This window comes from Cupressus sempervirens, chromosome 7, assembly GCF_028749045.1.
Source record: "Cupressus sempervirens isolate cs-2001-9-10 chromosome 7, ASM2874904v1, whole genome shotgun sequence".
NCBI lineage: Eukaryota > Viridiplantae > Streptophyta > Pinopsida > Cupressales > Cupressaceae > Cupressus > Cupressus sempervirens.
In genome coordinates this window covers 767,301,659-767,373,747 of record NC_143124.1, presented here as the reverse complement: position 1 = coordinate 767,373,747, position 72,089 = coordinate 767,301,659, and the positions used below count along the sequence as shown (strand labels likewise).

Genomic DNA, 72,089 nt, shown 5'->3' with positions numbered 1-72,089 from the left:
CTAAGAGGGAGATGTAGAAGCAAAAGAAATTAGGATGATTGATCTAAGAGGGAGCATATCAGAGGAATCAAAATGCACCAACAAAGAGGGAGATATGAAAGTCAACAAATTTCTTTTTAGCATTTGAACTAGTTAGCATTTTGATAGCTTGGATGATCAGCTTGGTTAGTTGATCAGTTTGGTTTGCCATCAATACCAAAGAGAGAGATTGTTGGAATATGATTGAAAAGAACATTTGTTGAGAAGGCGAATGTTGATAAAGCATGTTTTTAATTATTGTTTTGTCACTGATGTCAAACTTGCTATTTTCTTAAATAAAAATTGCTTATATGATCCAAGTATTATCACTTAGTTGATTAATGAGGAGGAGTTGATTAGTAAGATGTAACAAAAGCACCTAAGGGAAAGGTTGACTTATGATGTTTTAATGAAGTATAAGCATCAATTAAGACATTGATAAAATGATGTATTGATAATATACTCTAAGATATAGAGGTTGTTCACACTTAGAAATATTAGAAGAATAAGTTGTAACAAGGTTGTTGGCAAAGCTTGACTAAATTCATTAGTGGGCGCCGAGCAAGTTAGTTCATGCCGGCAGATTTTTTAGTTAGTGTTGAGCAAATGTAAAATATAGTGTGTACCGAGTAAAAGTGTTTAGGTGTTGATCAAACAATAGGTTCTGAGAAAAGTTTAGGTGCCGAGTAAAGAAAAATGTAATAGGTGTCAAGCACTAGTAAAATCTAGTTGATGCCGAGTGAATCCATAGAAGGTGTCAAGTAACACAGTATATGTCGAGCACCAGTATTCCAATAATGTCAAGTTGCGACATTATTTGAAACATTAAAGATTCACTAGACCTAACCATAAGGTTGTTACCTTGAATTTTGTGAACCAGGTGAAAGATAAGAAGGTTGAGTTGATGGCACAAAATTTGATGATAACTATTTTTAGGCTAAGACAGGTGGATTCCACATGTTTCTAAAAGAAACAAATTGGAGGAAATTTACTTCATATCTTTTCTAATCAATTCAAATCCAAATTATGAGCAAGAAGAATAGAGAAGGAAATGCATTCTAAACTTCTACATAAGGAGTTGTAGGTCAAGAATTGAAAGAGTGTGGTTAGAGAGTGTTTTGCTAAAGTGTGAAGTGTCAAGAAGAAGGCACAGAGAAGGAAGAATAGAGCACAAAGATTCTACTTCAATAAGTAACTATAGAGAAGAGATTGCATTGGCACAACAAGAAAGAAGACTCAAGGAGACAAAGCTTGAAAGGAATTCAAGCTATCAGAGCTGCAGAGATTGAAGGTCACACAAATGTATGAGCAGAATTGTAATCTAAAATCTGCAAGTTAAGTTGTAAGTTGTATCAAGTCAACATACCTTAATTGTTACTCTCTTGTAATTATATCAGTTGAGAAAAATCCTATGGACTTAGGTTGGCCTAATAGCCATTGAGAAATCCTTTAATAGGGTGACATTCGAAGTTGAATGTTCTAAAGTCCTTTAACCAAGCACACTCCTAACAAGGTGTTTGAAATTCTTTGATAGGGTCACATCTAACAATGTGTTGTAGCCTTTAACAGGGTAGGCCTTTAATATGGCATTACTTTAGAAAGGTAAGAAACAAGGTAGCATGTTACAGGTGGTTTTTCCTAAATTGGGTTTCCACGTAAATCACTGTGTTATGTGTTGATCTTTCATGTTTGATTTCTATTAATTTATCAATAGCTTTGCTAGGAAGAATGTTTTTCTTGGATGCATGGTTAGTTTGAATGGGCTCAATATACTTAGTGAAAAAGTTTGATTAGGCAATTTTTTGGACCTTGAATAACTGATTCACCCCCCTCCCCCTTCTCAATTATTCTAAAGCATTTCTAACAGTGATTTAGTCATTGAAAAGATTCCAGTGTATGAGTTCATGAAGATTTTTTGTAAAAAGATTAATTATGAGTATGCAAGGCATACACATAGATCTCGATGGCTAGATTTGCAATTCAAGTTGTGCAAGGATACATTTTCACTGGATACTATTTTTTTGGTTGTAGACTTTGCAGAGAACTACACACTACAACCACAAAATGAGGTGCAAGAAAAGTATTATACTTCTTAATAGGTTTCCATATCTGTTCACATAGCATTCATGTATTCACTTACAAGTATAGAGGATGATAGGAAGATTATGAGGGAGTACCATTTTTACATCAGTGATGATCGATCACATTCTACAGAGTTTGTACATGGTTGTTTTCAACTATTTTATGGACATTTGGCTAACAAGGGCATAACATATTGTCATCACATTATTTGGTTAGAAAATTGGGCATTTCAATTCAAGAATTCACAGATGTTCTATTGGTTGAACAGGATGCACAATTTGTGTAGAATTCAATAAATGTAGAATTTCACAGAGGCTGGTCATGAAAAGGAAGAGCACGATGGTGTAGGTGCATGCATCAAAAGAGCCTTAGGTCATAAAGAACTAAAGTAATAAGATGGAGCAATATTGATAGATGCAAAATCCATTGTCCAGTGGCATAATGCTACAATGGGTCCAGTTAAGGAAGGTGAGTCTATGGTTCATAGATTTTTTTGGTTGATGGATAATACTAACATTGCACCATATGAGGATTATTGCACACTAATAGGATTCAGTGAGTTGCACTCTTTTAGAAGCTCTAATACACATTCATGGAGTATCCACACACAAAAAAGGCATACTATTGTCCATCATGTGTAGAGAAAAATTGAGATGATTGTGAGTCAACTGAATGGGTAGACAAATGGGATATATAGGTTTTGGACCCAATTAACACCTATTGTCCCCCACAAGCACTGGAAATGGTAGAGATGGATTTGTCTATTAACTTTGACTGCTTGTTTGATCTAGTGTAACTGGGTAATATATATATTTATATATCTTCGTTATTTCAATATGTAATTTTATAACTTCTACCTAAGTATTTTCAGAATTAATGACTGCATTTTGTACATTTGTCACTACAAGCCATGTTTTTGTTGTTATTGCACCTTAAGACAATAAAGAAGGGGTGGATTATTATTTGCATCATTGTGTCCAAGCCAAAAAAAAATTGGATCACTTGGTTATAGATGGTGAATTTTTATAGTACCATACCGATGCAGTGGTTCTAACTAGCACATGGCTTAGATTACATTCTATGAAGAACCCTAACTTGTGGTTATTCAAGGATTGGCAAACAGAGAGAAAGATTCTTCATTATTCAAACCATGTTGTCACATCAAATGTCAACTTGATAAAATATGGTGGAAAACCACATAATAAGATTCTTTGGAAAGTTCATGAGTCGAAACACGAGGCAATACTTGAGACATTAAAATGTAGAGCAGATCCAGTTGGTTCATTGGATTGAATAGGGAGAGAGGGAGAGAGGTAAAGAGTGGTCAATTGGATCCAAATACAATTTTGCAACCTCTCCCCCAAGACTTTCCACATGCCAAGGTGGGTATTGTTATTATGTGTAAGTAATGAGATAAGTTTAAATCAAAAAAATTATGTTTTGATTTGTTTAGAATAGATAGATACATTATTTGAACTTATATTAGATTCTTTAATAGGACCCATTTTTAGATTAGTCGTTTGAATAAGTGAAAGTTTAAAATTTTTTGTTTAGATCAAAATGTAATGAAATAACATGAAAATTGTTAAAATGTGAATGCTTTGTGATGTAAATTCATGATTGTGTGCACGTAACTAGAAACTTGAAACTAGTGAAAGCAGGGATATAATGGGAGAAGTTTCCAAGACTCATCAAGCCATTTAGTAAGCTGCTTGATCATTGCTAGAAGCTCAAACAAATAATTCTTTTCATTTGGAACATTGTCACCAATAATGATATTATGACTAACATGCTTTTATTCTTTTAACAAATTTATTTTCGAATCATACACTTATAAAACCCATCTTATAATGCTAGATTGAATTTTGATGTGTATCATCTAAGATGTATATAAATCTATGAGAATTTTAAATTAGTTGAATCTATTGGGATAAGTGGTATTGTAATGGATAGTTTTAAGATTCATTTGAAGAATATAAAGGGGCATGAGTGATGCAGGTCATTAGACAAAAAAATATCTTCATTGGAAATGGAATTAGGAGCATCAAGAGTTGTGAGTAGAATGAAGATGAATGGAGTGGAGAAAACAAATAAATATTCTGCCAAAAAAGCATTTGTTGTGGTGGGAATCAACATTGCTTTTAGCAGTAGAAAACAATATGATTCAATCCAACACACTTGGATGCCACAAGGTCAACAACTATACTCAATTAAAATACTTGTAACAATTGTAAGTTTTTAAATTTAAATATTAATATGTCTTTTTTGAAGCCCACGAATAAACTGGGAAATGGGAAATGAGAATGGCAGGGGAAAAGTTGAAGAAGTTGGAGGAGGAGAAGGGGATAGTGATAAGGTTTATGATTGGGCACAGTGCTACACCAGGTGGCATTTTGGATCGTGCAATTGAAGAAGAAGATGCAGAGCATAATGACTTCCTTAGACTCGAACATGTTGAAGGCTTCCATTAGCTCTCAACAAAGACCAAGATCTACTTCTCTACAGCACTTGCTAAATGGGATGTTGATTTCTATGTTAAAGTTGATGATGATGTGCATGTCAATATAGATACATTATCATCATTCATGGTTTCATCTAAATAGTATATTTTATGTTATAATTTGTTTAGATAGTTCACGTATTTGTTTTTTGGGTAGAACTTATTTTTTGTTTTCATTTGAGATGGGTAATTCTACATAAAAAGCTAGTGACATTTTATATGTTGTTTCAAGTTGATATCTATCTTAAAAATCTAAAAAAATTACATTTGTGTAATATTTTAATCTGGAGATAATTGAGAATTCATTGAGTCTTCAAGAACTAGGTAAAAGGTATTTTAAGCCATTATAAGCCAGAGTGCCAAATTTTACCAATGGGTCAAAAATAAGCAATTTTGGTGGTTTTTCAATGCAAATAGGATTTTTGTGATCCTTAGAAGGTTTTAATAGTCGTTAGGGTCATTTGGTCAAGTCCTAGCCTTTCCAAATTTGTTTGTGTTCTTGTATATCAAATAGACCTAACAAAGGAGACATAAACATTGTTTTGTTCACACCTCTTACTGAACTTGGTTCCCACCTATCTTTAGAGTATAGAGTGGAACTTTTTACAAGGCCAAATCCAAAAAAGTTCTAAGAAAAAATGAAATTTTTTTAATAGAGAAAGTTGAGATAGGTCTTCTAGTCATTTGAGGTATATTTATATACTTTGTGAGATCTTTATCCATATGAGCAAGAATTTCACAAATGTAGAAGTCTCTAATTAGAGTTTTGAGACTAGTTGGTAGGAAAAATGGTGTGGATTATTCATATGACGCAATTGATACAACCAAGGAGATCATCAAGTCTAAAATACATAATAGTCTAAAGATATACATGCTAATATACACCATCATAATGATAAATAGGATTAGTAGATGCAATGTTCTCTCCATGATCTTAGATACTATCCCAATCTAATGGTTTTTACAAAGTTCATAGAGACATACAAAGGTATCAAAGGGCCTCTTCAAATACATCACAAGATTTCCTATAATATAATGGAATGATAGACAACCATGGTAGAGTTTTCATCATACTAGTAGGAAAAAGCATCAACCTCCAATTTAGGTGTTATACCAAATTTGAAACTGATAAGCCAATAGGTGCTTGCAACTTGACTTATATTTTGGTTTTCATGTTTTTTTACCTACTTAGGCTATAATAAAAAACCCTTGGATGAGAAGTCCATGGTTGTCAAAGAAAGACACCATTTTGTATGCTTAAGGCTCTTTATGCAATTTATAAGAAAAAGTTGCTCATTAGGTAAATTCAAGATTTTTAATGTTCTTGGTCAAGAAATTGTAGGACTGAATTTATTTTAATTGGTTTTAGGTATTTTGGAACCTTTTCCAAGTTGTAGAAGTGGAATCAAGTGAAAAATGTAAAAATTGCACTTTTTGTGCAAAGTTGCATTGTTGAAAGTTGTAAAAGTTGTTCAAATTTGCAACTTAGTGAGAAAAGGGTTATAACTATTAAAATATTGGTTCTAATATTAAAATATACATAGAAGATATGTATACCTCATTTGTGAGGTATGGAGGGCATTAATATATGGATTGGAAGAAGTTGCAAAGAAAGAAATATAGTTTTTGAGTCATTTTTACTGTTGTTTGCATGTTGCACAAAATGTATGAACTTTTAGACAAGATGTGATAGATTTTTGAAATAGATCTTTGAATCAGTGTTCTTTTTCTCCTGGTCTCATCATTCTATGTGTTTTCTAACTCAAGTTATTGCATTTTTAGTGAAACTAGGTTTTTAGGACAACATTTTGGTGCACACAAAAAAAATGGGCCTCTAACTACAATTTCCTTGGTTGAAATTTCATGCCCACTTGGTAATGGTAGTTAGTAGGGTCCTTTTTAAGATTCTAGGGTTTCAAGACTGGAGGACCAATCCAATTTAACTTTTCCTCCTAGGTCCCTACAAAAACTCTTTCTCAATATGTCATTACTAACTAGGATATTAGGAACCAAAATAGTTATCTTTAGTGTCTTGCCTAGATGAGTGGCTAATGCAAATTGAGAATTTTTTATTTGTTGTACTAGGGGGGCCTTCTTATAATCCATAAAAGACCATTTACCAAAGATTTTAGTCAGGGGGGAGGGGGTGGATCTAAGGATTTTAGAACATACAAGGCATTGTGTTATTAGAGGCCCTAGAGTCAATTATATAGTTATTGATCTTATGGTTGTTTATGAACATAGAAACATAGAATGGTTTGAGCTTCATATTTAATGAGACATATTTTTCATATGAACCAACTTTAGCCTCAAATTTAACAATGGAGGAAGGAACCACATAATATTGACCAATTTCTAGAGATAAAACATTAGTTAATTATTTATCAACAACTTTAGCCACAAATTGATGACCTATGACAGATTCAATCAACTAATCCAACTTATTAGGGTTCAATCTAAGGTACTCATAGGGGGGATTTTTTAACTTTTGTATGACTTTAAAAAGTATGGATTTTTTTAGCAAATTAGATTTTGGAGACATTGAACTTTGAAATTTTGAACCAAAGGTTTGATGAAAATGATGTTTACCTTTGTTTAGCTACTTTAGGCACAATGTATTTCCCTGAGTCTTAAGGATCTGTTGGCTTCTTATTAGAATAGTGAATTAAGGATATTTAGACATTACTAGGATATTGCCCTATTTTTTTACATCAAATTATATTCAAGATGAAAATTTATAGAGTCGACAGACATTTAAGGATTTCCTACATTTCCAACCATCTCTCAATAGGAATTACCATTGAACTTGGGCAAGATTTCCTTAGCTCCCTTGGGTAGGTTGTTTAGATTAGCACTTAAGAGGTGGAAGCTCCCCATGGTTGAGCCATTGTAGCAATTAGAGTTGAAATACTGACTTTAGGGGGAAGATTTGTCCCATGTAGAGTTCAAATTTTCCAAATAGTAGGGTGGGATTTGACTGGGTTTCCTTCAAAGGAGATGAAGGTTTACTTTTTTCTTTTCTCCTAGACCCTATAAGGTTTGGTGAGAAGTTAAGGTCTTGCAATTATTGAAATATAGAATCAGGGATACCTTCCCTTTTTTGAGATCTACTATATTGTCTAGAGAATACAAACTCCAATTTTCCCAACAACAGTTCACAGACTAATATATTTGGGATTCTTGGTTTCTAGAGGTTATTTGGTTTTGTATTTGTTGTTTTAGTTGTCTAAGAACATCATCTATATCTTATTCCTCCTTGATAACTTGACTAGCTCTATGCTAATCTTCTCGAGTTCTCCTAGACTGCCAAGAAAGAGTATTTAACTGACTAAGAATATCTTATTTCTTGTTGTGAAAAGCAATATTGGGTTCCAACATAGGTATAATATTTTCATGTACTTTATAAAGAAGCTTTGAAAAATCCCTAAAACCTATCTCTAACCTAATTTATTTATGCTTGGAGGAACCCTAATCAAGGATTTGCAACTCATTTCTTGTATGAATCTGTACTGTTGGAATGTATGCAGCAGACTGTGACTATTTTAGCACAGATTTTAATAGTTTTTAATCTTGTTTGGAGGCAAATCAAGTGGATATTTTCATTTTGTTTCATGTTTTAGTCATCTTATTATTTATTTTCCATTTTCCATGCATTAGTTATAGTTTGTGACCAAGTTTTGAAGGTTTTGTAAATTTCTTCAAAGATACCTGTTTGCTGCTAGTTTTGGGGTTGCATATCATGAAAGGGCTGTAAGTCTTGTCTGCACTGTGGAAATTCTATGATCTTCTAGATTTCAAGGCTATATACCCTAATTTATTATATTATGCAAGAAAGGACCTTGAAAGTGAGTGCAAAGAATTCTTTGACCAAGCCCTAGGAGAGCTAGGCAATGCCTGGCTAGGGACTATTAGCAAAGAAAGAGCTCTCGAGAGCGAATCTTGAAGAATGAAGATTTATTATTCTGAGGGATTAAAGAGGGTATGAGGAGATTCTAACTTTTGGAAGAGGAGTCTTGATGAAGTGTGGAAGGTGTCTTAAAAGTGGGGATAGTAGGTAGCCAAGAAAACCCTACCAATCCTTCAATTTTGCTATTTTTGTTGTACGGCTTGTATGCACCCTGAGACCTAAAAATCCTTGAGCATGGGTCCTATGTATAAATTTTTCTTAAGGCCAAATTTGTTGAAACTCTAAGATAAAGGAGCTATTCACCCTATAGATCTAGGTGGAGGACTAATTAGAGGCTCTCCTTGTAGCCCTTTTGTGAATAAATCTTGAAATCATTTACAAAACCATTGTTGTTATCCATTCAAGCATAGTAAAAGTATTAAAATAACACCTTAGGACATCATGGAAACCTTGGTTGGACTGGAGAGTGCTATGGTACCCTAGTAGACTTATAAAACCTTTGGAGGGATATTGTTCCTAGAAGAGTAAGGGAGTGATGTTGCAAGTTTGGATCAGTTAACCTGGTGAGGAGGTTGGGCAAGGTTAGGGGATGTTCTAAGTAGGAAGAGATCCTATAGACCACATAGGTGTAGAGAGAACACCAAGATCCACATATAATATACAAGATTGCAAGGGGACAAGGTTACTTGGGGTAGTACGAGTATGGGTATGGGTATAGCTATTTTTTATAATAGGGGATGGGGGTACTTGTGTATTTCAAACTTTATTTTTAATTATACTTTTATATTTATAGAAAACTTGAACTTATGAGTCATGATAATAATTTCTCAAATCAAGAATAGTGATAAAGTTTGCAAATGTAATGTATTGTTTTCAGTTTCATATTTGTTATATGTTTGTAATAATAATTTATGATAAATGTTTAGATGCATAACATAGAAGGCAGGATTTAAACATGAACAAGAAGATCATAAATCATATGACAATGACATATTTCAAATGAGAAATTTATGGCTTTAACACTGATAAAGTTTATTGTTGATCAATATTGTATTAAAGTTTCAAACTGATTAGGTATTGAATTAAGCTTGATAAACAAATAATAGAGAAGGAAAACTTTAAACATGAATAAGATCATAAATCATATAATGATGAGATATTAGAAATGATAAACTTATGCTTGAACAGTGATAAAGTTTATTGTTAATCAATATTCTATCAAAGTTTTGAGCTGATTAGGTATTGAATTAAGCTTGATAAACAACAAGTTGTTACACAAACAAAAAATTGAAATCTCAATCAAGGTCCTTATCTATGATGCTCTCCACCGAGTACCTAGTAGTTGGGATACATGTACCCAATACTTGGGTATGTGGGTACGAGTACTAGGGTTGTGGGTACAAGTACCCATGCAACCTCATAATATATTATGATAACCAATAATGTCATAAATGAATGAACATATAATATATTATGATAACCAATAATGTCATACATGAATGAACATATAATATATTATGTTAACCAATAATGTCATATATGAAGAAACATATAATATATTATGATAACCAATAATTTCGTACATGAACAAACATATAATATAAAATGATAACCAATAATGTCATGCATTAACAAACGCATAATATATTATGATAACCACTAATGTCATACATGAACAAACATATCATATATCAACCAATAATATCATAAGTCTAATAATGTCATGTATCAAATAAATGTCATACATCAAATATAAAATGTCATATATACATCAAATGCATATCGAATATGTCCACTAACATAAAATCCAACATATATGTCGGTCGATGCCTATACATGTGTGTCTATCAACTATATCTTCTCCTTCCCATGAGTGGAAGGAAATAAATCTCTAGAGGTCTTCAGTCGTCGTGTGGAGGGAGATGATGGGGATGATGGGGTCTTCCTCACATGCTCACTCGTCCTCTTGTTGAGGCTCTTCTCTAACTTGAGCTGATACAAACAAAGTAGATATGAATCAATAATTATTATACATTGAAATAAAATATATGTACACACAAAATTAATTATTTTTTTACAGCCATCGAATAGTCGCTCTGCAATTCCACCTCAAAGGCTCCTGGACGATCGAGTGTAACAAGACCCTACAACAATTCAATCAATATAATCACTTATAAATGATATTACAAATTTTGATACTAAATATTATAAACAATAACTAAAACCAAGAAAATTCTTTCATACCTCAGTCAATGGTTGTGAACTAGCCATAGTTGTAGCCACTCCACTATCGATGGACTACTGAAGATGAGGAGGAGTCTTAGATGTCAAGAGTTGCATGTCATACAATACACGTTACATGTAACATGAAACATGAAACAAATATAATCAAATGAATTAAATTAACGTGAAATAATTGTACATCTACGAAGCTCGTATCACATCTAGGCTCAGAGTCCCTAGTGAATGTTGATGGTCCTGTAGAGAACCAATGCACATGCATAAAGTTTTTTGTCAATTCTTTATATGAATACTTAATAAATATATGTATTAATTTAAATGATTAAATCGATACATACCTTTGGACTCGTCGATGGGACAAAAAATGGGGTTGGGAGATTGCTACTAGGGCTGCCAACACTCTGAACCTAAATTTTGAACAATGTTAATATATGCTAATTAATTAGTCATTCACTATACATATGAAATGTGATCAAATTAGTTTATTATAATTATAATTTACCTGTGTGTCAATGTCAAATGTCTTATTTTGGAATTGATCAGTGACTAGCTCATCATCCGCACTATCTCCAGCATGACTACCAAATGTGCATAAGGATCTGCATGATGTGCACATATGACTGCGATGCACAGAAGGCTCATCCTCAACTACTGGACTTGTGCAATGAATGAGGTTTTGTGTCAAATCATTAATAGTCCCTAGAGTGTTGACCTCTACATGTTCCTTCACAAATGAAGGAATAGTCACATGTTCACCTTGTGGCTTGACTATAGGTGTCCTAACTACATTAGGTCACAACATGCCCCTAGTCTCTCAAATGATGACCCCCCACCTCTACCTTGAGATTCTAATATATCATAATAATTGAGGATCTCCCCAAGGACAACCTCACAATACAATTTCTTTAAGAAATACACTAGGACCTTGTGATTATTGCAGGGAGGGGCATCAAAAACCATCCACCATCTATCCCAAAAATTATTTCTAATACCATCGTGTATGCACCAATGGATGGGGAACCATTTAGTTGTCTCTCTAACTGTATTTTGTTCACCATGTTTTCTAAACAATGCACAAATTCTACATCTTGATATGATAATTTTTTTGCATACTATATTTTTTGTTCATCCCTGTTAACCCACCAAATATCCAACTGACCACTAACAGAAGCTACGTAGGTCATAATAGACTCGAGGGAGGATGCCAATTGAGCTCTCATTGGATTGGTTTGTCCACAAGATTTCAACCTACCAATGAGTGCTTCTAATTCATTTTTGCCTCTTTTTATTTCATTTATTATGTTGTCTTGTGTGCCAGGAGGAGGTCTTCCAATCAATGCAAGTTGTGAAATTTCTTGTTCTTGTTGTGGAGGGTTTTGATTCTCATCTTGTTGAGGGCTTTAGTTTGGATCTTGTTGAGGGTTTTGGTTTGGATCTTGTTGGGGATTTTTTGGTTCATTATTCACATTTCTTGATAAGAAACAAATTGCAATCTAAATAAATAAACAAGTTTAAAGAAAAATTGAAAAAAACCTACAAAACAATACAAAAACATATAAAACAATGTAAAAAGAAGGCTAGGCAACATACAATGTCATTGTGATCTTGAACTTTGATGACGAAGAGGCATATTGATGAGGTGGTGGCAAAAATATTCAATTTTTTGAATTTGTGTACGTGCTATGAGGAGAGGAAGTTGTAAAATGAGGAAAAAATGAATGGGTTGTGGATTTGCGGCCCATTTATAATAATTTTGGTTTTTTAAAAGCATGTATGTGCTATAGCATGTGCACGCTTTTCAAAGTTAGAAAAACAATGGGTGTCATTTTTGGCACTACAACTTGGTGAACTTACCCTTTGGTGATGCCATGTTATGTTGGTATACGTGTACATGATTTTGGATCAATCTTGTTAGGATGATTGTATTGGTGAAATCTGTGATTTTGATCAACGATATTTATGTAATTTATTCTTGCTTGTTTAGTATTTGATGTGTGGTTTATGGTCATATGAGACCTTCTACTTTTATGAGCCTAGAGTAGGTAATCTATGTGTACATTGGGAAGTGGCTTGCAATGGTCGAAGCCCTAAGTGGTTATCTGGATAACCCATTGTAGGTTATTTTAGTAAGTGATAACTTTTCATTAAATGTGTTTAAAATGAATTGATAAGATATCAATGCCACATAAAGTCACCAGGGGGCCAAAATCTTGAGAGATTGTTAGGGTAACCTTAGAGTTGACTCGTTAGTATGCCTTGTCTATATGAAAGGATATTGATGTTGCATAGAGATAATAGGGGACCGAAGTTTAGCGAGGCTACTAGGGTAACCTTAGTGTTGGCTCATGCAATGAAATTTTCCCACTTGCATAGTAGATTTCCTACGTGTTTGTATTGCCTCTAGGATTAGTTGATACTTTTGTCTTGGTACCCCTTTGAGATAGTTTGTTTTTAGGTGATTCATTGAACCTAGATGTTGGTCATGAATTGTGTTAAATGATATCCATATGGGATTTAATTTTATCTCCTTAGTTTAGTGGGAGTGGGCCATTTAGGTTCCACAAGGTTGGGTGGTAGTGCATTTTTCTTTACCATTGAGATTTGACAGTTTGATGTCATGGCTAGAGTTCCTTGTTTTGTATTTCCTTTCATTATGTTCTTGTGTACTATGATGGATGGTTATACCTATTGTATTGCATTTTATTTCATGGATCTTAAGAGATGATGTAATCTATTTTATGATGTATAATTTATTTTTTCAACCTTTCATACCCTTTGACCTTTATAGTGGATGATTGTGCATTCTGATTATTGCCAAGTGGCATTCGAGATAATTGTATATTATTTAAATGGATTCATACATGTAATTATTTTTTAATGTGGATGTGTTATATATTGGTTTTAGTATTAATTAAGCTTAAATGTGATTCAACCTCATGAGACCCTTGAGAAATTTAATTTATTTTATGGTATGTGTTTATGCGTATGTTATTGCTTCCACTATATTATGTCTATTGTTGTTATGTTATTATCTTTCAAAAAGAAATGTTTGACAAACTTAGTGAAACTTTAGGTTAATTTCTTTTTGGTTCCCTGGTGGGGCTTTACACACTCCATGCTTTACTTTATGTTTCTATATTAGTCATTTATGAGTAGATGGTATATGAGATGGTTGGTCAACATAGGCATTATGGTTTACACTCTAAAATTGCATATGCTTCAAAGCCTTAGACTGTCTTTAAATCTAGTGAATTGCCTCTTGTAATTTCATATTTTTCCAATATTTTCTCCACCCAAGGCATGAAGAGCCAACTTTTAAAATCTTGGAGGTTACACAGTGGTATACAATCAGGTCTCCACCACCATTATTGTTTCCCATAGATTTTGTATGTGCTTTTGAAGAAAACTTGAGGCTAGAAGGTAATTCCATCTGTTAACATATTTTTTTCATGCACACCTTGTAGGACCACAGATTATGCTCTATAATACACCAACTGATTCAAACATCCAAGAGCATCATCGTGAAAATATTTTCTATTTTTTAAAATCCATAGTCTTGGATTCATCGTACGGGAACTTGTCTTATGTTCCCCCTTCTCCAGGAAACCATTTTGCATAGTTCTACACTCATGCCCATTTTGGTAATAAACCATGGGCACAATATACCTCACATACCTTTGCACTCCCTTTTGCACTCTCTAATGGGATCAATGAGATCCAATCTAAAATGATGGAGTCCAAAGCTAGAGTGTAGATATTCACAAATCCTAAGTGTCATATAGACCTCTAGGGTGTGAAAAGTATTCATGGTGATAACCTATGAAAGTGAAATAGATGTCAAAAAAAGGACATACCTACACCATGCACATTTTAAAGGGAAAAGGGGTTAGAGCATACCTTTAGGATATTTACAAAGGTTACAAAATAATGTGAAATTAATGGAGATGCGGAAAATTGTGTGACAACTTGAAATGCCTAATAATTGATAGCATATGCATCTGTACATAAAATGAAATTAAATCAATCAAGGATTTATGCATTTTTTATGGATTTTTTTAATCAATTGTCAAAGTTAGGGGTTCTTTTTTGCACTTTGGGAGACATATCTTGAGCATCTAGCGATCTCTAATTTGGAAATTCTTTATATCATTAGAAAGGTCTTTTAGAGTCTTTCTATTGATGCTAGTTGTTTTGCCAAATTAATCTCTCGGCACATTCTATTCAATTTTTTGTCTTTTTGCATTCGAGTGGATATCTTGGTTGTTTCAGGTCCAGGAATCAATTTTATTGCTTTAGATGATTCATCATGAGTTGTACTATCTATTATATCAACTTTCTACCTCTTCTAATCTTGTAAATATCTATTGTATGAATTATTGCAAATGCACTGAGATAAAGTGTCATATTGCATCTATATTTTCATTTTAGTTATATTGCCTTGTTTTACCTTCCGATTTGAATAGTTTCATATGAAGACACTCATGCAGATCATTGTATTCTTAGGATTCATTATATCTTATGTCTTATTGTACATGCACTACTCTGATTAAAGTGCCATGGGGGGTTGATGTTTTGTCTTTGTTTGCCATCTTCCTTTGCCTAGTTAGTTTCCCTTCTATGACATTAGATACATGATGTGCGTGAGATTGATCACCTCAATAGACACATGTGTACTCTTTTGTGTATCTTGATCATGGTTCCTTAATATGCAGTTCATTTGGCCCACTTTTCTAGTTTCCTGTCACTTCACCCTTGTCTGGATTAGGATGTTCTTCTTTTTTTCCTCATGCTTCCTTAGTTTGATGGAGTGAACTACACATTCAGTATTTGTTCCTATGTACTAAATGGATGCAGTGGCCAAGTACCTATGCATTTTGGTGAGATGGATCATAATTCACCATATAGACACTTTTTTCTTTTCATTCCTACTTTGGTTAGACCCTTCCATGTTCGATTGATCAGCTCTTCAAACTTTGGTGTTTCATGCCATCTACATCTTTGAGTTCAATTGTTTTCCTTTATGTTCCTCCTAATTTGATGCAAATTATAGTCTTCTCTACCCAATTAGGTTCTATTCTAGTGGAGGTTTTTTAGATCAACAGTTGCTCTTGATAGAGCTTTGTAGCTCCTACATGCTTGAGTGGTTTTCTACATTATCATCTTGTGTTCCTATCTTTTGGGCTATTCCCTAGTTTGGAGGCTTCTTCACTCTTTAGTTATTGTCAACATTCTTTCCATCTCTTCTTGGGAGTAGAATTTTTCCCATGTGGTTTTCTCTATTTCTTTTTATTTCAAAGATTTGGTTGTGCTTGGGTACCTTATCAGGCTTTGTTGTTGGGACCTAATTTACTTTCATTAGTATTTTCTAGGTTTTTAGCTACTCCTTAAATTTATTTTAAGGGGGGTGTTAGAGTAATAAAAAATAAATCTTATTAATTAAATCATATTCATTTAATTATTAAGTCACCTATTATCTTTAATTACTTAAGCTAAAATCTGGGCATATAATAATTAATTCTTTTATTAATTATTATCATGCAACCAAGGTTAGTTACATATTAGGGTTTCGATCTCCTTTATAAGGACAATATCTCTTTGTAATTATAACATGCATTCACTTTTGATAATAGAAATTTCTCTTTTTGCTCATCAAGAATCTCTCATCTATGGATCTGGCAATTCCAACCTCCATAGTTTTTTGCTTCTCTTTTGTGATAGGTGTTTGCATGCAAGTGATTCTTGGAAGCTATGGGGTTAATCTTTCATCAACTTAAACAGATAAAATTTATGGCAATATTAAGGATCAATAGATAGCATGCAATCATGTAAATGTCCTAAGATGGTGCAAGATAGAATTAAACTTAGGTGTTGAATTTAAATAATCCTATCACTGCTTTTTCTTATATGGAAATGATAATTGAATAGTCCTTGTTGATAATATGTTTTTGTTATTAAATGTATATAAAAATGATAATTGAATAGTCCTTGTTGATTATATGTTTTTGTTATTAAATGTATATAAATACAAGGTCATAATAACAAATCATTCAGTTATTAATTATTTCACAAATTTATTAGCTAATGAAATTAGCAAGAGTTGGCCAAAAATTCAATTCAAAATTTAAATATTCAATGGTTAGATATCCAAGTATGGGACTCATATAATGCATTTGGGATTGTTATCATGCATGTGCATTCACTTGAGATAGAGAAATGATAAAATTGAGCTAGATAATGAATGGTTGGAGATGGACGCAATAATTGACCTAGATTTGAGAAATGAATGAAAATATGGATTGATAAGGATAAGGTGTGTGTATGAGTGTGTGTGCACAAATGAACGATGACCAAAGAGCAAAGGATGAGTCAAATTGTAACTTTATGATTATGTACAATATTATCATTAAATGAAAACTTGATTGAATGGAAATTAGTATGACTATACAAGTTTTTACTTTCACAATACTAAATTTTTGTATGTAATAAATATTATTTACATGTGCAATATAAAGTCCCCATGGTGTAGACAAATCAGTTGATAAAATTAAAGATACAAACAATCAATGAAAGTCCTAATCTTCACTATATGAGCTAAGATTCTAATCCTAACTTATGAGACGCGCGTGCACGCGCACGCACACACACACACACAATAATGGATATGGAAAGCTAAAGTGAATGCTTTTCTTTTTAAATCAATGGGCTCTTGATCTAGTGGAATTGAAAGATTCATATTGTGCCATTAAAGAAGTCTTGTTGAGTGCAAGCTGACTCCCAAGTCATAAAGTATAAGGCCACTATCATAGTTGGGGAAAATCTAACAAAATAAATACCCTTCAATCCAAGATTTTTTGACAAAAAAAATTAACCTAAAACTCGTGCTCACGCCACCTAAAGGGCAGTTTTTTTTTTTTATGAATAGTTATTTGTTTCCGGCTTAATGTTGTGTGGACTCTGGCAAGGTGATCTTGTATCCCCCAACCCTTTTTTGTGAATATGTAACTTAATATTTTATCTAATAGAGAAGGGACTAGTATTCATCAAAAAAACTCATGTTCATACTTTAGATAACTCTAAAAGACAACTTTGCAAAAGATACATACATGCATACATCCATCCGAATTAGTTTATATTATTTTATTCATTAAAAACAACCATATGTATTAGGAAGCATAAATAAATAAAAATCTTTAACGTACGAATGGAGCTAAATTTCCCTGACCTAAGAAGCATATATGATCATTGTTACACATGGAAGAAGCAACATTGAAGGAATGCTCAATTTTGCCTGACTTTCAAGCGAAGATGTCGACCACAAAACTCTAGAAAGAAACAAATCGAATAGTGTCATGGGGGTCTACAACAATAACAAATGTCACTCTAAAATTATCAAAAGACAATTCATTAAAAAAATTTCATGGATGACCCAAGAACAAGTGTCGTCAAATAATGCCTAGCAACCTCCTCGTTACTTTGTAAAACTAAGCATAGTCAGTCTATTACTAACTAGTGATTGCAGCTAAGGTTGGAATAAGGAGGCTAAAGATAAATATGTTTTTTTTAATAAGAAATAATAGTTTAAAACAAATTGATTTCATATATTTGAACAAATATAAGTAAAAAAAAAATTGTAATTTAAAACTGCATTTATGTAGGGCGGGGGCCCTAGCTCAGTTGGCTAAATCTTCCCTATTGCAGGGTTTGGTCACGAGTTCTAGTCTCCCCCGTCCCCATGGTACCGGTGGGTGTGTCGCGTCAGCGCTACTGGTCACGTTTAAAAGTTTATCGCATTTATGTCAATTGTTTAGTTTTACTTTTTTAATTAATTATATTGTGTAAAATTTTGATTGTATTAATATTTTAAATTACATTCTGCAATTAGTAATTAGAATGTGAAAGAAAAGATTAAAGAAAGAAAAGAGTCATTTCAAAATCCTCTCATTCTCATTTTCATAGTAATAGTATGTTATGCAGAATTCTTTCATTCTCATAGTAAATTACATAGAATTCTTTTGTGTAACATTTTGATTGTATCTAAAGATCTATTATTAAAATGAGAATAAAAAAGTACACTTCTGACCCATCATTAAAATGAGAATGAAAAAATCACAAAAGTAAAAAAATTATATTATAATTCTCTCATTCTCATTCTTTAACAAAGAGCTGCAGTGCAGCAACCCTAATATAACCGAAGTTTTTGTTTTGGATCAATGGATATTACAACATACAATATATAGAGAGAGAAAAATTTGACGTAATATTTTTTAATATTTAAAATATTTTTTTAAGTTTTGTTCTTCTCTTTTCATGTGGTTAATAGGAATATTATTACCTATGACTAAGTAGGCTAGCTCTTGATCAAATATAATTTCACGAAACTCAGTGAGCTCAAAAATAAAGAAGGAACTTCGAATTGAAATCTGTTTCTCAGAATTTACAAACAATAAATTGCAGCCATCATAATACACAGTGAAAGCTGTTTCAGACATTCCTATCAACTTCATCACAATATCAAATAATGCAAACAACTTTGAAGATAATCTCGATATCAATGCCAACCTCTAGTATTCCACCATTGTCATACAGAACAAGCCACCATAAGATAGTCAGAAAGATCAGTTCCATTCATTGAAAGGAATAAACCAGCTGCTAACATAAAATGCTGACTCGTTCGCCTTGCTAATAAATTTTTGCCTAACAGTACGGGAAGAAAGAGAATGTCAATAGGAGACCCTTAAATCAGTTTACAATCGTCTGAGATTGAATGATCCAATCTACCGTTGCATTGGTGCCATCTCTCGATTGTAGAACTCAATGACAAATGTACTAAAATATTCTAAATGACTAATGACTACAGTTGTCAGAAATTGCATATTTGACATGGAAATTAATTATTGAGATTACACTTGTCATGAATTGCATATATTCGACATGCCTATTTTCATGTTATGAGGAATACTTGTCATATTTTAATAACAACTAATTGTAGACTAACAAAAAAAACCATTGAACTCTCCCCTTTAAAAGTTGGTCTTGTTAATTATAAAAGCTCGTCTGCACACTCTTTCATACACCCCAATTGACTGCAAACATTCAAACTTAATTGGAGCACAAACTTATACAGTTTATCTATACATAATGTCTTCTGCAATCTTCCTTGCTACAATTTTACTGTAAGTGTTGGAATATGTATAGTTTAGTTTTAAGATTTTAGAAGTCTTTGAATGTATCTAAGGCTTCTTTCTTCATTATAAGATAACTGTAATTCATTCATCATGAGTTAATCTGATCTTTGATCATTTGATGAAGAGACATTTGTAGTTCATTCCACAATACCTGATATCCTTATTTACCATATAACAAGAGACTGTTATAATTTCTTGAATCATTAGACAATCGATATTTACATTTTGATATTATTATTTTTTTTAAAGGAACTTATTATATGAACTTCTGCAGTTCTTTTCTATAAGTTTTCATGTTTATCTATATATACTAACTATTTGATTTCAATCATAATTATATGTAGTTTTGCGGGAAGTATAATCTGTGAAGGAGGACCTAATCAGGGCTTATTAGATGCCTTACATGTGAAAGTAATGGGACAGGGGAAGAAAACTCTAGTTCTTTCTCATGGATATGCAACGGATCAATCAGTCTGGCACAAGTTATTACCTTTCTTAGTGAAAACTTACAAGGTCATATTATTTGATCTACCATTTGCAGGAGCTGTGAATCCCTCCAAGTTCAATTATAACAGATATAAGTCTTATGAAGGCTATGCTGATGATCTCTTGCTTATTCTGGATGAGCTAAATGTTGATAAATGTGTGTTCCTGGGCCATTCCATGTCTGCCATGATTGGTTCTATTGCTTCCATTAGAAAGCCAAGTTTGTTTGAAAAACTGATATACTTGGGAGGCTCTCCAAGGTAAGATTTATATCTTCTCTATTCTTAATCAAGATTATTTCGTTACCTTTGTTTATGATTTTATATCTCATAACTACAAAGAATATGCTGAACTATAAATAAGGAAATGGGAAGTTATTTTTTCTCAAAATGTTTGTATATTCCAATCATCATTTCACTTTTCACTTATTTATTGTTGATATCTCTTTATATTATAAAGAGAAGCAGTTTTTAGAAAGCTATTTTCCCATATGTTAAATGGTAGAGATATTAAATATCTACAGTCCATAACAATAGTTTCAAATTGTTTCTCAATTTATCCATGTGATGTGTTTAATAACAACATTTTCAATCATGAATGCTAATTGTTTATATTCATTTGTATTATTTGTTTGGTTTAATTTGACAGGTATTTGAATGCTCCTGGTTATCAAGGAGGTTTTGAACAAGCAGCCATTGACCAACTTCTACAATTTATGAAAGCAAATTACACTGGATTTGCTTCAACATTTCCTCCCAAGGCAGTGGGTGCTAGGTTTACTGCTTCGATTGAAGAATTGAAGAAGACCATTTTATCTATGAATCATAAGGTTGCCATTTTTGTGGCAAAACAAGTATTTGAAAGTGACGAGAGGTTACTTTTGCCTCATGTCAGAGTTCCAGTGGTTATTATTCAAAGTAAGAATGATATTATAGCTCCAGTTTTTGTTGCAAAATATTTAAAAACGCATCTTGGAGGAAAGACTTTTGTTGAGCTGCTACCGACTGAAGGCCATCTTCCACAACTTAGTGCCCCTCATCTTCTTATCAAGGCTCTCAAGCCTTTTCTGTAATTTACATGTTGTACCACATCAAAATAATAGCTTAGGATGGAATTATTGAATAAAGATGGTATGTAACTGTTTAAGTTTCAAATGTTCAACACATGTAATACAATGTAAGACAGTCATTCAAGGTATGCATTCTTTAAAACAAATATAATGAAAATCCTCTTATGATACATTTAGATAGTACTATATTATAACAAATGTTTCTATAATTTTTAAAAATATTAAAATTAATGGAAGGATGTTATAAATGTTTTGACTGCATAATATCATATCATGATTTATTTGTAATAAATTAGAGTGATAATCATTTTAATTGTGAAAAAATAGAAGAAAAATTTTGTTTTAGAATGAGTAAAAGTCATAATATATGAATTTGAAAATGTTGAAATTTGGAATGTAGAATTACAATATATAATATAAGTACTTTAAATTGTTTGATCTTGATAAGTAACTTCAATTTCACAATCTTTAATCATCTGCAATTCAATAAACAAATTTATTTTATGAAAACAAGATTTCTACAATAATATGATATCTAACAAATGTGAAACTAATCAAATTTGTAACAATAATAATATGGTAAAATAAACTTAGCAGAACCAATATGAAAGAAGTTCATAACCTACCCTTGACATATGTGAAAAGACCATACTTATTGACTTTTTATGTCCAAAATAATACAATGAGCAAATTAAATTTGACTAAATCTAAGTAAAGATGAAAAAGGGAGGAAAATAACATAACCAAATCTAAATAAAAATGAAAAGGAGAAAAATAATTGAAAGAAAAATTATACACAAGAAGCTAATAATCTCCTCAAACTAAAGGTAATTTGAGGATGATATAGTCACTCAAATCCATTGCCTGTTGTTGTGAAATAGGAACCCAATGTTTTCAGCATTAAAATGGCATCCTAAACCATTATCCATTCCATCACAACTATCAAGCATGTTGAAAAAAACAATATCTCTCATTCATACAAGAAAGTACCACCTTGCTTAGCAGCATCTAAAGCATATTGAAAAAACATTATAGCTATTATTCATTAATGAGAGGACAAACTCCCTTAGCAGCATCAAATATGAATAGTTTCCTCAACCAATAATATTACATACTAAATTGCAAACTATTTGTGAGGAGTAAGCTCCTCGCACATGATAGTTTCAAGCCACACATCCAACAATGTTGAGCACTTACATCTCTTTGTGCCATAACATATAGTCCACATATCAGCTCCTTTCCCTAAGAAAAACCAATTGAATATTATTATTATGACAATCTTCACCATCCATCACCAAATTTTCTCTATTCATTCACCATTCTCTACTACATCCACATGTTCACCCATGGTCCTTCGCATCTCCTTTAACCAATTTGAGCAACCATTGCCCAAATTTCTCCTCTCTTGAACTTTCATATTTTCTTTCCTTTATGAGACCATATACTAGGTTCATTAATTATTCACCCCTACATAGATAAAACAATGTCATTTCTCCACTCTTCATATTTATAGCACTAAATTTTTTCTTCACCTCCTATTCTATATTTGGAGCCTCCTTAACACTATTATATCTTGTCCAAACTTGTAACACTTCTCTATTATAATCATATAAATTCTTGCAACTTTAAGTATCTAATATATGTAGAGTAATACATTGTTTCCTTTGATTTTATCTAAAGGTTCTTTATTGAACTATTTATCATTACTTGTAGCATCTCTCCTACAATATCTAGTTCATTTTGTACATGTATTTGTTAGGATGTTAGCATATACATATATACATATATGTATATATACATATATACATATATGTATATATACATATATATGTATATATGTATATATACATATATATGTATATATGTATATATACATATATACATACACACACACACACATATAATCATCAACTTTATCATTTGTCTTAATACTGATTATTCCATTATATATATTGGTGGAAATCTGATTGAATTTAAATTTGTGTTACACCAAACACAATATGTACTATGCATTGTTTCATATGTTATGTCGATCCTAACAAAATGAATACCCTTCAATCCTAGATTTTTTGACAAAAAAGATCTAACCTAAATCTTGTGCTTAATTTTTTTGTTTTTTTTTTTGTTTTTTATAAATAGTTTTTTGTATCCCACTTAATGTCGTGTGGACTCAATATGTAACTTTAATATTTTATCTAATAAAGAAGAGACTATTCATCAAAAAAAAAACTTATGTTCACACTTTAAATAACTCTAAAAGACAACTTTACAAAAAGATACATAAATGCATACATCCATCCAAATTAGTTTATATTATTTTATTCATTAAAACGACCATATGTATTGGGAAGCATAAATAAATAAAAATCTTTGTCATACGAATGGAGCTAAATTTCCCTGACCTAGAAGCATATATGATTATTGTTGCACCTTGAAGAAACAACACTACGTTTGAAGGAGTACTCAATTTTGCCTGACTTTCAAGCGAAGATGTCGACCACAAAACTCTAGAAAGAAACAAATCGAATAGCACGCCATGGGGGTCTACAACAAAAACAAATGTCACTCTAAAATTATCAGAAGACAACAAATAAGATTTTGTCATGGATGACCCAAGAACAAGTGTCATCAAATAACGCCTACCAACCTCCTCGTTACTTTGTAAAACTCAGTGTAGCTAGTCTCTTACTAAATATAGACTTGACATAAGATGTGCCCTAATTATGAGGAATACTTGTCATATTTTAATAACATCTAATTGTAGACTAACTAAAACCATTGAATTCTCCCCCTTAAAAGTTGGTCTTGTTAATTTAGAGCATCGCTTTTTGTCTTAAAAAAACCTCTGTAACATCTATAAAAGCTCTTCTTCACACTCTTTGATATACCCGATTGACTGCAAACATTCAAAAAATCATTCGTTCATGTATGTTTTTTACTAGAATTGAAATACTTAATTGGGGCACAAACTTACACAGTTTATCTATACATTATGTCTTCTGCAGTCTTCCTAGCTACAACTTTACTGTAAGTGTTGGAATATGTATAGTTTAGTTTTAAGATACGATTTTAGAAGTCCTTGAATGCATATAAGGCTTCTTTCTTCAGTATGAGATAATTGCAATTCATTCATTATGAGTTAATCTGATCTTGGATCATTTGATGAAGAGACATTTGTAGTTCATTCCACAATACCTAATATCATTCTTTACCAAATAACAAGAAACTATTATAATTTCTTGAATCATTAGACAGTCTATATTTTCATTTTGATAAAAACTAGTTATATTAACTTTTGCATTTCTTTTCTATAAGTTCTCATGTTTATCCATATATGGTAACTGTTTGATTTCAATCATAAATATATTGAGTCTTGCAGAAATTATAATCTGTGAAGGAGGACCTGATCAGGGCTTATTAGATGCCTTACATGTGAAAGTAATGGGACAGGGGAGAAAAACTCTAGTTCTTTCTCATGGATATGCAACGGATCAATCAGTCTGGCACAAGTTATTACCTTTCTTAGTGAAAAATTACAAGGTCATATTATTTGATCTACCGTTTGCAGGAGTTGTGAATCCCTCCAAGTTCAATTATAACAGATATAAGTCTTATGAAGGCTATGCGGATGATCTCTTGCTTATTCTGGATGAGCTCAATGTTGATAAATGTGTGTTCCTGGGCCATTCCATGTCTGCCATGATTGGTTCTATTGCTTCCATTAGAAAGCCAAGTTTGTTTGAAATTTATATCTTCTCTATTCTTAATCAAATGATTCTCTTACCTTTCTTTATGTGTTTATATCTCATAAACAAGGAAATAGGAAGTTATTTTTTTCTCAAAATGTTTGTATATTGTAATCATCACTTCACTTATTTATTGTTTTGTAATCATCATTTCACTTATTTATTTTGATCATCATTATATTTTATTTTATTATAAATTAAAGCAGTTTTTAAAAAGATATTTTTCTATATGTTAAATGGTAGAGGTATTAAATATTTACAGAAAGTTAACTTTAACTATCTAACACTTTTAGTCTAGATATTTACAGAAAGTTAACTTTAACTATCTAACACTTTTAGTCTAGGAATGAAACTTTAGTATGTGATGTTTAAGCTGGCCGCAGTCCATAACAATAGTTTCAAATTGTTCCTCAATTTATATATATGATATGTTTAATGACAACATTTTCAATCACAGCTCATAAACCGTCATAAATGATAATTGTTTATATTCATTTGTATTATTTGTCTGGTTTGGACAGGTATTTGAATGCTCCTGGTTATCAAGGAGGTTTTGAACAAACAGCCATTGACCAACTTCTACAATTTATGAAAACAAATTACACTGGATTTGCTTCAGCATTTCCTCCCATGGCAGTGGGTGTTAATTTTCCTGCTGCAGTTGAAGAATTCAGGAAGACTATTTTATGTATGAATCATAAGGTTGCCATTTTTGTGGCAAAACAGATATTTGAATGTGACGAGAGGTTATTTTTGCCTCATGTCAGAGTTTCAGTGGTTATTATTCAAAGTATGAAAGATATTGTAGCTCCACTTTTTGTTGCACAATATTTAAAGACGCATCTTGGAGGAAAGACTTTTGTTGAGCTGCTACCAACTGAAGGCCATCTTCCACAACTTAGTGCCCCTGATCTTCTTATCAAAGCTCTCAAGTCTTTTCTGTAATTTACATGTTGTACCATATTCAAATAATAGCTTAAGATGGAATTATTGAATAAATATGGTATATAACTCTTTAAGTTTCAAATGTTCAACACATGTTATACAATGTAAGAAAGTAAGTCATTCAAGGTAGGGAGCATCCCTTTAAACAAATATAATGAAAATCCTCTTATGATACATTTAGGTTGTACTATATCATAACAAATGTTTCTATGATTTTTAAAAGATTAAAATTAATGGAGAGATGTTATAAATGTTATGCCTTCATAATATCATATCACGAGATATAATTATTTAATGAGATGTATGGCAAGTAAGTTGGTGCTATTTGAAAAAATTTAATATATTATTTCTTTGTAATAAATTAGAGTGGTAATCATTTTTATTGTGAAAATATATATAGACAAAAAAAATTTTACAATGAGTAAAAGTTATAATATATATGAATTTGACAATGTTGAAATTTGGAATGTAGGATTACAAATATATTTTAAATATTTTAAATTATTTGATCTTGATAAGTATCTTCAATTTCACAATCTTTAATCGTATACAATTCAATAAACAATTTTTTTATGAAAATGAGATTTCTAGAATAATATGATATCTAACAAACATGAAACTAAACAAATTTGTAACAATGATAATAAGGTAAAATAAACTTAGCAAAACCAATATGAAAAGAGTTCATGACCTGCCCTTGACATATGTAAAAAGACCATACTTCTTGATTTTCTATGTCCAAAATAATACATTGAGAAAATTAAATTTGACCAAATCTAAATGAAGATGAAAAGGGTGGGGGGGGGGTGCGGGGCGGGGGGGGAGAATTAACTTAACCAAATCTAAATAAAAAGGAAATGGGGAAAAATAATTGAAAGAAAAATTATACATAAGAAGCTAATAATTTCCTAAAACTAAAGGTGATTTGAGGATGATATAGTCACACAAATCCATTGCTTGTTGTTGTGAAATAGAAACCCAGTGTTTTCAGCATTAAAATGGCATCCTAAACCATTATACACTCCATCACAACTATCAAGCATGTTTAAAAAAACAATATCCCTGCTTAGCAACATCTACAGCATATTGAAAAGACATTATAGCTATTATTCATAAATGAGAAGAGAACCTCCCTTAGCAGCATCAAATATGAATAGTTTCCTCAACCAATAATATTGCATACTAAATTGCAAAATATTTGTGAGGGATAAGTGGACTTGCACATGATAGTTTCAAGTCACACATCCAACAATGTTGAGCACTTACATCTCCTTGTGCCATAACATATTGTCCACATATCATCTCCTTTCCCTAGGAAAAAACCAATTGAAAAATATTACTATGCCAATCTTCACCATCCATCACCAAATTTTCTTTGTTCATTCACCATTCTCTACTACATCCACATGTTCACCCATGGTCCTTCACATTTTCTTTAACCAATTTGAGCAACCATGCATTGCTCAAATTTCTCCTCTCTTAAACTTTCATTTTTTTTATTTTCTTTCCTTTATGAGACCATATACTACGTCCATTGCTTATTTACCCCAACATAGACAAAATTCCACTCTTCATATTTATAGCACTAAATATTTTCTTCACCTCCTATTCTATACTTGGAGCCTCCTTAAGCCTATTATATCTTGTCCAAAGTTGTAACACTTCTCTTTTATAATCATATAAAATTCTTGCAACTTTAAATCTTTAATATGCAAAGTGAAGAGATCCTGAGATCTTGGGGATGGAGTCTCTGAGAAGCGTTGGCTGCCGGCTGGGCTAGGGTTTTTCCCCTAGCCTGTTCTTGGTGTTTGATCTTTACTATTTTTCTGTTCTGTTTGGATTGTTAGCTACTGGACATAATTTGCGTCGATGTTTTTGGAGATCTTCTGCAGTCAATTTTGGATTGGGGGTTTTATTGTTTGCATGGCAGGGCCTGGGATTTCTTCTCCGTTGGTGAGAACTGATGGTTCTTCTCCAACTATGCATGCAATGCGATCTGAATCGTTTTATTCAAGGGAGAGCTCCAAGCTGAAAAAAGTTAATGGTTGTCTTCCGCGTAGCCATGATCGCCATGTTCTGGTTATTCCTCCAACGGCTATAATGGAGGACATTGATTATTGGACCAAGCATGCTTTGATATGCAAATTTCTTGGAATCCGAATTTCCCTATCCGCTCTTGAGGCATGGATCCGCCGCTCTTGGCAGGTGGAAGGCGATATGGAGATTATGTTGGCAGGGAATAGTTATTTTTTTGTTGTATTCTCTTGCATGTCTAATCGTGATCGTGTTTTTGAAGGAGGCCCTTATTTCTACAACAATGTGGGGTTATTTGTCAAACCTTGGCATTCAGTTTTTAATTCTGCTGAGGATCTCCCTTCAACAGTGCCAGTTTGGGTTCGCTTGCCTCGTCTTCCCTTGGAATTTTGGCGTGAAGACATCCTTCGACAAATTGCTGCTTTGTTGGGGAAGCCAGCTGCGATCGCACATCAAACCCTCGATAAAAAGGTTATTTCTTTTGCTAGAATTTGTGTTGAAATTAATTTGAATAACCCATTACCAGATTCTTTGGAAATTTGTCTGGGGGATTCTTCTTGGGTGTAGCAGTTAGATTATGAATCCCTCCCTTTCTGTTGCCGGATTTGTCATGAGTATGGTCATTTACTGCGGTAGTGCCCCCGTAACTCGAGTTTCAAAAGAGTGGATCGATCTACAGCTGGAAATGCTGGTGGTTTGGCAGATACTACAGGGAAAGGACAATCTCAAATGGTTAATACTACCAAGGGGATGAATCCACAAGATGCTACAGGTAAGGGTAAGGCTCCAATGCAGGATAAGGATGGATTTACCCCTGTTCATCCTCGAGCTAAGGGACGTGGTCAAAAGAGGCCTTTGAAAGAAAGATTATCTGATTCAGGTTTTAACCATTTTGAGGTGCTGGATAGTATGGTTCTAGAGGAGGGTATTCCTCCTCCTATCTCTTCTGATCCAGCTTGCCCAGATGAGAGATCTGTTCCTAATGATGCTTGTGGGGCATCTCAAGTTGTAGTATATCAGAATTGTGAGGTTCCTGTAGCTCCTGTGACAGTGGCTCTGGTGACTCCTGCAGTGTTGGAAGATGATGATGTTGTTTTGGCTGACTTGGTTAAGGATGTGCTACAATCAGTTAAGGGCAAGGGATCTCCTCTCCCCTTGGGGTTGCTACCTCGACCCTTTAAGCGGGCTTCTTCTTCTCCCCCTCTAAGGAGTGGGCACAAAACAGACCAAGAGAAGATTAAACTCACAGGAGATATATTGATTGAGTCTGGTTCAGTGAAACCTTTGGATTCTCATTTTCCCAAATCTACCCAATGATGATTATTCTCTCATGGAATGTAAGGGGGTTGAATAGCATCCCTAGACAAAAGGCTATTCATAACTTGGTGGTTGATCATAGTCCTGATGTTTTTTGTATCCAAGAGACTAAGCTCTCTGTGGAGTCTATGGTCCAACATGCCTCTAGTATTTGGTCTCGTGGCCAATGCCAATGTGTTGGGGCAACAGGCAGTGCTGGTGGTTTAGCTATATTTTGGGATCCTCAAAAAATTTCTCCTCTTGGTTGGATGTCTTCTCGCTCAGCTCTCTTTATGGCAGCTTCTGCTCTAGACTCAGGAGAGCTAATCATGGTTACTAATGTGTATGCACCTGTTGATCTTGTGGGAAAGGAGGAACTTTGGGAACATATTCAATATGTTAGAAATTGTCATCCTTATCATCCTTGGGTGTTAGCAGGGGACTTCAATTCAGTTTTAAGTCTGGAAGAGAAGCATGGTGGTTTGGCTAGATTGGGGCCTTCTTCTGCTCTTCTTCGGCAACACATATCTCTTTTGCATCTCTCTGATGTTAAGCCTTCTAATGGCCTCTATACCTGGAATAATCGCAGGACTGGTGTTGCTGCTATCTCAGAACGCCTGGATAGATTTCTTGTTTCTTGCTTCTGGCTTAGTGGCATCCTTACTATCTCTTCAGAAATCCTTGATTGGAGGGGTTCAGATCATTGGCCAATCAAATTTTCCGCTATAGGGTCTTATGTTCCGAAGCATCCTCCTTTTAAGTTCCAGTTGATGTGGCTTCGTGACTCCTCTCTTCATGATTTTGTTTTTTGTTGGTGGAAAGATGGTGCCCCTGCATATGGTACTGCAATGTTCTCATTTTCTAAAAGGCTTCAATATGTTAAAAGGCAGCTCAAGATATGGAATAGGGAATGCTTTGGGAATCTTCACTTTATGAAGAGGCTTGCTCAAGAAAATCTTGATGTCATCACAAGGGAGATTAGAGATCGAGGTTTCTCGGAGGATCTTGGCCAGGCTAGAAGAATGGGAACTTCAAGAGGAAATTTTTTGGAAGCAAAAGGCTCGAGTTGATTGGCTCCAGGAAGGTGATCGAAACACTGTCTTTTTCCATAAAACAGTGCAATCTCGCCGAAATCAGAGCACTATCTCTTCTTTGGTTAATTCTCAAGGTATCCAACCGAATTCCTTGCCAGCTTTGTTCCAGGAGGCTATTTCATACTTCTCTACCCTCTTCTCTGAGGACTCTCCTCCTGCTGATAATGAAGAAAATATTATTTTTTCCTGTATTCCTTCCCTTATCACTCAGGAAATGAATGATTATCTCATGCGTCCTATCTCTTTGGAAGAGCTGGAGGCGGTGGTCTTTGGCATGCCTAAGGGGAAGGCTCCTAGTCCTGATGGTTTTCCAGTTGAATTCTTTCAAGAATTTTGGGAGATCATTAATCATGATTTGTTGGAGGTGGTTAAAGAATCCTATGCTAGCAAGCAGATGCTTCGAGCTTTGAACTCTACATTCTTGACTCTTATTCCTAAGAGAGAGGGTGCTAATCAATTGGAGTTTTTTAGACCAATTGCCTTATGTAATGTGGTCTACAAAGTTATTACTAAGCTGATTGCTGAGAGACTGAAAAGGTGGCTTCCCATTATTATCTCAGAAGAACAAGGTGGTTTTGTTGTTGGAAGACAAATTTTGGAGGGGGTGGTTATTGCTACTGAGGCTATTCACTCTATGGCTACTTCAAGGGAGAGAGCCATGTTTGTTAAGCTAGATATGGCTAAGGCCTATGATAGAGTTAAATGGAGCTTCCTAAGGAGTATTCTTCTTTCTTTTGGATTTAGCTCTGACTGGGTGAGTTGGATTATGAGTTGCGTTACTTCTGCCTCTTTTTCTATTCTTATTAATGGTCAACCTTCACAACTATTTGGTGCTTCTAGAGGCCTCCGCCAGGGTGACCCTCTCTCCCCATATCTATTCATCATCATGGCTGAAGGCTTGGGCAGATTCATTAAGCATCAGGAGTCCCAGAATTCTATTCAAGGCTGGCGGTGGGGTAATGGCTTACCTTCTCTTTCCCATCTTCAATTTGTTGATGGTTCTGCTCTTGCCGGTCTTGTTAGGATCAAGGAAGCTGAAGCCTTTCAACATGCTTTGGACGTTTATTTGGCAGCTTCAGGCCAGAAAGTTAATGAGCACAAATCTTTCATTTACTTTCTTAACACTCCTGATTCTATTCAGCACAGGATTGTCGGTATCCTACGGTTTCAGATAGGTTCACTTCCTTTGACTTATCTTGGCATTCCTATTTTTGTTTCCAGGCAGCCACGTGTCTTCTGGCAAAATTTGATTACCAAGCTTCAGGATAAGGTAAATCATTGGACTCATAGATGGCTTTCTACTGCTGCCCGAGTTACTCTTCTTCAAGCTGTTATCCAAGCTCTTCCTACTTATAGAAGCATGGTTCATGCTGCACCTATTTACTTTCTCAAGGAGTTTGATGCTCTTTCTCGATAATTCCTTTGGAGTGGTAATTTGCGTAGTACTAAATGGAGCTTGGTTAATTGGGCAACTATTTGTAGGCCTAAAAAGGAGGGTGGTCTTGGTCTTCGTTCTGCTCTATTGAGTAGACAAGCTTTGGCTGCTAAACTTTATTGGCGATGGTGCTCTGGACAGCATCAACTTTGGGCTCGTATTATCACTCACAAATATTTTCATGGTGCTGATCCTTGCTCTGTTTCTGCACTTCCTCTTGAAGGTCGTGGCTCAATGGTTTGGCATACTTTGAAGACAGGTGTGATGTTGGTGAAGAGGGGTCTGTTCTAGATATGTAAAGGAGGTTCTCAAGATTTTTTTTGGTCTGATGCTTGGGATGGATTCCCTTCCATTTTATCCATATACCCTCATCTTCAGCCTCTTTGTGACTCTTTTTTGGCCGCTGGATGGGATAAAGTGGCTCATTACAAGACTCCTTATCAATTGGGACCTGTTGTTGGTTATAGATGGAAGCATTCCTCTAATTGGCCTCCTGGAGGTACAGACATGGATCATCAGGAGCTTTCTCAAATTCTGGCCTCTAGAGAGTGTTCCTCTTTGCTTGGTCCAGATGTATTGGCTTGGGGCGGTACCTTGTCTGGTAAATATCATGTCTCTACTGGGTATCAGGAGATAACTAGACAATTATTTGGGGATGCTGAGGTCCCTTGGTGGAAGCAAGTCTGGAATAAAGTTTCTTGGTCCAAGTGCAATTTTTTCATGTGGCTAGTGGCTCACAACCGTTGTCTTACCTGGGATAATCTTTGTAAACGTGGATTTCAGGGCCCCTCTTATTGTGTTTTGTGTGGTAATGGAGAGGAGTCTGTCTCCCATCTATTCTTCCATTTCTCCTATTCTGCTCAGATGTGGCACCTTTGGTGGAGCACTTGGGGTTGCTCTTGTTAGCATGCTTCCTCTTTGCCTGAGTTCTGGGCTCACTTGGGTAGTGCTCCCTCAAAGTCTTCTTCTCTCCATGCTGCTTGGATTGCTGGCCCATCTTTCATGCTTTGGCATATCTGGTTGGAGAGGAATCGTCACATATTCCAAGATGTTCGGCTTGGTGTTTTGCATCTTTGGTGGAAAATATCACATTCTCTCCAGGAAACTATTCTTGTGAAGTGTGAGCTTGATGGGGGTATGGATCCGGTTGATCTTGCTATCTGTAATCGCCTCAATTTTCATCTGCAGGATGGGGTTGTGGTTCATAGGTTTCCTTCTATGTCTAGGCAGCTTCACCATCAGAGGAAGGGTCGGGTTAACCGGGATGGGCACTGGACTCCTCCTCCTTGTGGAGTTCTGAAAATTAACACTGATGGTTCTTCTCGTGGGAATCCTGGTCCGGCTGGTATTGGCGGAGTGGCTCGTTGTAGTTCTGAGAATGTTAAAATTTTCTTCTCAATTCATAAGGGTGATTATACTAACAATCTCATGGAAGCTCAAGCTATTTTATATGCTGTGGAATAGTGTTGCTTGTGGGGATGGAGTAAGATTATTTGTGAGTCTGATTCCCAGGTGGTGGTGAACATGCTTTCTTCACAAGAGCTTGAGGATGTTAGTTGGCAGCTGGCCACTGTTGTTAAGCAAATTCTTTTCTTCTCTTCCTCTTTTCAGTTCATTAGGTTCAAGTATATTCTGTGAGAATGGAATAGACCTGCTGATTGTTTAGCCAAATGGGCTTCTAGTCATGATCCGGGTTGGAATATTAGGGATAGGGGGCAACTGTCCTTTGAGATGGTGCAAGAATTTGATGATCTTGTTGCTCAGGATCGAGCTCCTTGTTGAGCTCTCCTTGTTGTATTCCTTTCTGTCTTAATAAATTTTTACCCCTCTTTTTGCAAAAAAAGAAAATATGCAAAGTGATACATTCTTTTCTTTGATTTTATATAAAGGATCTTCTTTGAACTATTTATCATTACTGTAGTATCTCTCCTACAATATTTAGTTCATTTTGTACATGCATTTGTTGAGGATGTTAGCCTCATAGTAAATTGAAGCAAACTATATAAGTAAATATGGTTTATGATAACCTTCATAATAGGCTAAATTGTGATTGTGTGTGTGTGTGTGTAATATCATCAACTTTATCCTTTCCCTTAATATCGATTATTCCATTATATATATCGGTGGAAATCTAGTCAAATATTGTGTTTCAATTTTTGTTATGCCAAAAATAATATATATTATGCATTGTTTCATATGTTATGCCGATCCTTATTATCATCGAGAAGTTCAGGCATGACTACGTAGAGTCATAACTCTACGTGGCATAAGCCACATAGGGTCATGAGACTACGTAGGCATGCCTCGCCACATTCATACTCAATCAGAAGGTTGGGGAAATCATCAATCAAAATAGCAATGAATTATCCCAATCTTCAGAATCATAAAAGGAATATATTTAGAATAGTTCATAGAACATAGGCATAAGAATATTTGATACAGTTTTCTTATCATATACATATATAACTCCATACGTTATCACAGTAGTTCCTACAAGAAGAAAACTAAAATCATAGCAAACTTATAATGCATCAATAATTATTTATAAATTTAGTCTCCACCAATTTGATTTAATACACTTTACATGGTATTAGAGCCTAGTTGGTAGAGAGATTAATAATCTAAATTCTTTAAATAAAAGGTGACATCATGACAAACAATGTCAGAGTTGAGGATAGACTTGAAGGAGCAACAAAATTATTCTCATGGAAATTTTGAATTATTACAATCCTTGAGGAATTGGGATTGGAATCCTTCATTGAATCGGACATTTCAATACCTAAAGATGAGGCAGAAAAAGCCACTTGGAAAAGGTGAAATAACAAAGCTAGGAAGATCATTGTGGATTCAATAAAAGATCATATTCTTCCTCCCATTTCAAACCTCAAGAAAACATTTGAAGTATTTAAAACAATTAAGGATGTACATTTGAGATAAACAACTCAAGTAGATTGTTACATTAAAAAATCAATTCATGAATATAAAAATGAATAAAGGAGAGTCAATCGCATCCTACTTTGGAAGAATCTCTAAAATAAAAAATCAACTATCCTCTATTGTAAAAAAAGTAGAAGATCAATCAGAATGGAAGATTAGATACCACAACAATGTCTCTATCTGCAACTTCAACCGCTTTGTCCACCTAGGTGACTAGTTCTGCTATTGCACCGGCCTCAATATGGTTCTCTTCCTTGGGCTTGGATGGAGCTAGGTTTGGCTCAGTGTCTCTTGTTTCTGCTTCTGCTACTCCTAACTCCATCCTCCATAGTGTTTCCCTAGATGGGATTCAAACTTAGTCCTCTCTCACCCTTTCCTTTAGGGCTTGTTTGGGTGGCTCCTCTGCGGCTACTCTAGCTAGGACGACTATTGCTTTCTGTAGTGTTGTTGCAGGTAGATCTTCCATCTCTTACGTTGATGTAGTAGCTTATGAGGCCAGCATTGGTGGTGGCTTTGGTGGTCAGGCTATGCATTCGGGGCCCCGTGATGTTGTGCTTGTCGCTGTATGTAACCCAATTATGCTTGATTTAGGGTTCGATATTGCTAATGAGATCTCCACTTATGTGGATGACCTCTTCCATAGCTGCTATTTTTTGTTTTAAGGGTTTCTAACCCTCTTTTTCAAATTTTCATGCTTGGATCACCCATTCTTGGGAGCCCCTCATTCCAGAAATAGCCCAGATTTACCCTGTGGCAAGGGATTTTTTCATTGTGAAATTTTCTACTACTAAAGATAGAAATTCCATTCTATGTCATGGTTTCTCATGGGGAGAGAAGTTCCCCTTGATGGCTAAAGCTTGGTATAAATATTTTGACCCGTCGTTAGAATCCTTTAATAAAATCTCACTATGGGTTAGACTGTCAAATCTCCCCCTTCGCCTATCGCTAGATTTAGTCCTAGAGGCAGTGGGGAAGGCCCTCGAGGACTTCTTGTTGGTTGATATTGCATATTCCAATGTGTTTCAAAGAACATATTCTCACATTCTTATGGAGATTGATGTCTTCAAAGGACTCCTTGAAAAGATTAAGCTGGTCTCCCCTCTTGGCTCCTGGAGCTTCTTGATTATGAGGGTATCCCCTTCTGATGCAGGAAATGCCACAAGACCAACCACCTTGTTGCCCAATGCTCCTCTAATAAATCTAGACTGAAGAAGTCACCTACTTGGGGGAAAGGGATTTTGGATGATCACTACATGGTTCAAAAGGCTCCCTCTGTTGGGAATAGTGGCTTGTCTTAGGAAACTTTGGTGGCAGATTCAATGGTTGTTGATGGTACGAATGTTGCCCCAATGGTGGAAACCTCTTCTGTTCTCCCTCCGAATTTTGTCACTGGTGTTTCAACTATAGCCCCTCTTGTGGCTCTGTCTTTGGATGTTGTTGTACCTTCTTCTGATGCAATCTATATTTCTCCCTAGGTCGCGAGGGTTTTGGGGGCTAGTTGTGATGTTGATGACTTTGCGTGGCAGAAGATTGTTGGTTTGGTGGAGGATAGTTGGACAATAGTAAAAGAAATTTAAAAGGTCAAACCCACCAATCCAACTTTTGATATGGCATTACAATCTCAAAAGAAGGGAGCGAAAGGGAAATCTTGAGTCCCTATCCTGTTTTGGCTCTCCTGCATTTTGTAGCCTGATGTACTTTGTAGTTTGACATGGTTATGGACTTATTATCTATTTCTTTTTTAACCATGGGGATTTAGGTGCCCAGTCAAAACCTATTTTTGTGGCAGTGGAATGCTATGTTATCTATGTTGCCACCATGGTCACCTAGTTCTTTGGCAACCTATTCCACCTATGGGTTGTAGTACTGTTTGGGTTGGGATTCATTTAAATATTTTTTGTTTTGTAAAAGGGTTTCAGGCTCCCTTCAAAACCTATTTTCCTTAATCAAAAACAAAGTAGAAGATCAAGAATTATCCATAATACCACTCAAAGGATTACCTATACCTTGGGAAGCATTCATCCAATTCGTTAGTAGACCATCGATACTAGTTTTTGATCAACTCAAAAATGATTACACCTCAAAAGAATCAAGACTAATTTCTAGAGGGATCATTTCAAATCAAGAGGGAGAAAATCAAGCTCTTTTCTCAGTCTCCAATAACAAAGTGAAGAAGATAAATTTTCAAGGAAAGAAATATGATCAACGAATAGGAAACAAAAATCACAAAAGAAATGACTTCTCCAAAGTTCAATGTTATAAGTGCGAGAAATTCAGACATACCTTCAAAAATATTCTAGCATCCTTAGCCAAAACAAAAAGGGAAGAAGATCTATTATTCGACTCATCTCTGTCAAGTGAGATGAAATTGGAGATTATACATTTAGAAGTTATACCATTGGAGATAAATCCACCTATCCAATAAAAGGAATTGGGACCTACACTATACAACTAAAAATTGGGATTACTCTAAAATTAAAGGATGTTCTATTTGTACCTAGCATAAAAATAAATCTAGTATCCATCTATGGACTTGCTAATGAAGGATATCAAGTCACCTTCAATAGAGACAGAGTATTAACTGGCCTAAAAACTCGAACCTCAAAAATGATATCACCATAGGGTCTAGAGATGGAACTCTATATAAACTATGTATCATCCAAGAGCAAGCCCTAAATCATGAAGTAAAAAACCCTAATGAAATATGGCATAGAAGGCTCAAACATATTGGTTCCAGTACACTACCAAATGTAAGGAAAATCACCAATGGAACACCTAATTTAAATTCAAATCATATAGAAATTTGTAAAGGATATGCTCTAGGAAAGAATATAAAAAGACATTTTTCTCCTAGTGAACACGAGTCTAAATCAGTTCTAGAACTAGTCCACACTGATTTATGTGGACCTATGCCAACACTTTCTCTAGGAGGGTACTCATACTACATAATCTTTATTGATAATTTTTCTAGGAAAACCTAGATTTATTGTCTAAGGTAAAAGAATCAAATGGCATTCTTTCAAAATTTAAAGAGTTTAACAAAATTGTGGAAAATCTGACAATGTGGGTGAATACACCTCTAAAAATTTTAAATACTTCTACACATCTGTTGGGATTAAGAGGGAGTATATTGTACCTTGTAATCCTCAACAAAATGGAGTAGCAAAAAGAAACAAATAGAAGGATCATTGAAGTAACAAAAGTCATGCTTCATAATCAAAATTTATACTTCTCATCCTAGGCGAAGGCCATTAATACTGATGTATATATTCAAAATAGATGCCCTCATTCAATCCTAGAAAACATAACTCCTAAAGAAGTATTGATAGGAGTTAAACCAAACCTAAGTCATGTTAGAATATTTGGCTGCCCTGTTTATATTCACATACCTAAAGAAAAGAGAACCAAGTGAGAACCATTAGGAAAGAAAGGAATATTTGTTGGGTACAATGAGAACTCCAAAGGGTATAGAGTCTATGTACCTGGGAAAAGATCATTTGAAATCAGCAGAGATGTCAAATTTTAAGAAAATGTTGCCTTAAAACTATCCACTAGTACAAAAGATGGGCCCATCACAGAATTAGATGAAAATTATCTACAAAGTGAAATTTAGAGGGAGAAAATATTAGAAGAGAATGAAATTACTTGATGCATAAAATAGAGACATCTTTAATATCAAGAAAAGGCCATTATGGGAAAGGAAAATGATTGAAGAAAATAATGTTGAGCTAGATGAAATTTCAAGGGAAAGCAAGAAAACCAAGAACAAAACTTGTTACACTGCACTAGTAATTGAGCTTGCTAAATCTGAACCATCAATTATTGAAGAAGCCCTAACTTGTCAAGCTTGGAGAGATTTTATGGTTGAAGAATATCAAACCATATTACAAAATAATGTTTGGGATATGGCACCTAGGCCAAAAGATAAATTAGTTGTTTCATCAATGTGGCTATACAAAATCACTATGCTTCATATGGCAGTATTGAAAAACATAGATCGAGATTTTTTTCTTGAGGTTTTCCTTAGAAGGCAGGTATTGATTATGACAAAAATTTTGCTCCAGTTGCTCGATACACTTTGGTAAGAAAAATTATTGCAAATGCAGCATCCAAAGGATGGAAGATACATCAAATGGATGTCAAGACTTCATTCCTAAATGGTGTCATTAATGAAGAAGTATATATTGAACAACTTGAAGGCTTTGTCATAAAATATAAAAATCTATATGTATGAAAACTCAATAAATCTCTTTATGGCCTCAAACAAGCACCTCAAGCTTGGTATGAAAGGATAGATAGCTACCCCACCAAACTAGGATACTCAAAGAATGGAGTTGATCCTAACATATACTTCAAAATTTCTAATGATGACATGTTAATACTTGTTTTATATGTTGATGGTCTATTGATAACAGGTGAAGATAACTTAATTGAAAAATGCAAATAAGATCTTATAGTTGAATTTGAAATGAAGGATCTAGGCCTACTACACTATTATTTGGGTCTAGAAGTATGTCAAAAGAAAGATTATATTTTTCTAAATCAAGGGAAGTACACTCAGGACATATTGTCTAGATTTGGAATGATGGACAACAAACCTCTAGCAACTCCGATGGAAAAAAATATATACAAACCAAAAGAAGAAGTTGTGGATTTAGAGTCTATTGACCTAATGCAGGAGCATCCTAGGTTTCCATTTATCCTATACTTTTACTCATTATGATAGTGTTGACCGAGTTCTTTCAAACCTTGTCAATCTCTTCAATATGAATCAAGTTGTCCTTTGGTGATCGAGTTTCATTTGTATGAACTGAGTTGTTCCTATGGTGACCAAGTTCCTCAAGTGTGAACCAGGTTTTTATTGTGTTGATGGAGCATTTCTTCATTCTACCAAGTGAAGCTATGTTGTTGATGCTCAGGTCCTTCTTTGACTGAGTTGTCTATGTTTTGGTCCTTAGTTGGAGATGACTCTTGTATTTAATTAAGATCATGAATTTAATGATAGGATCTTTTCTACGAATGAGTATTGACCATTTTGAGGCTGGCCTTTCTTTGATGTAATGTTCTAGAATCTTCTATAAGCCATTTTGACAAGTATAAGTAGAGGTATTTGGTTTATTTTTAAGGTAGAACTTAGAGAATGGGGAGCTAGAGCAGATGTTAAGATTTTGAAGCTATATATAGAACTTAGTGATATATATTTTGTATCTGGTCATAACCTAGAAGGCCTTACAACTCGGCATGTATGCTAAAAATTTGATGAATCAATAAATAAATAAAATTCTCTCTCCCCTTGGTGTTGTTTTATATATTTTTCTTCCATTGTGTTTACTTGGTGAGGTGGTTGGACAGTTGGGTGTGCTTTTGGCCCTAGTTGTTCATCACTCCTTGTGTCGGGTGGTATCAAAGCTAAGGTTCATCCTTGTGGAGATTGGATCCTATAGAACACTAAGTGAATTTGGATGTAGGGTTGGAAGATCTAAGGATTTGACCTATAACTTGCAAAGGGTTATGATCTTGCAGAAACCTGATTATAAAGATGGTTTGGGGTAGAGAAAATGTTGAAAATGCCATATTGGATACAATGAGACAAATTGTATCCAAATTAGATGTTGTGGAGACATTCTAGATGAGAGGAGAACATCTTAATGATGTAAGTGATGATGAACCTATAGCACCAAATCCTAATCCAAAACCTGAAAAAAGATCAAGATGACGAGAGTTTGTTGAGAGTATTGTCTAGGGCACATTCAAAGCCTATTGTAGAAGTTGTTCCTTATGATAGAAAATTGGATACCAATGTTGTGTTAGATTGGATCTCTAATATGGAGAATTTATTTGAGTTTTAAAACACTCTTGACAATAGGAAGGTGAAAATTGGAGTTACTAGTTGAAAGGTCATGCCTCACTATGGTGGGAGCATTTACAAACTGATAGACAAGGGAGAGAAAAGGAGAAGATCAGGACTTGGCTGAAAATGGTGAACAAGGTGAAGAACAAGTTCCTTCCTACTGATTACCAAGTTAGCTTGTCGATAAAAATGAAAAATTTGAAACAAAGGGACATGATTGTGAAGGAGTATATTGAGGAATTATATAGATTAGACATCGGATCTAGACATGTGGATGATGATTTTCTAAAAATTGCAAGGTATCTAAATGAATTGAGATCTGGAATTCAAGATGAAATAAGTTTTGTGAAATTGGAAAGTGTGGAAGAAGCGTACCAATATGCCTTGAAGGTTGAGGAGATCTTGACAAAGAAGCATGAACAAAGACAAAGAGGTAGAGGTGGAAGATTCCAAAGAGGCAAAGGTAGATCTTATGGAGAAGGTGGTAGATCTAACAATATTGTATAAGATAAGGGAAAATCTAACTGGAAAATTGATGACAAAGGCAAGACCAAGTGGAAAGGTAATAATTCTTATTGAGGAGGTCCTAGTTCTTACTAAGGAACAGATAACTCTTATTCTAGAGGTGGTTTTCATGGTAATTGTTTTAGATGTAGCAAAGAAGGGCATAGATCATTTGAGTATAGATCCTCTAATAATGAACAAGGTAACAGAAATGTTGTTATTCAAGAAAACTTTAAGGGTTCACCGAATGGACCTCAGGTTGGAGAAAATCTAATGGTGAGAAGAACTTTATGTAATAAGGGAAGTGATGAGGAACCTATTCTAAGGAGAATTCTTTTAAAGATCAAATGTAAGATGGCTGAAAAATGTTGCAAGGTGATCATTGACAATGGAAGTTCAATAAATTTGGCATCAAAAGAATTGGTTATAAAGTTGTAGTTGCAAAGGCTAAAGCATCCTAAACCTTATCATGTTTCATGGATCAAAGATTATCATTAGATATTGGTAAGTGAACAATGCATTGTGAAGTTCAAGATTGGACATTATTTTGATGAAGTTCTATGTGATATTATGCCTATGGATTGTTGTCATATTTTTCTGGGTAGACCTTTGCAATATGATAGATATGATATACATGATGGAAGATTGAATTAATATACTCTTTGGATGAATGGGAGGAAATAAATATCGTTTCCTTTGATTGAAATTCCAAATGAGGTTAATTGTACTACTGTGAGAATTTGCATGGTTAATGGAAAGAAATTTGAAAAAGAAGTGAAGAAGAGTCAAGTTTTTTTTTCCATAATTCCTAGGAGACCGAGTTGTGCTAGTTATAATTGAGTGATAGATAGTGGAAATTGAGTGGAAGACCCTAGTGGTAACTGAGTAACAGATAGTGGAAACCGAGTGCCAACAAAAACTGGTAGTATTGATTGAGTGCTAGTGCAAATTGAAAAATTGTTGAATGTGTATAAAGATATTGTTGTAGAAGATATACCTGATGGTTTATCACCAATAAGGAGTATAATTTGTTGTATGGACCTAATTTCTGGAGCTAGTTTACCAAATAAAGCATCATACAAATTGACACCTATAGAGAATGAAGAACTTAATAAACAAGTGCATGAGCTATTGCAAAAAGGTTTGGTAAGAGAAAGTGTGAGTCCATGTGTTGTACCCATAGTATTAGTACCTAAGAAGAATAGAGAATGGAGAATGTGTACTAATTCCAGAGCTATTAACAAAATCATAGTGAAATATAGATTTCCTATGCCGAGGATGGATGATATAATGGATTGTTTGAGTGGAGCAAAGTATCTTTACCAAGATTGATTTGAATAGTGGTTATCATCATATCAAAATCAGAGAAGGTGATGACTTGAAGACTTCTTTCAAGAAAAAAGATGGTTTGTATGAATGGTTGGTAATGACTTTTGGTTTGACTAATGCACCTAGTACTTTCATGAGGTTGATGAATGAATTTCACAAGAGATTTTTGGGTAAGTTTGTGATTGTTTATTATGATATTCTAATATTTAGTAAGACTGAGGAAGAAATCTTGAGCATGTTAGGAAAATATTGTAGAGATTGAAAGAGGAAAATTTGATGATTAACTTGAAAAAGTGTTCCTTTATGCAAGAGGAGATTGAGTATTTTGGATTTTTTATTTTAGTTGAGGTTTGAGAATGGATCCTAAGAAGGTTAAAGTAATTTTGGAATGGCCTACACCTGAGAATGTGGGTGAGGTAAGATCATTTCATGATCTGGCTAGTTTTTACAAGAAGTTTATCAAGAATTTCAATTCTATTTGTAATGGTTTGACTGAGACAATGAGAGCAGATGAAAAGGGTTTCAAGTGGACACATGGAGCGAATAAGAGTTTTGTGACTTTGAAACAAAAGGTTGTTGAGTTACTTGTATTGGCTTTGCCTGATTTCAATGAGGTATTTCAAGTTGAATGTGATGCAAGTGGCATTGCAATAGGAGTTGTATTGAGTCAAGAAGGTAAACATGTTGCTTTCTTTAGTGAAATGTTGAATGATGCTAAAAGGAACTATTATGTATATGATCAAGAGTTTTATGCTATTATTCAAGCTTTGAAGAAGTGGAGACATTATTTGATTTCTAAGGAGTTTGTGTTGTATATTGATCTTAAAGCTTTACAGTACTTAGGAAGTCAACATAAATTGAATCAAAGACATGTGAAGTGGGTTGAGTACTTGCAGAGTTTCACATTTGAGATTAAGCATAAAAGTGGAGTTACTAACCAAGTTGCAGATGCATTGAGCAGAAAATGTTTTTTATTGACCGAGATGAAGGTTGAAGTTCTTGGTTTTGATGAAATGAAAGAGTTGTATGATACTGACCCTCACTTTTTTGAGGCATGGAGAGAGCGTAGAGCACCAAATCTATCAAATCACATGAGAAATTATGATGAGTATTTCATTCAAGAAGGTATGTTGTTCAAAGAAAATTATTTGTGTATACCAAGAAGTGTTATGAGAGTTAATTTGATTAAGGAAAAACATTATGGTGGATTGGTTGGACATTTTAGAATTGATAAGACATTGAGTCTCCTGAAGGATAAATATTATTGGCCACAAATGTATAAGGATGTTCAAAATTTTGTAAGGATTTGTGGAGTTTGTCAAGTTGTAAAAGAATTAAGTCAAAATACTAGTTTGTATACACATGTTTCTGTTCTTGAGAAACCTTGGAGTGACATCAGTATGGATTTTGGTTCTTGGATTACCTAAGACAGTAAAGGGGTATGATTCCATATTTGTTGTTGAGGATATATTTTCTATGATGTCACATTTTGTACCATGTAAGAAGACATCATATGCTGAGCATGTTGCTAAAATTTTCTTCAAAGAGATTGTTAGATTGAATGGATTGCCAAGAAGTATTATTTCTGATAGAGACAGTAAATTTGTTGGTTATTTTTGAAGAAATTTGTGGAAGAAGATGGACAGTGAGTTGAAGTTTAGTTTTACATTCCATCCACAAACAGATGGAAAAACAAAGGATGTGAATAGAAGCTTGGGTAATTTGTTGAGATGTTTAGTTGGATATAGACCAAGTAATTGGGAGCTAGTATTGGCACATGTTGAATTTGCCTATAATAATAATGTGAATAGGAGTACAAGGAAAACACCTTTTGAGATTGTTACTTGAATGTGGCCTAGAGGAATATTAGATTTGAGGGATGTTGTTGGTGAAGAAAAGAGAAGTGTTGTATGGGAAGAATTTTTTGATTTTATGGAGTCTTTGAATAAGGAAGTGAAGTTGAGGTTGGAACAAAGTAATCAGAAGTATGAAACTGTTGATAAGTCTAAAAGACATCATTTTTTTTGAATTTGGTGATGAGGTGATGGTTCATTTGAAGAAAAGTAGATTTCTTGTTGGAACATACAGTAAGTTGAAGATGAGGAAGTTTGGACCTTGTAACATATTGAGGAATTTTGACAATGGAAATGCTTATGAAGTTGAGTTACCTAATGACATGGATATATCTCTTATATTTAATATTACTAATTTGCATAAGTATCATGAGTAAGATGATGAACTTGTTGTATCAGATGATTATCCTAAGAAGCAGATTGAAGAGGTTGAACAAGTATTAGATTAGAGAGTTGGTAAGAGCACAAGAGGAAAATAATACTATGAGTATTTGGTGAAATGGAAGAGTAGACCAATTGAAGATGCTACATGGATTTCTCAATCGAAGTTAGATTTAGCTCAGGTTATGACACTTGCATGATTTAGGAGAATCATTTCTTCAACCTTGGTTGTCTAATGCAGGAGCATCTTGGGTTGCCTTTTATCCTACACTTTTGTTCACTCTGATAGTCTTGACCAAGTTCTTTCAGACCTTGATGAGCTCTTCAGTATGAACTGAGTTGTCCTTTGGTGACCGAGTTTCATTAGTATGAACCAAGTTGTTCCTATGGTGATCGTGTTCCATCAAGTGTGAACTAAGTTGTTCTTGTGTTGACTGAGCATTTCTTCATTCACCGAGTGAACCTATGTTGTTGATGCTCGGGTCCTTCTTTGACCGAGTTGTCTATATTTTGGTCCTTAATTGGAGTTGGCTCTTGTATTTAATTTAGATCATGAAAGTAATGCTAGGATCTTTTCTAGGGATGAGTCTTGACCATTTTGAGGTCAACCTTTCTTTGATGTAATGTTCTAGAATCTTCTGTAAGTCATTTTCTCAAGTATAAGTAGAGGTATTTGTTTTAGTTTAAGGTAGAACTTAGAGGACGAGGAGCTACTAAAAATGTTGAGAGTTTAAAGCTGAATTTAGAACTTAGTGATATATATTTTGTATTTGGTTGTAATCCAAAAGGCCTTACAACTGGGCATGTATGTTAAACATTTGATGAATCAATAAAAAGTATTTGTTCTCTCTCCCCTTGTTGTTTTCTATGTTTTTCTTCCATTATGCTTACTGAGTGAGGTGGTTGGATAGTTGGGTGTGTCTTTGGCCCTAGTTTTTCATTTCTCCTTGCATCATGACTCCACTCTCTATATATAGATCATTGGATCACTTATGTATCTAATAAATAATATGTTGGGTGATGCGACGCGCTCCCCTGCCCACAGGTGGTTAATTATGTGGTGTTCCATGTTCACTAACAGTCATGGTTTTTGGTGCAACGGAAAATGGGCCCTACAATTGGTATCAGAGCCTAGTTTTGGCTTGGTCATGGGTTCAAATCTCCCCGGTGCCTTCCCGACCCGTGTAAGCACCTGGTATGCTCGTCGAGGGGGAGATTGTTGGGTGATGCGACGCGCTCCCTTGCCCATAGGTGGTTAATTATGTGGTGTTCCATGTTCACTAACAGTCATGGTTTTTGGTGCAACGGCAAATGGGCCCTACATAATAGACTTGATATATGCTATGATACTAGTGTTTTAAGTCATTTCATGTGTGAACCAAAGAAGATTCATTTATTGGCTACTAAACATATATTGAGATATCTTCGTGGCATTATTTGTCTTGGTTTGAAATTAAAAAAATGTTGAGATTAAACTTGAAGGATATATTGATTATGATTGGGATGGTTGTTCCATAAACCACAAGAGTATTATATGGTGTTGCTTCAATCTTGGATCAGCAATGATATCCTAATTCAATAGAAAACAAACTATAGCTGCCTTGAGTTCCACCAAAGCTGAATATGTGGTAGCCTCCATGGGAGCTTGTGAAGCAGTATGGATGAGAAAGTTATTATTTGGACTCTTTGGAAAGCAACTAAGACCCACAATGATTCTTTGTGATAACCAAAGCTGCATCAAACTTTCTGCAAATATTGTCTTCCACAATCGATCAAAACACATCAAGACTCCTTACCATTACATAAGAGACATGGTTGACAGAGTTTTTATTAAGTTGATTTACATCAACACCAATGAGAAAAATGTAGACATTTTCACCAAGCCTCTTGCAAAGATGAAAATAGAGTACTTCAAAGGTAAACTTGGTATGACAAATTTTTAAATACATTTGTAAAGTTTTATATATATATATATATATATATATATATATATATGAATGAATAACCAAAAATTAGGTGTTTGCAAACTTGTGTTATGAAAGGTGATGATCTTTCATATGTGTAAGGTCACTATTGTAAGGTGGAAACCTCATCAATAGTTGATATATCTCCTAACACCAAATGTGTTGGAGCAAAGTGTTATCATGGTTCTTTGAGCCAAATTTTGGTAGACACCTTGATAACCATCATGGTTCTTTGAGTTGGATTTTTTCAAACACCATAACTTAATATACCACATTTAAAGTGGTGTTTACTCTTGCATTACATCTACTTCAATTCCCTTCTTTCTAAAGAGGGAGTGTTGAGGATGTTAGCCTTGTAGTAAATTGAAGCAAACTATATAAGTAAATACAGTCTATGATAACCTTCATAATAGGCTAAATTATGATTGTATATCTATTTATACAAACACACACGCACACACACACACACATATGTGTGTGTGTGTATAAATGTACACACACACACACACACACACACACACACACACACACACATATATATATTTATATATTTATATAATCATCAACTTTATCATTTGTCTTAATACTGATTATTCTATTATATATTTTGGTGGAAATATGAACGAATATTGTGTTTTGATTTGTGTTATGCCAAACACAATATATACTATGCATTGTTTCATATGTTATGTCAATCCTTATTACCGTTGGGTAGTTTAGGCATGACTACGTAGAGTCATGACTCTACATGGCATAAGCCACGTAGGGTCATGACCCTATGTAGGCATGTCTCCCCACATTCATACTTATACTCAATCAGAAGGTTTGGGAAATCATCAATCAAAATGGAAATGAATTATCTCAATCTTTAGAATCATAAAAGGAATATATTCAAAATATTTTGTTGAACATAGGCATAAGAATATTTGATATAGTTTTATTTTCATATACATATATAACTCCATACATTATCACAATAGTTCCTACATGAAGAAAACTAAAATCATATCAGACTTATATTGCATTAGTAATTATTTATAAATTCAGTCTCTACCAATTCAATCTATTAAACTTTACAATATTTATCATCTTGTTAAATCATTTCATCATTTCTTATTGTTATCATTTGTAACATTGTAGAGGTTCTAGTATCAATATTATATCCTACTTCCTTGTTACATGTACTTGTATCATATCTTGTATAATTTTAGTTAGTGAAATATGATGCATTTACTAGCATCATCTTTCTTCATCCTTATCTATTTTCTATATTATCTTTTGTGTAATTTTTTCATCTATAGAATTATATTAAAACAAGCCACACATAGCTTTATTCTTGTATCCTTCTTTTTCTGCCTATACTCATAATTTCTTCTACTCATCTTTATTAAACTCCTTGAATATATTCACTTGCAACATTATACCTATTATGTTCTTTTGTGTCACTTTCTTATAACACTTGAATTCATCTATGTACAACTCCTTTGTGATTTCCACCATCACCATTGTAGTCTCATATATAGATCATACTTATTTGGAGTCCATTTTAAATCCTTGTGTTCCCACATTAATCCTCCACTTTTCTCTTTTAATTCCTTGTATAGGGCATCCATTATAAAATCTCAAGCTTTAATGGAACAATTTGGGAACTTGTAAAAAAATATTTTGGCACTACCTTCTTTTAATACTCCTCTAAGGTTGCACTATCCTACTATTCTTCTCCAAGAGAGTCTCTAAATTTGAGTGATTATACTAACATCTTCATCTGGTCCTCCTCTTTGAATGCTTCTCTAGTAGCATCATCTTCCACCATGAGAATTTTTTCTTCTCCTTTATTGGAATCCTCAAGACCTATAAGTACAAATGTGTAAATAAAGATATGAGATTCTCTCAAATTTCACTCTCTACTATTATTTTTCCTGGTTCTCCCCTCAACCACCTAGAATTATGTGTGCCCTCATTTATAATAGTTGTGAATTTATCATCTTAGACAATGTGACTACACTATATTTTTTACTTCATAGCCCATTTTTTATATATGGGTTGTTTAGATTTCATTTCTAATTGCCCCTAACCTTTCAAAAATCTTCATTCTCCTCTTCTATTTTTCAAAAAAAAAAAAAAAAACTTGATCCTTGTCATATTCCCTTTTTCCATATTCTAAATAGTGGTTTTAAGCACCCATTTTATATCCCCCTAATAAAAAATGATGTAGGATTTTTTTGACCTTCATTCTCCATGTATTTCCTTAAGATCTCCAAAATTCCTTAGTATGGAAGAATTGACAATGTTCTAAGATAGTGTAGATAGTGTACATTATCATACTATCGGAATTATCATTTCTTTCCTTTTTTCAATCAAAATATTTAAATTCTTCATCCTATGGTTCTTATCATTTGGAAAGTGTGCCAAGATGATGTGCAAAAGGGGGTATAACTGGTCACTTTTTCTCTAAAATTAGGTAAACCTAAACTTTAAAGAGAAATTTGAGGGTTATGCACTCAAAACTAAAAGATATGTAAACAATAAGAATTGTAGCACTATGAATATTATTTCTAACTTACTAAATATTTTTACAAATTAATTATATTAAGAGGGTCAAACCCATCACGCATAAAAACATGTTCTTGATTTATCTTCATAAAAGTATAACATAATATTTGCATGCACTTCACAAAAGATATAGTTAGATTTGGCATTTTACAAAACTCTTTGGTATGATGATAGGTAAGAGTGAGATCTAGGAGTTTTATAATTTTCTATAACTTTCTATTGAGATTTTTTAATGATTTTTGGAGGTGACCACATCCTAAAAATTAGGTACATGTTTGTCCATTGGGCATAACTTGCATCAAAATGGTTGAAAATACAAACTTTTTTTATTAAAAAAAATGCATAGAATCAAGTGTAGAATAGTAATTTATAATGTATTTTTCATTTGGTCAAGAAAATCAAAAGTTCTTAGAAAAAGGGTAGCCATACATGTCTTTAAGGATTGTAAAGACACCCATAAATGAAATTAAAGTTCACTATACTACTGTTATCCAAAAATAGAATAAATTTTATAGTTAGGAATATGAGAAGACATGTGAGAGTATGGTGGCAATCTTAGAGATACCCACTTGATCATTTGTCATCCTAATAATGACAAAGTTGAGAAATTATCTTGGAAGATTAAAAAAATATGTGAAGGAACAAAAATGGAGGGAAAATGATCTTTCAAACCTTAAGGTCATTTCCCAAGCATCTTACCAATTCATTATGTGCATGGGCTCCTATGTCATGCTAAATAACCTGCACACATTCTGCAAAAATAAAATCACAATTCAACATGTTCTACATAATGTATATTCATTAGGGTAAGTACATAACTTAATGAGGGACCAAGAAATTTCTACTTTCTTTTTTCACCCAAAACATGTAATCAAATGTGTGTACGTTATAGTGTATGCATGCATTATGACTTGGACTTCCTAAGCCAATTTAAACCATGGCATGTCTGTCCTACAGTACATGTGCATTGTAGTGTGTATTCCCTATGTAAATTTCCTAAATGTATACAACTATGTAAAAAATAAAAACCTTCTAAATAGGAAAGTAAAATTCAACAAGCCTTGCAAAGTCAATTGCAACACCAGGACCATACATATAATGTAATAGTGTAGTATCTTAAGTTGATATTTATGCATATTCTTTTAGGATGTTTGCAAGTTGTTTCAACTTCATAGGAGTTAAAGATTCTAGATTTTGAGTGGTTTTAATAATTTTGAGAGAGAGGGAGAGTGGGGGGGTATTGCTCTTACATAGGAGGGAAAAGGATTGAATGTTCATTTATATGGGTTCAAATGTATAGAATTAGAGAGAGATTCAAGGAGGGGGGGGAGAGGGAGGGATGGTGGAAAGATAGAGATAATGAGAAGGGGGGAGGAAGAGGGAGGAAGGTGAGAAGGAAGGAGAGATGTAGAGAGAGAGAGAGAGAGAGAGAGAGAGAGAGAGAGAGAGAGAGAGAGAGAGAGAGAGAGTTTATAACCCATTATGACCCCAAAATATTAAAGGCAAAGTATAACTAATAATTGAATGCAAATTATAACATATTATGACCCCTTAGAAAATATTAAACATTGTAGGACTCACTAATTAGATCTAAGTGGTCCTAAGTTATCGTAGGGAGTCATAACATGTCTTAAATGGTTCAAGGGCCCCTTAGAACCCATTGCAGCCCATTAGGACAAATTAAGACACCTTAGAACAATCTAAGGGATATATGACATGCTACTATGTTCTAATATTCCCTAATGGGTTCTAAAGTATCCCAAGGGGTTGTAATGGGTCTTAAGTTGACCTAGGAACCCTTAGGGCCCATTACAACCCCATAGGACTGATTAAGATGCATTAGGACCCATTAGTACCCCTTAGAACACATTAATCAATGTAGGATACACTTTAGGGTTCTAATGTGTCCTAACAAGCCCTAATGTGTTATAAGGGGTTGTAATGGGTTCTAGGATACACTTTAGGGTTCTAATATGTCTTGATGAGCCCTAATGTGTTATAAGGGGTTGTAATGGGTCCTAGGATACACTTTAGGGTTCTAATGTATCTTAACAAGCCTTAAAGTGTTATTAGGGCTTGTAGAGGGTCCTAAGTTGTCCTACAATCCTTCATAGCCCATTAAAACCTCTTTGTTAGAACCCACTGGAACACATTAGAACCCATTAAAACACATTAGAACTCATTAATACTCCCACATTAAGAGGTGTAGGACACACTACTATGTCTTAAATAATCCTAATGTATAATAAGGTTCATATTGGGTCATAAGTAGTCCTAAGACCCCTTAGGAACCATTAAGACCCTTTAGAGTGCATTAGAAAACATAATGAAATATTAAAACTCGTTGATACCCCTTAGAATACGTTAAGAGATATAGAATAAAATAATGGGTTCTAATGGTTCCTAATGTATCATAATGGATAATAATGATTCAAAAGAGGTACTAGGAAACCTTGTTATGATTGACTAATATTGTATTGATAATGGGATATTGCTAGGTCATGGTTCTATGAATGTATGCAAAAGATTCATATCAATTGCTATATTTTTGTTGATTTCAAAGTATTAATTGGCTAGACATGATGCTACCTTACGAAAAGTACCATATCATTTGATTGATGAAGAGGATTTGAAGAAAGTATGATGAAGTTAGAGTTGATATCTAAGGTATTCAATGGGTACTTGAATGAGTTGGACAAGAATTATGTAATATTAGTTTGATTATTTCACAATCATGTATTGTTGAAAGGTATTGGAGATCACAAGCTTAACCGAGTCCCAAGATTAATGAAGGGAGACTATATTCACCAAGTGAATATAGTATATGCTCAATCGATTACAAAGGAGAAGAAAGAACATGGTGTTTCCCGAGTGAGTTAGTATTAACCGATTTATATGTTTCCTAAGTAAATGTAATGTTTACCAAGTGATAGCCAGGTGAACAAGTTTGAGAAATTAGAATCTGAGGTCAACTTTTGATGGAAATTTGGAAAGTTTGAGGGTCTAATGAGAGAGCCAAAGTTTGTTTCAAGATCTACGATGGAGAAAATTCAAGAAGGCTTTGACAAAGGAAATTGAAGAAGGATAAGGATGGACACAAAGTTCTATGTAAAGTTATATTTTCTATGTGTCTAAATTCATTGTATGAAGCAATTCAATTATAAATCTAAGATCAATGATTTTGATTAAGTTTGAGAAATTGGAATATGAGGTCAACTTTTGATGGAAATTTGGAAAGTTTGAGAAGATATAATGTGAGAGTCAAATTTTGTTACAAGATCTATGATGGAAAAAATTCAAGAAGGATCTGACAAAGGAAATCAAAGAAGAATAAAGATGGACACAAAGTTCTATGTAAAGTTATATTTTCTACGTGTCTAAATTCATTGTATGAAAGAATTCAATTGTAAACCTAAGATCAATGATTCTAATTAAGTAGAAAAAGATAAAAGGATCTGGAAGCATTGAGAAATCTTTTTTAGGAGGAGAACAAGACAAGTTTATAAGGTTTCTGGTTCAAAGTGGTTGATTATTTCATCATGATGTTATTCAAGAGTTGATATAGTTGAAAGAGATGATTAAAGGATTATGTAAAGAGCAAAGTTGTTGAAGGAGAAGAATGAAGTATTGGGTCAAGTGAACTAAACAGAGTTTGTGGAAGATAGAATTTGTCGAGTGAGTAAAATCCAGAGAAAGAGCAAGAACAAAGATTTGACCAAGAAAAGGTAGTTGTTATTCTTAATAGATCACTTTAAATTGCTATTGTTTAACCATTGTAGAAAAATAATCTTGGAAGCACCAAGTGAACTTAACAAGTCTGTGAAATCTTAATGGTAACATTGATTAGTGGTTTTTGTAAGTCTTTTAAATCAGGTCATTCTTGTTAGTCCTACATAGGGAATGATAAGCTCTAGATGATCTTTTGGTGAAATCCTTAAGAATGTCACTTTAACAAAGTGTGTGTAACCTTTGACAAGGTAGTCTCCTAACAAATATCACTTCAAAAGAGTGAAATTTTTGGGTTGCCAATCTTGGGTGGTCTTTCCTTTCCACACTAAAATCTTGGTGTTAACTGTGTCGATGTTATTTGTGTTGCAAGTTGTTTTACATGTATCTACAACTTACTGCAACTTGGTAATAACTAAGATATCACTAGGTAATAACTAGAAATTTTCTGACAGTCAATAATGTAAGAGATAGTTTGGTAACAATTTGGAAAGAAGTTGATATATGTGTTAAGTTTCAAGTTGGAAATGTCTACTGAGTGATTGGATATATTGAACTCATTGTTATTGATGTTTATGTTTCTTTGATGGGGGTGAAATGTTTGAAGAGATTGTGAGATAACTAGACATAATTGATTCACTCTCAGACGTCTTTGAGGTATATACATATAAAATATAACAAATCATAAGAAAGGAAGTGTTTGTAACTTGTACTTAAATGTTCACATTTATGTACATTCCTAGTGTTGAAATTGACTAGCAAGTTGTCCCTCCCTCAATCCATTTCATATTCTCACTATACGGTGTACACACTATAGTATGTACATTCTATAGTGAATAGGCACTACCTAAATCATTTTACACTAAATAAAATTTGGGGAAAATTTATCATTTAAATAGTGTGCACACTATAACCCATGCACACTATGTTGCATACACACTTTACTGAACATTGGATTCCACTAGCTTGGATTTTTCTTGGAGATCCAACCCAAAGGCTTGAATGATTCAAACATGTATCAGATATGTTTTCTAGAAAATATACCAAAAAAAATCACTTTTTTTGTGTGCCCCACCCCTTGGTTAGTTTTACTCTTGGTTCAATAAAGATGAAATCAAATGACATGATATTGTAGATATCTATGTTATCTATCTAACCATATCATTTATTTTGGATTCTAATTATGTCAAGAATTTAATCTCTAATTTACTTTGAATGTTTGTTATGTTTTTTTCTCAAGAACCAATGTGTAGTAATTTGGGCTTAGATTTTGGATCATCCGTCAAATTTTGCAACAATATAGTTTTTTTAATACTAGACATTACTCTACACACTCTTATAAAAAAAATTTAAAATGATTATTTCTCAATGATTTCTTGGGGATACGTGAAAAATTCACATTTTCTAGATGTATCCACTTGCAACAGTCATAAAAAATAAAATATGCATTAAAAGATTAGCAAAAAATGTGAGATGTGTGGTGCTAGCTAAATTCACAGTAGAGTGATTAAAAAAATTCAATAAATGGTTAACATTTTAGAGGGAACACACCACACACTATTTTATGGGTTTTCACTAAAAAAAAGATAATTTTTTGTACTCCCCCCTTTTGAGGACCTTAAACTCCACCATTTTCAAAAAATAATAGTATTTTAGAAACTAGATTTCGAAGAATACAACACTTGTTCTTGTTGCATCTTAAAATTTTGAGTCTAATGATGATCTTTAGTTTCTTGTTGAAGGTCATAAATTTATAATTTCAAAGAAAAAGAAAAAAAATGTGGCATCTTATACTCCCTTTTTGGTCCTCGATCTTTGTGCACTTACCTGTTATGTGGAACTAAAATCATCTTTTTTAGTTCTACATAATACATACACATTATGAAGAAATAAACATGTATTCTTTTAAACTTAACATACATACCACATATGTATATACTTACATATATAATATGTGTATATATGCACATCTATGGATATATACACATCTCTCTCTCTCTCTCTCTCTCTCTCTCTCTCTCTCTCTCTCTCTCTCTCTCTCTCTCTCACACACACACACACATACACATACACACACGCATCCCTAACATGTATAGCTTATAAACCATATGAAGTATGATGATCATGATTATTATCACTTATATGTTTCTCACGCCCTAGCATGTTTCGGTCCCAAGTCTTCCTTAACTTTGAAGTTGAACTTGAAGTTTCAGTTTACTTCAGCTTCAAGTTCGAGCCCGCATTAGTCTGTCATATGTCAAAGTCTACTTTCTTTTCCCAAGTCGGCCTTAGTGAAGACGAAATCAAAGTTGAAGCCTGATCAACCAAAACTTCAACTTTAGCTTCAGTGTCAATTTTACATACTGACAATAGTTTGCATGCAAGTTTCAAATTTTCGAGCGAAGGCAAGGTGGGTCCCAATATAGCATTTCCCAAGACATGCAAAATTATAAATTAAGGACTTTAAGGTGGTACGTGTTCAAATACAGAAAGAGTTGGCAAAAGGCTAAAATTGTCATTTCATGATGACTTAACATGTCAGTAAGCGTGCGAATTTGATTTGGCATTTAAAGTAAAACACTTGTGGGGTCTTTTCCAATGCATGTCACACGAATAAGTAATTATTGCACTTACTTGCCAAATTTGTCCTATGATTTCCTATGTAAACCATTCCTTAAATGCATTCATTTTAGCTTTTCCCACTCATTTTCCATTTGCAAAGAAATTCTAGCGCTGTTGGGTAAGGAGAGCAAATCACAGGCTGTGTCTCTGTCAAACTGTAAGTGCATTATCATAACCCTTTGCAATTTCAATTGTGTTTGCTTTGTTTTGGGGTAATTCAACTTGTATCTTGCAAACTTTTCACTCTTAGCAATCATAACGCTATTCCATCCTAAAATGCCCAAGTGTGAAAAGCCATTTTTTCTTAGTTCATTGCCTGAAATTCGTGATACATTTTTGGTAAATAAGAATTTATATGATGTTATTGAAAGAACCAAAAACACCCAATTAGGCCCCATTTACCAGAAGTTAGTTGATAGAGGGTTATTAGAAGCGGTTGCTTTTCCTATTGCAATCACATGCCCAGGACTCGTCATCGAATGTGCAAACCATTACGACCCTACTTCCAAGTGCATTAAGAAAGTCTCAGGAGAGGTGATTGTTGAAATCAATAGAACTAGTGTCTATTCAGCTTTTAGAATTCCCCACAAAGAACCCAACGAACCATGGATGTTTGAAGAAGCTGAGCATCTATATGCTGAAAGGAAAAGTAGGTATGATAATAAGGTAGCTCAGTCCTGGCTTCTAAAACCTGCAAAAGGGGGTTCTAGATTGCCTAAGCCATTAACTGTTGAGCATTTTATAAAGGAAATAATAGACATTTTTGTCCTACTCAATAGAATTAAGGGGAATGAGCATGCTTTCCACTAGGATTCTTGGATGTACTTTTTCATACAGAAAATTGTTAAAGGAGGTAAGTTCATTGATTGGGCCGACCTGATAGCCGAAAATTTGCATAAGGGTTTAATAGCAGTTAACAACTTTGGCCCATTTTTCCTATCTTCTTATCTAATTTACATCCTAGTAGCATCTAAGGAATGGGAGAATCTTCCACATGTGCCTTGGGTTGATGAAATGCCTATTTGCCAGTATCATAGTGATCTTCAAGAAACTACACTATGTAAAGAGTTTAGAAAGGTAAATGATGTCTTTCTAGGGAAATTGGTATTTGAACTCCAAGGTCATGAGAATGATAGGATGTCAAAAGAAGCTATGTAGGTTGTGCAAATCTATGGTTGCTTTTACATTCAATTTCCCAAATTCACATATATCAGAGTGGGTGGCTTTTCTAGTGAACCTTTGAAGTTACCACGTTATTGTTTAGACTCTGTAGTGTTATCTGAGATATGTAGGCAATTTTCTTCTATGGTAAAGTCTTTTCAAATTTCAAAAAGGTCTTCTTCAGTATTCTTCCCTATTAAGATTGGACATTATAGATGCCCCAGTCTAAAAGAAGCTATGTTGGCAAAAGGATCATTATCTCATTTGTGTTTTAAGCCCTTCATTTCTCGATTAGATTTTGATTATACTAGCTTTGTTAAAAACAATGTTAAGAATGCAGTATCCCTAGTTCACACCCCATAATTAGAAGATTATTGGGCGAATTCCCTTAGTGAATTTGAAGTGAGGAGGAGACTGTGGTCACACCTAACGATTAAATAGATCATTATGTTTAACGTGGAATTGGATACATGTGGACTAAAGGATGAAGATTCTAAGGAGGTGCTTGATCCATTCTATATTGATCAGATTGAGTGCATGCCCATTCCCAAAATTGACTGGGGAAGAAGGGAAGAAGATGATGTCTACTCTCGTACTAAATATGTATTAGCTAGAACTACAAAATGGATAAAATCAAAGGCAGTTGCCACTCCTGATCTTTCTGGGGAGTTTTCAAATAACAAAGGTAAAAAGACTCCCAAAAAGAAAACTAATCGAGATGTTCTTGATCCTGTTGCAGGTCCGGTTGAAGTTGAAGTTGAAGCGGTTCCTAAGCCACTTCAACTCCAAGTTCAAGAGGCAACTCCAAAGATCAAGAGGGTAACCCCTTCAAGCATGAAGAAGGCATCAACCATCAAAAGTAAGAGTACTGTAACTGTTGATCTAGAGGTTGCAAAAGATCCACCGATGGTGGATAATGTACCTAAATCTCAGAGCTCACCAACAACTACTGAGGGCCAAGAAAGTACCCTCGCCTTAGCCAAATTCTCCCCTGTCACAGAAAAGGATCAGGCTATGCCTAAATGGTTAGAGACATCAATGGAAAATAAGAGGAGCATGGTCCCAATATCCATGCCAATTGATGACTTAGTCAATAAGTGTCTTGGAAAAACACCTAAAGTAAAGAAGGTGAGGACTGAGGCAAGGATTAATTTTGATAAGAATTCAGGATGTTAGTCAGTAGAGATAGCTACACCATCAGATGGAAGCTCGTGTGATTCCTTGGCTCCTCAAGACTACCAAATAACAAAGGTTGATCTAGGAAAAGGGAATCGTGAAGTGGACATGGAATTCTTTGAAGCGTCCAATAAAAAGATTGTGCGCAAAGTATGGAAAGATGGACAAGACAAGAAAGAGATGAAGGAAACATTCAAAATCATTGTGCAATACATTAATACTATCCTCCACCCTGAAGCAAAGTCAATTAGTGAAATGTCATCAATCGTTGATGTGTCCTCTCTGACTAATCAGCAGTCACTGGAGAACTTGCACAAGTGTAAAGCAGTAGCGAAAACAATAGTCAAATGGGTCCAAGATGTTAGGATGACACCATAAAACACATAGATCACTTGGACCATGCCTCGAAGGAAATATCAAACATTGCTAAGAAGGTGGAGACAAGCAACAAAGGATATGAAAAGGAGAAGAACAACTAGGAAAAGGTGGTAATGTGGTTAGAGGACTTGCAAGAATTCGGTTTGTAGAAGTTCAAGGCCGAATGCCCTGTGGTTGGTCTAGATGAAAAGGCCCTATATGTCATCAAAGAATACATCGAATGGAAAAATGAAGCACTGACACAGGGGGTAACTGAAATTAAAGAGACATTACAAGAACATAAGGTTATACACCAGATTATCCAAAATGACCTTAAGTGGTTTGTCAAACAATTCACAAGAAAGGAAGACGAATCTGTTGCCCAATCGAATGAGATAATCAAAGAGGTTTAGAAGAAGTTTCAAGAATTGTAGGACAAGAAGGTACCAGCTAAGAAAGAATTTTCTAATGTGGCACACACTGAGGCTATGTTAATCATCAATCTAAAGCACTTAGAAATGCACGAAGAGAAATTAGCTAAACTGAAGAAGATGAAAGAGATCTAGAAGAAATGGTTTGCCTATATTGGCTTGCCACACCAATCTATTATTTCAGCCTTTTTGACTACCTATGAAACATGGAAGATGGCAAGATGCGTGGCTAGTGGAGACAACACTACCTAATCAAGCGAAGCAGTTACACTTAGTCGCTTAGTTGTAGTTTCTTTTGTCATTTTGTTTTTCTTGCATTTTCGGTTAACAGTTATGTTAACCAAAAGACTATTAACTCCTGGCGGGGTAATTTTGGTAGTGGTCTAGCCCCATGCCTATATATATGTAATAACTAGTATGGTGTAGGGGTGAGAATTCTCCACAGATCGATAGACAAAACCATTTTTGTTTGTGGTTTAATTTCAAGTTTAGAAGTAACCTTTCAAAACTCTGCAAATATGAAGAAAACTCTACAGTTTGATTTTTGGTTAATGGCTTTGTATGTAGATACTATTGTCTGCCTATCTAAATCAGTATTTATGAAGATACTATTTATGCAAAGCTCTTAGCTGTGTTTGTTACTAGTTTTGAGATTGTCAATTCAGAAATTGGGATGCTATGGGAAGTTAACTTTATTAAATTTGCCTACTTGATTGTTTAATTTTCAGCTATGTGGATAATCTTGATAATTAAAATCGAGTGGTTCTTCTGCATAAAAGTTTGTTTTTTATTGATGAGATAAAATAAGTTGATTCAACACTTTCAACAGATTGTATTTTGAAAATGTCTTTCTGTTGAGTTTTTAGATCAAAAAATTCTTATTGCAATAAAGGTAGTTGCGCTTGTTTTCATTGAGGAAACTTTAAGCAGAGAATTCCTTAGTCCCTTTTGTAGGAATTCATTTGTTGGTATACACTTTTTCTCTGATTTTGCATATGAACCCATATGAGAAAAACTATTTACTAACAATTGTTGGCAACTCCACCAGAGAAACAATAAAATGGTTTTGCCTCATCATGAAATTTTTCCAGTACTTCAACCAGGCTCAGGGTTTGATAATACACAAGAGGATATAATTTTTGATTTAAGCGCACAAGCTTGGAAACTCAGAACAAGCCTAGAACAATTTACATAGGTTAATCAAGTGCTTGAAAGAGAAGAAGAAAGGGCAAAACTCATTAGAGGTGTACCTATTGCTAACAAAGAAGCAATAGTTGATAGACTAATCCCAACGCCATTTAGAGTGTTGAATGTTAGTCTATATTGTGATAAAATGATACTCTAAGTGAAGAAAGGAAGGGGTTTATTGATGAGTCTTATGAATTTGTAAAAAACCTTAATTTCACCCTTGATCTCTCCAAGAAGCGAAAGAAGTCTGTCAAGAGTAAAAGTAGGCCGACTTCTCCTAGGAAATCTACCCCCGTAACTGAGAACCTTCAAGCCCTAATTTTACTAGGGACATTAATACCTTCTCATTTAAACATCCAACCTTTGAATTTCATTCTCCCTATGATGGCTGCTAACCTATGGGGTGCACAAGTAGGTCCCTTGGCTCTTGGAGGTAATCTACATCCACTCCCTAAAAGTGCTAGAGAAGTGTTGCCCAAATTTTATGGTAATGGAAAGAAATCAACTGATGAGCATCTTAATGCTTTTAATACTACATGTGTCATCCTTTTTGTTGCACATGAAGATGTAGCTGTAAGGCTATTTGTACAAACCTTAATTGACGATGCAGCAGATTGGTTTCATCATCTCCCTCAAGGATCCATTACTGACTAGAATCATATGCATACTGCTTTTCAAGATAGATTTAAATCCGCTAATGATGAACATACCTTGCTACTTCAGTTAACTCAATTTAAAAAGGAAGTACATGAACCCATGAGAGATTTTGTAGCAAAATTTAATAAGATAATTCATAAAATCCTTGCTACCAAAAGACCCAATGATGAAAATTGTAAAAGATTCTTTGTTAATGCAATACCTCCAGACATCAGCTTCCACATAAGGAGAAACAAAGTAGCAGATGTTGAAGCTGCCCATAGACTGGAAATTGAACTAGAAGATGACCTTTTAGCTATAGGGAAATGGAAAAAAGAGATGTAGAGTTCTAAAACTCAACCACCTTCCTTAGAAAAATAAGACCCGTTGGTCCAAAAGCTCATTAATGATGTAATGACTATTAAGAAACAACTCCCTAAAATGAACACTCATTACCAAGATATTTCAAGAAAATATCAGGGCCAAAGTAGTTTTTAGGGAAAATAGCTTACATTATCCTCAAGTCAGCAAAAATTACAAATTGAAGCTCCACCTACCAAAAACATGTGTGTTTTTCACCTTACAAATGATCATGAGGGAAGTTCTTGCCCTAAAAATATTAGATATCAGCATCTCGAAGCAGAAAAAGCGGCTTCCACTAGTCTAATAATAGAGGAAGAACCTTCTGAGGAACATGGCGACTCCGTAAGCTATTACCTTGAGTATGAATCTGATTCTGGCAGGGGTAATGACATCTTATTAACCTTGGAAGAGGCTTCATATTCGGTATTGACCCGAGGGCAAAGAACTGCAGCAACTTATACTCATGCTAAAAATAATACAACTCCTACTCAGGCCAAGGAACAAAAGACAAAGGGGGAAATTGAAGGTAAGTCATGACCTATTTTAACAACTACTCCTCAAATTTTAAAAAGGGTTGATTATGATTCTACATTTCACATTGTTGAGTTTTGTAAAGTATCAAGGATACAAATTTCTCCTACAAAATATTTGAGAATGAACCCTAGTGAACTTAATAAATTGATTGAATATGTTAAGCATTCATCTCCTAACAAAGTAGCTAAACAGATCAACGAAGTAAAGGTTTCGGGAGACAATGAAATAGTTGCTCAACAAAAGAAGGAATCTTCCAAGGGTAAGAAATATGAGACACAAACATCCCATAAACAGGAGGAGATAATCCAACCAGACAAAATTAGCCCTTAACCTTCTTGTAACCACAAACTTCATTCATTCTATGTCACCCTCTTTCTCCATGGCTTTAAGCTAAGCAATTGCATCATAGATTCAAGGGCTTCGGATAATATAATGCCAGCAGCAGTAGCAAAAATTTTGGATCTTCCTTTAACCAAAACATTTGGCAAATGTTATTCCATGGATTCGAAACAAGTGTCTTTAGTAGGTCAAATTAAAGATGCCCAAGTGTCATTAGTTGCTTACCCTTAGAGAAGGATTAAACTCACCATCCTGGTAGCAAATATCCCTACAAGCTATGGTAGGCTTCTCATTCGAACTTTCTGTCGAGACCTAGGAGGGGAAATTAAGATGGACTGGTCTCAAGTTGTGATACCTATTGGGAAGGAGAAAGTAACCTTATTACCTGAAGCAAAATCCAAATATATAGTCTTTCCATCTGATGATCCCAAATCTCAAATCCTTTATCAAGAGACTAATTTTGCTATCTATTTAATTTTGTTTGAAGATGAGAAAATAGGAAAGAAATCCTTAGAAGAAGACCTACTATGGATTGTTGAGTTTGATGGGAGCTATTGTTCGAATGGATCTAGAGCTGGTGTAGTTCTCATATCACCTGATGGTCAGAAGTTCCATTTTTCTTATAAACTTGCCTTTAAAAATACCAATAATACAACTGAATATGAGGCTCTACTTCTAGGCATAGAAGAAGCCAAAAGGAGGAACATCAAGCTATTAAAAGCAAGAGGGGATGCTGAGTTAATAGTGAAACAAGTTAAAGACATGTTTTCAGTTAAAAATCAAAGGCTGAAGCATTATAGAAACCGTGGATGGGATGAAATTGAAGGTTTTGATGCTTTTGCAATTAAAGCAATCCCTCGAGAACAAAATGACAAGGCAGACTCCTTGGCAGTATCAGTTTCTTTGTCAATTCCCCATCCTGATTTCACAAATAAGAAGTATTCAGTGGAGATCATTCACAGACCAAGTGTCCCTAATAATAACAATTCTTGGCAAGTATTTAAAGATGATTCTCATATTAATGCTTTCTTGCAAAGTGTTGAGAAGTTCTCTACTTACTATTTTGAAGGCTCGGATGTTGAATGTATAGAATTTTGTCCTGATCGCACTGATGAGAGTGATGTGTTACAATTAAAAGGGAATGTAATACCTAAAGGCCTGGTTGAGCTTGAAAAACTCTTTGATAGATGAGATACCTTCTTAGCTCAAGATTTAACACCTAAAGAAGATCCAAATGCTAATTATGAAAAGGTGAATTTGGGAGATAAGCATGATCCCAAAATTATGATATGACAGTGTTTTTGATGCGGAGCAATCAAAAACTTTATGATAAAACACACCATACCGAACCAAAAGCATAGGGAACCTAACAAGAATCGATAAGAAAACTGAATCACCATTAAAAACAACACATATTTTCACTACATATAACTATCTGTAGATTACAAAATGGATGGATCTCTGGCGGTCGTTTTGACTCTTCTAATCTTGCCTCTCGTAACCTGCATCTCCATTCCTATCGACAATCTCTGCCTTTTAAAACATTTTTGGCAATTACCATGTAACCGTTTACATTCCCATTCCACTATCGATTACAATTTTCCTTGGATTCTTAGTTACATTTGTGAGGTCTTGTATTTACCGTCATAATAAGTCATAACACACATATGTGTTGTTTACATAACTTTTCATCGGGCTAAATGAATGATTTTGATACATTAACATTATAATTTTCAAACGTCGTGGTGCAAGGTAGTGGTGCCCCTGCACCATACTCCCCAGCTTCAAAATTTCCATGTCCCTATGGAAATGTCTTCACTTGATCAATGATTTTGCTGCTTCCATGCTTTACCACTTTCAACTATGACTCTTCACAGATTGACTCCCATCAATGGAGTTCAATAGGTTGCCATCAAAGTGCTTCTCCCATTCCACTGTCCACTCCTCCATGCTGCTCACAAGCACCAACACTTTGTCCCTCACTTGGGAGTCCATCTTGCCTCTCTCCCCAAGACTTTTGGCGACACACAAAGGACCATCTTCTCTGGCCCTAGACCATCTCCTATGGCCTTCACCTGGTAGACCTCCTGTCCACCCATCTGTAGCGAGTGAACTAGCACCTGCAACCACAAAAACTTCACTAACAAAAACCATATACCCAACTCTACCTGGTGTAGATTGCCTTCTACACACTCAGAATCTTCTGAGCTCTGATACCAATTTGATGCGGAGCAATCAAAAAATTTACGATAAAACATACCATATCGAACCAAAAGCATAGGGAACCTAACAAGAATCGATAAGAAAACTGAATCACCATTAAAAAGAACACACATTTTCACTACATATAACTATCTGTAGATTACAAAATGGATGGCTCTCTGGCGGGACTCTTCTAATCTTGCCTCTCGTAGCCTGCATCTCCATTCCTATCAACAATCTTTTCCTTTTAAAACATTTTTGGCAGTTACCATGTAACCGTTTACATTCCCATTCCACTATCGATTACAATTTTCCTTGGATTTCGGGTTAGATTTGTGAGGTCTTGTGTTTACCTTCATAATAAGTCATAACCCACAAATTTATTGTTTACATAACTTTTCGTCGGGCTAAATGAATGATTTTGATACATTAACATTATAATTTTCAAATGTCATGGTGCAAGGTGGTGGTGCCCCTACACCAGTTTTCCAAAAGACAGAAGAAACACCTAAAAGATTTGAGGAAAATGCTCCAAAAATGTAGGGATCACAGAATTTCATTGAACCCTAAGAAATCAATTTTTGTTGTGACAGAGGGAAAGTTACTTGGGCACATGGTCTCAAAAGAAGGAATCAAGATTGACCCAGAAAGACTGAAAACCATTCAGCAATTATGTCTTCCTATCAACCGAAATGGCATTAAATCCTTCTTCAAACAGATTAATTTCCTAAGAAAGTTTGTACCTAATTTTTCAGAAACTGTTAAACCTATGGCCAAGCTGCTCAGTGAGAAGCATAGTTTCAAATGGGATGAAACAGCATCAAAAGCATTCAAAGAGGTAAAAGAAGCTATTGTTAAAGCCCCAACGTTTTTTCATCTTGATTTTAAAAAGGATTTTATAATGTATTGTTACGCATCTAAGCATACCATGTCAGGCATATTGCTCCAAAAGAATGACAAAGGAGAAGAGATGCCTATCTCTTTTATGAGCGTCCCTCTGAAGAAGCATGAGCTTAACTATTCTTTGTCTGAAAAACAAGCTTTCACTGTTGTAAAAGCAGTAAAATACTTTAGGTACTATATTTTGCACTCACATTCTGTAGTGTACATGTCATCCACCGTGGTTAAGAGCATTCTCATGTAGCAGAATGTAGTAGTCAACAATCGAGCAACATGGGTAGCAAAAGTCCAAGAATTTGATTTGGATATCCGACCGACTAAACTAGTTCGAGGAAAAGGGTTGTGTAAGCTTATTGCAGAAGGTGAAAAAGAGGAATCATATCCTAGTTGCTTGTTTGTAGGTCTTAAAGATATGTGGTATTCAGACATTGCTTATTTCCTGACATATGGAAGATGTCCTAATCATCTGAAAGGAAAGGACCGGAGGACCCTTCAACTCAGAGAAGCCAAGTTTGTTATTATTGATGAAATCTTATACAAAAGAGGTTTGGGTGATATGTTTTTAAGATGTGTTGATACTGACCAGTAGGATAAGTTACTAAGAACCTTCCATGATGGAGCCAATGGTGGCCATTTTTCATCAATAGTGACAGCATTTAAAATCCTGAGAAGTGGGTACTATTGACCAAGGATGTTTAAAGCTACTTATCATTGGGTTAGAAATTGTGAAAAATACCAATTTTTTACTGGGAAACCACAATTAGCTACTCTGCCTCTAAAACCAGTGATCATAGAAGAACCCTTCCAATAGTGGGGATTGGATTTTATAAGGCCTATTAATCTGAATTCGAGTGCAAGACATTCACACATCCTTACTGCTACTAATTATTTTACTAAATGGGTGGAGGCAGTTCCTGTTAAAACAACATCACAAGTGGTGTGCAATTTTTTGACAGAAAATATTTTGACCCATTTTGTTACTCCCAGCAAAATACTGATAGATAATGCACAGAATTTTTCATCTAGGGAAATTCAATTGTATTGTTATGACCATGGTGTCCAGTTGTCTCATTCTTTGGATTACTTCCCTCAAGAAAATGGACAGGCGGAATCTACAAATAAAAACTTGGTCAATATTATGAAAAAACTGGTGGATGAAAAAGGAAAAGATTGGCACAAGAGGTTATATGAAGCAGTTTGCATTGATAGAACTTCTCCCAAAAGAGTCATAGGCATGACACCTTTTGAACTGATGTACAGAGTTGAGGCGCAATTGTCCTTGCCTTTAGAGCTAGCTACATTGAATTTGCAGAAAGCAATTGAAGATGAAACATTTCAGTTTTCCATTGAGAAGAGAATATTGTATCTCCAAAAAATAGAAGAAGAAAGAAGAGAGTTAGTGGATCACATCACGAACCATCAGGCAAGAGTCAAATGAATTTTTGATCAAAAGGCAAGGCCACAGAAATTTATGAAGGTAGACCAGGTGTTGTTATGGGATAAAAGGAGAGAACCTAAAGGAGCCCATTTTAAATTTGAAAGCTTATGGAAGGGTTCGTTTGTAATATCTGAGGAACTGGGTTCAAATGCCTTCAAGTTGCAATACCTTAATGGAGATGAACTTCCCGTGTCCTATAACAGGTAGGATCTCAAGCTGTATCATCTTTGAGTCTATTTCTCATCTCATTGTAAATAACACCTTTTAGTTTTCTTTCTTTTCTTGCTTCATTCTTTGTGTTGTGTTGTCGTCTTTTGAGTTGGTCTACAAAGCCTAAGACCCTAGGTTAATCCATGATCCTTCTAGTCTCATCCCCCAACTAGAGCCGATTGTTATCACTTATATTTTTCTCACGCCCTAGCATGTTTCGGTCCCAAGCCTTCCTTAACTTTGAAGTTGAACTTGAAGTTTCGGTTTACTTTAGCTTCAAGTTCGAGCCCGCGTTACTCTTTCATATGTCAAAGTCTGCTTTCTTTTCCCAAGTCGGCCTTAGTGAAGGCAAAGTCAAAGTTGAAGCCTGATCAACCAAAACTTCAACTTCAGCTTCAGTGTCGATTTTACATACTGATGATAGTTTGCATGCAGGTTTCAAATTTTTGAGCCAAGGCAAGGTGGGTCCCAATATAGCACTTCCCAAGACATGCGAGATTATAAATAAAGGACTTTAAGGTAGTACATGTTCAGATACGGAAAGAGTTGGAAAAAGGCTAAAATTCTCATTTCATGATGACTAAACATGTCAATAAGTGTGTGAATTTGATGGGGCATTTAAAGTAAAACACTCACGAGGTCTTTTTCAATGCATGTCGCACGAATAAGTAATTATTGCACTTACTTGCTAAATTTGTCCTGCGATTTCTTGTGTAAACCATTCCTTAAATGCATTCATTTTAGCTTTCCCACTCATTTCGCCATTTGCAAAGAAATTCCAACGCTGTTGGGTACGGAGAGCGAATTGCAGGCTATGTCTCTGTCAAACTATAAGTGCATTATCATAACCCTTTGCAATTTCAATTATGATTGCTTTGTTTTGGGGTAATTCAACCTGTATCTTGTAAACCTATCTTTCTTAGCAATCATGACGATATTCCGTCCTAAAATGCCCAAGTGTGAAAAGCCATTTTTGCTCAGTTCATTGCCTGAAATTCGCGATACGTTTTGTAGTAAATAAGAATTTAACTGATGTTATTAAAAGAACCAAAAACACCCAATCATGCCCCATTTACCAGAAGTTAGCTGATAGTGGGTTATTAGAAGCCGCCTTTTCCCGCTACAATCACATGCCTAAAACTCGTCATTGAATGTGCAAACTATTACCACCCTTCTTCCAGGTGCATTAAGAAAGTCTCAGGAGAGGTGATTGTTAAAATCAATAGAACTAGTGTCTATTCAACTTTTAGAATTCCCCACAAAGAACCCTATGAACCATGGACATTTGAAGAAGTTGAGCATCTATATGTTGAAAGGAAAAGTAGCTATGATAATAACATGGCTCAATCTTGGTTCCTAAAACCTGCAGAAGGGGGTTCTAGATTGCCTAAGCCATTAATTGTTGAACATTTTATAAAGGAAATCACGGACATTGTCCTCCTACTGAATAGAACTAAGGGGAATGAGCATGCTTCCCACTGGGAGTCCTGGATGTACTTTTTCATACAGAAAATTGTTGAAGGAGGTAAGTTCAATGATTGGGCTGACCTAATAGCCAAAAATTTACACAAGGGTTTAATAGCAGTTAAGAACTTTAACCCATTTTTCCCATCTTCTTATCTAATTTACATCCTAGCGGCATCTAAGGAATGGGAGAATCTTCCACATGCGCCTTGGGTTGATGAAATGCCCATTTACCAGTATTACAGCGATCTTTAGGAAACTACACTATGTAAAGAGTTTAGAAAGGTAAATGATGTCTTTCTAGGGAAATTGGTATTTGAACTCCAAGGTTGTGAGAATGATAGAATGTCAGAAGAAGCTATGCAGGTTGTGAAAATCTATGGTTGCTTTTACATTCAATTTCTCATATTCATGTATATCAGAGTGGGTGGCTTTTCTAGTGAACTTTTAAAGTTACCACGTTATTGTTTAGACTTTGTAGTGTTATCTAAGATATGTAGGCAATTTGCTTCTGTGGTAGAGTCTTTTCAAATTTCAAAAAGGTCTTCTTCAGTATTCTTCCCTATTGAGATTGGACATTATAGATGCCCTAGTCTAAAAGAAGCTATGTTGGCAAAAGGATCATTAACACGTTTATGCTTTAAGCCCTTCATTTCTCGATTAGATTTTGATTATACTAGCTTTGTCAGAAACAATGTTAAGAATGCACTATCCCTGGTTCACACCCCACAATTAGAAGATTATTGGGTGAATTGCCTTAGTGAATTTGAAGTGAGGGGGAGATTGTGGTCGCGCCTAACCATTAAATAGATCATTATGTTAAATGTGGAGTTGGATACATGTGGACTAAAGGATGAAGATTCTGAGGAGGTGCTTGATCCATTCTACATTGATCAGATTGAGTGCATGCCCATTCTCGAAATTGACTGGGGAAGAAGGGAAGAAGATGATGTCTACTCTCGTACTAAAGATGTATTAGCTAGAACTACAAAATGGATAAAATCAAAGGCAGTTGCCACTCCCAATCTTTTTGGGAAGTTTTCAAATAACAAAGGTAAAAAGACTCCCAAAAAGCAAACTAATCGAGATGTTCTTGATCCTATTGCAGGACCGGTTAAAGTTGAAGTTGAAGCAGTTCCTGAGCCACTTCAACTTCAAGTTCAAGAGGCAACTCCAAAGATCAAGAGGGTAACCCGTTCAAGCACGAAGAAGGCATCAACCGTCAGAAGTAAGAGTATTGTAACCGTTGATCTGGATGTTGCAAAAGATCCACTATGGCGGATAATGTACCTGAATCTCAGAGCTTGCCAGTGACTACTGAGGGTCAGGAAAGTACCCTCGCCTTAGCCAAATTCTCCCCTACCACAAAAAAGGATCAAGCTACACCTAAATGGTTAGAGACATTAATGGAAAAGAAGAGGAGCATGGTCCCAATATCCATGCCAATTGATGACTTAGTAAGTGTCTTGTAAAAACACCTAAAGTAAAGAAGGCGAGGACTGAGGCAAGGATTAATTTTGATAAGAATTCAGGATGTTGGTCAGCAGAGATAGCTACACCACCAAATGGAAGCTCGCGTGATTCCTTGGCTCCTCAAGTCTACCAAATAACAAAGGTTGATCTGGGAAAAGGGAATCGTGAAGTGGACATGGAATTCTTTGAAGTGTCCAATAAAAAGATTGCACACAGAGTATGGAAAGATGGACAGGACAAGCAAGAGATGAAGGAAACAATCAAAAGCATGGCGCAGTACATTAATGCTATCCTTCACCCTAAAGCAAAGCCAATCAACAAAATGTCAGCAATCGTTGATGTGTCCTCTATGACTAATCAGCAATCACTGGGGAACCTACACAAGTGTAAAGCGATAGCGAAAATAGCAAGCGAATGGGTCCAAGACATTTTGGATGACACCGTAAAACACATAGGTCACTTGGACCATGCCTCGAAGGAAATATCAAACATTGCTAAGAAGGTGGAGACAAGCAACAAAGGATATGAAAAGGAGAAGAACAATTGGGCAAAGGTGGTAATGTGGTTAGAAGACGTGCAAGAATTCAATTTGTAGAAGTTCCAAGCCGAATGCTCTGTGGCTGGTCTAGATGAAAAAGCCCTGTATGTCATCAAAGACTGCATCAAATGGTGGAATGAAGCACTGACACAAGGGGTAACTAAATTAAAGAGACATTACATGAACTTAAGGTTATACACTAGATTATCCAAAATGACCTTAAGTGGTTTGTCAATCAATTCACAAGAAAGGAAGACGACTCCGCTGCCCAATCAGATGAGATAATCAAAGAGGTTCAGAAGAAGTTTCAAGAACTGTAGGACAAGAAGGCACCAGCTAAGCAAGACTTTTCTACCATGGCACACGCTAAGGCTATGTTAATCATCAATCTAAAACACTTAGAAATGCACAAAGAGAAAGTAGTTGAACTGAAGAAGATGAAAGAGATCTGGAAGCAAAGGTTTGCCTATATTGGCTTGCCACACCAGTCCGTTATTTTAGCTTTTTCAACTGCCTATGAAACATGGAAGACAGCGAGAGGCGTCGCCAATAGAGACAACGCTACTTGATCAAGAGAAGCAGTTACCCTTAGTCGCTTAGTTGTAGTTTCTTTTGTCATTTTGTTTTTCTTGCATTTTCAGTTGACAGTTATGTTAATCAAAAGACCATTAACTCATGGCGGAGTAATTTTGGCAGAGGTCCAGCCCCATGCCTATATATATGTAATAACTAGCATGGTGTAGGGGTGAGAATTCTCCAATAGATCGATAGACAAAACTATTTTTGTTTGTGGTTTAATTCCAAGTTTAAAAGTAGCATTTCAAAACTCTGCAAATACGAAGAAAACTCTACAGTTTGATTTTTGGTTAATGGATTTGTAAGTAGATACTATTGGTTGCCTATCTAAATTAGTATTTCTGAAGATACTATTTATGCAAAGCTCTTAGCTATGTTTGTTACTGGTTTTGAGATTGTCAATTCAAAACTTGGGATGCTGTGGGAAGATAACTTTATTAAATTTGCTTGCTCGATTGTTTAATTTTCAGCTATGTGGATAATCTTGATAATTAAAATTGAGTGGTTCTTCTGCATAAAATTTTGTTTTGTATTGATGAGATAAAATAAGTTGATTCAACACTTTCAACAGATTGTATTCTGAAAAAGTCTTTCTGTTGAGTTTTTAGATCAAAAAAATCTTATTGCAATAAAGGTAGCTGCTCCTGTTTTCATTGAGGAAACTTTAAGCAGGGAATTCTTTAGTCCCTTTTGTAGGAATTCATTAGTTGGTATACACTTTTTCTCTGTTTTTGCATATGAACCCATATGAGAAAAACTGTTTACTAACAATGATGATGTTGATGATATATATATATATATATATATATATATATATATATATATATATCAATCCTATTTTATTTGAAATGATTAATTTATCTTTTTTTGGTTTGTTCTTGAAGTTATTTTATAGTTATTACTTGAGATTATACTAAATAAAACATTATTTTTGTTTTCTTGGAATTTGAGCTTGTATGTTACTTATAGTATAATAATGAATATTCAAATAATGAGAAATAATGAGGAAGCAAAGGAATTCAAAAGGATTGTACGAGGAGATTACATAAAGGTACATCATCTAATGTGCTAAATGACAATGATGAACATGCAACAATTCAAACTAACATGATGAATGTACCTAATGTGCCAAATCAAAATGATCATCATACGCTAATTGAAAATGGAAATGATTTATAATGTGCATATTTTGATGAAAAATTTTGTATATATAAATGGTAATGAGTTATCATGTGCATATTAGATGCCAATTTTACTATATAAAAGGTTGCATGGGCTTGATTTACAAATATTGAGATAAGATAATATTAATGTCCAACAAGAGACCACAACACGGGTTTATGGG

At 34.6% G+C, this 72,089-nt stretch overlaps 2 protein-coding genes across 2 annotated transcripts; both read left to right on the top strand.

The window, feature by feature from the left end:
* The first annotated feature begins 19,802 nt into the window (after positions 1-19,802).
* LOC149549560 (strigolactone esterase D14-like) lies at positions 19,803-21,573 on the top strand. The gene is made up of 3 exons (XM_089794928.1): positions 19,803-19,921; positions 20,278-20,679; positions 21,068-21,573. Exons 1-3 carry the CDS (start codon positions 19,887-19,889, stop codon positions 21,489-21,491), a joined length of 861 nt encoding a protein of 286 aa, XP_089651054.1. The 5' UTR covers positions 19,803-19,886; the 3' UTR covers positions 21,492-21,573.
* A 2,907-nt stretch (positions 21,574-24,480) lies between these two features.
* On the top strand, positions 24,481-58,095 carry LOC149549559 (uncharacterized). The gene is made up of 6 exons (XM_089794336.1): positions 24,481-24,515; positions 24,860-25,233; positions 25,728-26,166; positions 28,423-28,503; positions 35,418-35,538; positions 57,403-58,095. Exons 1-6 carry the CDS (start codon positions 24,481-24,483, stop codon positions 58,093-58,095), a joined length of 1,743 nt encoding a protein of 580 aa, XP_089650462.1.
* The last annotated feature ends 13,994 nt before the right edge of the window (positions 58,096-72,089 follow it).

What these genes read in the sequence shown, in the direction of transcription:
- LOC149549559 (XM_089794336.1), top strand. Translation starts at nt 24,481, where the DNA reads ATGTCTTCTGCAGTCTTCCTAGCTACAACTTTACT. An exon ending in AAAGCCAAGTTTGTTTGAAA is followed by an intron (nt 25,234 to 25,727) that starts TTTATATCTTCT and finishes TTGTTTATATTC; the next exon opens with ATTTGTATTATTTGTCTGGT. An exon ending in GTGATGTTGTGCTTGTCGCT is followed by an intron (nt 35,539 to 57,402) that starts GTATGTAACCCA and finishes TGTGGACTAAAG; the next exon opens with GATGAAGATTCTAAGGAGGT.
- LOC149549560 (XM_089794928.1), top strand. Translation starts at nt 19,887, where the DNA reads ATGTCTTCTGCAATCTTCCTTGCTACAATTTTACT. An exon ending in TTCCTTGCTACAATTTTACT is followed by an intron (nt 19,922 to 20,277) that starts GTAAGTGTTGGA and finishes AATTATATGTAG; the next exon opens with TTTTGCGGGAAGTATAATCT. An exon ending in TACTTGGGAGGCTCTCCAAG is followed by an intron (nt 20,680 to 21,067) that starts GTAAGATTTATA and finishes TTAATTTGACAG; the next exon opens with GTATTTGAATGCTCCTGGTT.